The sequence below is a fragment of the Lemur catta genome, chromosome 14, assembly GCF_020740605.2.
Source record: "Lemur catta isolate mLemCat1 chromosome 14, mLemCat1.pri, whole genome shotgun sequence".
In the NCBI taxonomy this organism is placed as follows: domain Eukaryota; kingdom Metazoa; phylum Chordata; class Mammalia; order Primates; family Lemuridae; genus Lemur; species Lemur catta.
This window is the reverse complement of record NC_059141.1, coordinates 46,887,086-46,958,311: the sequence shown is the minus strand read 5'-3', so window position 1 is coordinate 46,958,311 and position 71,226 is coordinate 46,887,086. Positions and strand designations below refer to the sequence as shown.

Below are 71,226 nucleotides of genomic sequence, written 5' to 3'. Positions count from 1 at the left end.
GTGTCAACAGCCTGTTTCATCAGACAAATGTATATGAAATGTCCTAAAAGCTAGAGTATTCTAGCTAAGAACTCTTAAGTATTGAAAATTTTTTGCAGGCTTGAAGAGTTAAGGCTAAGTTCTTAGGTTCTTTAGGGGTAATTAAAATGTAAGCACTCCCTTTAGTTCATCTTAATTCTTGTGAAGGAGATAATTTTTTTTTCTTTTTTTGGGGGGGGGTGGGACAGGATCTTACTCTGTCGCCCAGGGTAGAGTGCAGTGGTGTCATCATAGCTCACTGCAGTCTCCAACTCCTAGGCTCAAGTGATCTTCCTGCCTCAACCTTCCGAGTAGCTGGGAGTACAGGCACGAACCACTATGCCCAGCTAAATTTTTCTGTTTTTTGTAGAGACGGGGTCTCGCTCTTGCTCAGGCTGGTCTCGAACTCCTGAGCTCAAGCAATCCTCCCATCTTGGCCTCCCAGAGTGCTAGGATTACAGGTGTGAGCCACTGAGCCTGGCCAAGATAATTTTTATATTTAGTATTTTCTGTCAGATTATCAGTTTGTTTTCTCTTAGCTTTACAATTTAGGGTTTCATATATTGTGGGAAATATGGTGATGTTTTCTTGCTGTTATTTCAAGGTTCAAATTTGTATAAGTTGGACTTAATTGAGTGATAAAAATAAATACCTACCATTGAGCATTGTGTGGAGATAATTGATAATAAGGTAATTGTTTTACATGAATTATCTCCTTTAGTGCTTAAATCAATCCTACAGGTAGAGATTATTATTATAATAATTGTATATATGTGAAAAATAAAGGTCAGAGAAATTACAGTTAATAAATGGCAGGATGGGCAAGGTGGCTCACACCTGTAATCCTAGCACTTTGAGAGGCCCAGGTGGGAAGATCACTTGAGGCCAGAAGTTTGAGACTAGCCTCAGCAACATAGCGAGACCCTGTCTCTACAAAAAACTAGAAAAATTAGCTGGGCATGGTAGCATGCCTGTAGTCCCAGCTACTTGGGAGGCTAAGGCAGGAGGATCGCTTGAGCCCAGGAGTTTGTGACTGCAGTGAGCTATGATGATGCCACTGCACTGTAGCCTGGGTGACAGAGCAAGATCCTGTATCTAAAAAAAAAAAAAGTGGAGAGGAAAGATTAAAACCCAGTTTTTAGAGTTAAATAGCAAATGATGTTCAAACCTGATGTTACTTACAATGGCATATTAGGTGTAGTAATTTTTAACAAACACAGAGGAAAAATGGAGTTTCAAGGGAAATATGAGATTTGGTTTTATTTTAATTTCAAAATACATGTTCATATTTTTTTAAAAAGCCAAACTTTACAAAATGTTTCCTGATAATGTTTGTTAAAATGCTCAGCTATAAGAAACTCATTGACGTTTGGAAGTGAAGATTAAGTATCCTCCCAAACTACCTGAAAAAATGTTCTATGTGTAAGAAAACATAAAATGTGAATGATATTGTTCCTTTTTTTTTTTTTTTTTTACAAAAATACATATTCTTTAAAACTTGCTTTTAAATAGAACTTAGGTAAGAGAGATATGAGATTTAATTTCTTAAGTGCAACTGGGTAAAAGAAACTTTCAAAAAACACCAAGCAGCACAGTGATTTCTCTTTAATTAGCACCTTGGTATCTTCTTAGGTTTATTATGATTTTTAAAATTCAGATATAATGTTAACTAATTTTCGAAGGCATTATACTACCATATTGATAGATTTCACATATTCATTTTTAGAGGGCTAAGCCTACTTGCACTAAATATTTCTTGTAGAAATATTCTCACTACAGTCTTGCTCTATATAGCAATGTGTCAGTCAACTATGGTGTTCCCATAACATTATAATACTGTATTTTTACTGTACATTTTCTGTTTAGGTACATTTAGATGCACAAATACTTAACCATTGTGTTACAGTTGCCTACAGTATTCAGTACAGTAATATGCTGTACAGGTTTGTAGCCTAGTAGCAATAGGCTATGCCATCTAGGCTTGTGTAAGAGTGATGTTGGCACAATGATAAAAGTGCCTAGGGACATATTTATCAGAACATATCCCCAGTGTTAAGTGACCCATGACCATATTTAGAGAGTCATTTCTTCGAAGGCATAAAATGGTACCTAGGTGACCTACAGGAGCAGATTAGCTAGCTCCCAGGGATTGGTTTGTTAGCTTAACTACAAAAATGTGAAGAAAATTATGATAAAATGCCCCTTTTCTTTGTTAATGTGTACCTCAACAGAGATAGAACATGTTGTCCTGATCTTTGGAATAGGGTTGTTTTCTGACCAATTTGTTCTTCTCGTTAGGACACCCCTGGGTCGAGCAAGAGCGTGGCTTCGATTAGCCCTCATGCAGAAAAAAATGGCTGATTACCTGCGTTGCTTAATTATTCAGAGGGATCTCTTGAGGTTAGTATTATTAAGTCATGTTCATTTTCATTTTTTTATTTCATTTGTGTCCTGTCTTCTAAAAAGGATTGAAGATGGAGTATAAAAGGTTATATAAAATATAACAAGATGGTATAAAATAAAAGGAGGAGCAAAATAAGAGAGACAAACATGGTGGGGGCATAGCATGGATCAGGAACTAGCCTCAAATATGGACACTATAAGCTTGTTATCAGCCAATAAAGGGAAATTTATATATATTTTTTAGTTTCATTTTTCTGAATTATAGTTAATTTTATAGATAAAAATTTGTGTTGGAATTTGACGCTTTAATTCCACAGGTTTCTTTTTTGATCTTGAATGTCCAAATTACTGCTTTGACTGTATTGTGGACTTTTTTTTTTCTGAGACAGGGTCTTGCTCTGTTGCCCAGGCTGGAGTGCAGAGGTGCTATCATAGCTCACTGCAACCTCTAATTCCGGGGCTCAAGCCATCCTCCTGGGTCAGCCTCCGAAGTAGTTGGGACTATAAGCACTTGCAACCACGCCCGCCTAATTTTTTAAAAAATTTTTTGTAGAAATGGGGTCTTGCTGTGCTGCCAAACTCCCGGCCTCAAGTGATCCTCCCACCTAGGCCTCCCAAGGCGCTGGGCTTATAGGCATGAGCTACCACACCTGGCCGCGGGCACGCTTTAAATTGAAGGCCAAAGCTTATTACTTTCAGAACAAAGTATTCAGTCTTTTTTGTAATCTCCAACTCCTGGCCTCAAGCGATCCTTCTGCTTTAGCCTCCCAAGTAGCTGGGGTTACAGGCACACACCACCACACCTGGCTAAGTTTTTTCTATTTTTTTGTAGTGATGGAGTCTCTCTCTTACTCTGGCTGGTCTTGAACTCCTGAGCTGAAGCGATCCTCCTGCCTTGGCCTCCCAGAATGCCAGAGTGCTAGGATTACAGACATGAACCACCATGCCTAGCCCAATAGTCTTCTAAAGGAGTAGATCCATGATAGCCCTCCATCTGCCCTTGTTCTTTTAGAATGCCTTTTTGATGTTGTAGAGAATTTGGTCCTGTTTTAGGTTTTACTTTTTAAATTTTTTTTTTTTAGAGATAAAGTCTTGCTTTGTAACCCAGGCTGGAATGCAGTGGCACTATCACAGCCCATTATAACCTCAAACTCCTGAGCTCAAAGGAATCCTCCCGCCTCAGCCTCCCATGTAGTTAGGACTATAGGCATGCTATGCCTGGATAATTTTTTATTTTTTATTTTTATTTTTTTTGAGGCAGAGTCCTGCTCTGTCACCCTGGCTAGAGTGCTGTGGTGTCAGCCTAGCTCACAGCAACCTCAAACTCCTATGCTCAAGCAATCCTTCTGCCTCAGCCTCCCAAGTAGCTGGGACTACAGGCATACTACAGGCATGTGCCACCATGCCTGGCTAATTTTTTCTGTGTATTTTTAGTTGTCCAGCTAATTTCTTTTTATTTTTTTTAGTAGAGACGGGGTCTCACTCTTGCTCAGGCTGGTCTTGAACTCCTGATCTCAAACGATCCGCCCGCCTCGGCCTCTCAGAGTGCTAGGATTACAGGTGTGAGCCACCGCGCCCGGCCTAAAATTTTTTATTTTTTATTTGTTTCAGAGACAAAACTTTGTTTTTGGACTGTCCTGCTTCTTTCACAAGTCTCTTGTTTGGACATTTTTAAGAGTGTAGATAGCTGTGTTTTTAATTTATGATTATCTATTAAGGGCACTTACAATATACCTATCAAATGCATTGACTTGAACTTGGGCTTTGAAATGTTTCACACGTTCATTTCCCACTTTAGTCTTATCCCAAGGGTCTTAATAAATCTTAAGATTGAAAATTCAGCTCTAATAAAAAATGTCATAATCAGGCAGGGCACGGTGGCTCACGCCTGTAATCCTAGCACTCTGGGAGGCCGAGGCAGGTGGATTGCCCCAGGTCAGGAGTTTGAGACCAGCCTGAGCAAGAGTGAGACCCTGTCTCTACTAAAAATAGAAAGAAATTATCTGGCCAACTAAAATATATATACAGAAAAAATTAGCTGGGCATGGTGGCGCATGCCTGTAGTCCCAGCTACTCGGGAGGCTAAGGCAGAAGGATCGCTTAAGCCCAGGAGTTTGAGGTTGCTGTGAGCTAGGCTGACGCCACGGCACTCACTCTAGCCCGGGCAACAGAGTGAGACTCTGTCTCAAAAAAAAAAAAAAAAAAAAAAAAAGTCATAATCAGATCAGCAACAGTCACTATGTCCTTCTGAGATTCAGGAACATTCTAGGCTTCAGTGTCACCCCTTTCTCTTTCTCTCATAACTGTTCCAGGCTTCAGTGTTGCCTCTGTTTCTTTTGATGTCTCTTTGCTTCTCTTCTTTTCTCTCTCAAAATTCCTTTTCCTCTTTTTTCTCCTTTTGTGTTTTTCTTTTAATTTTTCTATATAGACATTTAAATTTCAAAACTTTAAAAAGTTATTCACATGTGGAAAGGCTAATTTGAGAGTTATGTAACTTAGATTACTTCTATGTCTATAAAGTGGAAGATAAGGTGATTTTATTTTATTTTATTTATTTATTTATTTATTTATTTAAAGTCCCCCTCCTCCAACCACCAATAAGGTGATTTTAAAATTTAGTCTTTGAAATAAATTTGTGAATTAAGGTGGTTTTTTTTTTGTTTTTTTTTTTAAATTTTCACAGTGAGTTCTATGAGTATCATGCACTAATGATGGAAGAAGAAGGAGCAGTAATTGTTGGGCTGCTGGTTGGCCTGAATGTGATAGATGCTAATCTGTGTGTGAAAGGAGAGGATTTAGACTCACAAGTAAGTGAAAGTGATCACCACCAAATGCAGAGTGTTTTCAGTTTGCACAGTCTCCCTTGATCCAGGGATCACTTTAATCTGTAAACAGTGCTGTTAAACCCTAAAAAAGAATTAAGAATGAAATTCAGTAAAGGTACTTCTGATTAAGTAATATTTCTCTCCTTTAAATAAAAATAACTTTATTTGCTTCAGGTTGGAGTGATTGATTTTTCTATGTATTTAAAGAATGAAGAAGATATTGGAAATAAAGAAAGGTATGATTTTCGTAAGTTATTTCACGTTTTTTTTTTTTTAGATAGCTCTTTACAAATCAGTATGAGATCCATCTATTTGTTATAGTGTGGTTTTCTGTCCCCCCCCCCCCCCCATTTCTACTTTGTTGCATTTTCACTTCCACTTCTGTTGTAACTTTCCCAAAGCAAATTAGGGAAAATCACTTAGCAGAGGGAGGCTTCAGTATAAAGTAGGGCTTTTGGCTGTACCTGTAGTTACTGAGACCCATTTTAATAATTATTTTTTGTGATAAAAGAGATGAAAGCTTATTATTCACAAGCTTACAAGTGGTGGTTTATTTCAAGATATAATTGTGTTTAAATTTAAAATATACTGGCCTGGTGCGGTGGCTCACGCCTGTAATCCTAGCATTCTGGGAGGCCGAGGCGGGAGGATCGCTTGAGGTCAGGAGTTCAAGACTAGCCTGAGCAAGAGTGAGACTCCATCTCTACTAAAAATAAAAATAAATTAGCTGGACAACTAAAAATATATAGAAAAAATTAGCCGGGCATGGTGGCGCATGCCTGTAGTCCCAGCTACTTGGGAGGCTGAGGCAGAAGGATTGCTTGAGCCCAGGAGTTTGAGGTTGCTGTGAGCTAGGCTAACACCGTGGCACTCTAGCCCAGGCAACAGAGTGAGACTCTGTCTCAAAAAAAAAAAAAAATATATATATATATGTATATATACACACACACACACTAATGGTATTGTTAAGTCTATTATTAGCAAGTAATTTATTCAACAAGGGCTATAGGTAGTCAGTACAGAGCTTACATGCATGTTTTAAATGAAGATAATGTTGTTACACCGTTATGGTTTTATAACAATTTTAGATGACTTAGGTTTTTTTTTTTTTTGCATCTAATAAGTACCTTTCAACTAGTACAAAACTATTTTTTTCTCCCCCCAGGAATGTTCAAATTGCTGCCATATTAGACCAAAAGAATTATGTTGAAGAATTAAACAGACAACTGAAGTAAGTATTATTGATATTTAGCACATTTATGAATATTGTCTTAGGTTTTTGTTTTTGTTTTTCTTGCCTTCATTTCAGCTTACCCCTGTTTCTTTCTTCTAAGTACCTTTGAGGGGTTGAGGGGATAGAACATGGAAATTAAGAATACTGAGAATTATTGGAGCTAATTCATTTTCAGCAGAAAATGAGAGTAAGATTTTTAAATAGAATCTTCATAGAATTTAAGTAAAATTTTTAACTTAATCACTATTCCTTTAAGAAAAAAGCCTAGATAAGGTAGAAGTTCATATAATTTGATGCTTCAAAAATTCATTTTTCCTACTTCAAAGGACTTCATGTGTAAATGTGGCTGTCATCTTCTATGGGGGAAGTTTTCTCCTTCTTACATTGTCAACTGGTCATTGAAGCCATCAATGAATACTCTAGCTGAGAAGAGTTTCTGAGATCTGTATGTAAAATAGTATAGTGCAGTTGTTATAGAAATATAATGTGTGGCACATAGGTAATTTAAAACTTCTGGTAACCACGTTACAAATGTTAAAAAAATTAATTACAAAATATATTTTATTTTGCCTAATATACCCGAAATATTATTTCAACATGTAATCAATATAAAAAATTATTATTAGCTGGGTGTGGTGGTGTGTGAGTGTAGTCCCAGCTACTTGGAAGGCTGAGGCAAGAAGATCCCTTGAGTTCAAGACCAGCCTGGGCAATATAGCAAGACCCTGTCTCCTTAAAAAAGTTATTAATAAGATATTTTACATTTTATTTGGTACTGTCCTCAAAATCCAATGTGTATTTTACCCTTATAGCACATTTGAATTTGGACTAGCTACATTTTTTTTCTTTTTTTTCATCTTGTATTTTTAAAGGAGAAGGACTTGCTACATTTTAAATGCTTAGTAGTCACATGTGGCTCATGGCTACCATACTGAACAGCACAGGTATATTGAGTAATATTTGCTGCATAATTAGAAATGAATGGACTGTTCTCATTAATTGTTTTTACATATAAGGTAGCATACTTTCACAATACTCTGTACTATTTTCACTCAACAGTTTATCTTGGCATCTATTCTATTCAGTTCAAAACAGTTTTCTCATTCTCAGTCTTTTAAGTCACGTGTATTAATCAGTTACAGAACTATTAGTGCCTTAATTTTGTACACTTTATGTTTTTAAAATGTTTCATTTTTCTAATAAAAAGTTATTGTACATTTAGAATATTTCATCAATATAGAGAAAAGATGCAGAAAAAAAAGAATTCATCTATTATTCTTCACTCAAAACTACTATTGAGGGTTTATTGTTTTCAAAGTGCTTGTTTGGTGATTATGGGTTCTCACACAAAGACAAGGCAAATACTGTTGTCTGATTTTATAGAAAAGAAGCTGAAGCTTAGAAAGGTTTCATAACTTTCAAGGTGACTCAGTTAGAAGGTAGAAAAGCAGGGCCCATGACCTTGGTCTTACATTTCCCAGACCTGTACTTTTCTATCTCAACATCAGTACATCCTGGTGCTGTTTGTGAAAAACTCAAGTTGTTTACGTAAGAGTTATTATGTTTAAAAAATGATTTACTATGAATGGAAAAACATTTTCTTGTTTCACCGGTTAACCTAAAATACCAGTACTTGTTTCTGAGGCTAGTATAAATTTTGTTGTATATTTTATTGATTTTGCTATAATACACGACATATATAGCATATTCCATTTTATTAGAGAAAGTTTGAGACAGTAGTGTCAAGCAGGCCTTAGACAATAGACTTAATGAAGTGTACATTAATGTCTAGTCTTGATTCATTTAAACAAAAGAGCAAAAAACAGGTGTGTTCATGTGGTCTAACCTGACTTCTGACTATTTTCTGGAAAGACAGGTGTTTAGCTGCCAGGTACCTGATGTTAGGTATCTGATGATGGATATCTTGGATTCGTATTTCTCAAACTATGGGTGACTTTGGAGGTCTCTAAGTTATTATGAAAATGGAGAGGGGAAACAGATTGGGCTTGAATTAAAGACCATTGTTTATATGCTTCATCAAGCCACATAATTATAAAGTAGACAGAGTTCATACTTTAAAAAATAATTTAAAATATAATTTTGGCCAGGCACAGTGACTCAGCCTGTAATCCTAGCACTCTGGGAGGTCAATGTGGGAGGATCGCTTGAGGTTAGGAGTTGGAGACCAGCCTGAGCCAAGAGTGAGACCCTTTCTCCACTAAAAATAGAAAAATTAGCCGGGTGTGGTGGCATGTGCCTATAATCCTAGCTACTCGGGAGGCTGAGGCAGGAGAATCACTTGAGCCCAGGAGTTTGAGGTTGCTGTAAGCTAGGCTGATGCCACGGCACTCTAGCCCAGGTGACAGAGCAAGACACTGTCTCAAAAAATAAATAAAAATAAAATAAAATAAAATTTTAATAATATTTAGTAATCTGTGTGTGGAATTTCCATTCCCCCAAATTATCAGTTAAATGTAAGAAGCAGCCTAAGAAGATGATAAAAAATAATTAGTAATGCCAAATGGAATTTCAAAAGAAATATTGAATCTTTTACTGTATTCTTTATTGCTCTCCTCGCCAAATCAAGTCACCCAAGTTAATGATATTTTCCACACTCACAAATTTGGACAGGACTGTTGGTGTATGTCAGTCAACATAATGAGTTTAGGTTAACATATTTTGTCTTGCCTTTGTTAGTTTGTGTGATTTTGAATAAGTTTTCTTTATTAATTTCAGCAGCACAGTCAGCAGCCTCCATTCAAGAGTTGACTCATTAGAAAAGTCAAATACTAAGCTGATTGAAGAGGTACTGTCACCCAGTAATGGATAAAAGTATTTCATGGACCTAGTGTTTGTGATCCCTTTCCATTTTAAGTATGAATGCATTAAGCACTCTCACACACATTTTCATCATTTAATGGAATACTTGTAATGTAGTTGTAATTGATGGTATAAGTTCTAGAGAAAGCACATATTCTTAGGCAAATTTTCAGTTAAGTCAATCTATATATGAGATACTCAACTTTCAGAAAGGAGCCCCAGAGCTGAAACTCAACACAAACTCCTCTGTAGATAAGCTGTGATTCTCATTTTAAAATCTGGATGGCCTATACTTACCTAGTAGAATCACTTATAGTTAGAAATTCTTCTTAAAATGATACTGTTCCCCTGGACAGATTACTTTTTCTTCACAAGCATCCCTGTATGATCATGTCTACACTTTCTCCACCTTCCCACGTGTAAAACTCATCCCATGTGCTCTGGTTTCTTGCATTGTGAAAGTGGCTATCCCGTGGTCCCAGAGCTCATTTGAAGAAGAACCAGAAATTTGTCTTGGCTCTCTTTTTAATACTTTTGCAGAGTTGCTTTTTAGATAAATTTTTAAAAAGAAAACTATCAAATGACAGAATATTGTTTCCTACTTTCAGAATTATTTAGTTCTGTTATTAGTGCTATGAACACAACTCATTCATATTTAAGTCTGATGGTGAGGCTGTCTCATGTTTGTCATAGTCACTTAAGTTCCTATGACATGCCCAGATTTTACAGGGTGATATATTCAGTTACCATGAATGTCTGTATTCATGATGGCACAACTTACTTTCCTTATACATGTTTTTATATTTACACAAGTCTTTACAGTCTTTGTTGTTTAATGCATAATTTTTATATGTTTACTGAGACACTTTTATTCAGATCATATTGTAAATCAGACAATAAGCATAATATGTTTATTATAAGCATAATAAGTAAGCATAATATGATTCAACTACAAAAGGAAATAGTAGGAATAGTACAAAAGGAAATGAGTGTAATTTCTTTGATTGGTATCTTGGGATAATAAGGAGCACATTTGTCTTATGAAAATTTTTATGGATGTGAGAGACATTTTACTAATTTTAAGATTTTATTTTCTATTGTTTATAGACATAAACATAACCTATAAAACAAGTATAAAGATGTTTAAAATCTTTTTTCTTGCCTCTGTTTCTTAATTTTTAGTTAGCAATAGCAAAGAATAATATCATTAAACTCCAAGAAGAAAATCATCAATTACGAAGTGAAAATAAACTGATTTTAATGAAAACACAGCAACACCTAGAGGTGAGGATAGATTGCTTTCAAACAGACTGTCTTGTGTCAAAGAATAACACTTTTAAGGACTTTTGCGTAAAGTAGGTATTTCTCTGCTGTATTAATAGTAGTGAATATAGAATAAAAAGTTGTTATGTTTTCTTCCTAGGTTACCAAAGTAGATGTGGAAACTGAGCTTCAAACATATAAACATTCTCGGCAGGGGCTAGATGAAATGTATAATGAAGCCAGAAGGCAGCTTCGAGATGAATCTCAGTTACGACAGGTAGGTAATATTAAAGTTACATTAGCAAAACCTTGGGAATAATTTACGCTTAAGCAAGCACCATTTCAAGTCTTTTTCAGCCTCATCTGTCTTATGTTTTTTGGTGTGGGATAGCAAACTCACCCCTTAATCCTCTTGAAATCCTTATGTTCCCACTATATCAGTGTTTTTTATACTCTGAGTTACAATCTATAGTTGTAAAATGAATTGGTTGTGACCAGCATTACAAAAAAGGAAAAATAGAAGACATAGAATGACATATGTAAAATTAACTTATTTTTAACTTTTGAAATTGTGAGATATACCAACAGAAAAATATGAATGGATAGTTTCATGAATTATAACACAAATACCTGTGTAACCACCACCCAGGTCAAGGAGAGAATGTTGCCAGCCTTTCTGTCCCCTTTGCTGCTTGTCTTTAATTTTAAGAAATTTCTTAAAATAAATAAATACATTTTTAAAAAGAAGGAAATTTCTTAATCCTTCTTATAAAAATTCTTTTGTTTTGGAGACAGAGAGTCTCGCTCTGTTGCCCGGGCTAGAGTGCCGTGGAGTCAGCCTCGCTCACAGCAACCTCAAACTTCTGGGCTCAAATGATCCTTCTGCCTCAGCCTTCTGAGTAGCTGGGACTACAGGCATGCACCACCATGCCCGGCTAATTTTTCTATATATTTGTAGTTGTCTGGCTAATTTCTTTCTATTTTTAGTAGAGATGGAGTCTCGCTCTTGTTCAGGCTGATCTTGAACTCCTGACCTAGAGTGATCGTCCCGCCTCAGCCTCCCAGAGTGCTAGGATTACAGGCGTGAGCCACTGCGCCCGGCCATAAAAATTTTTTAAGGAAAGAAATTAAAACTGAGTTATCTTTGGCCTTAACCACTTTATTGCCTTTTATTTTATTTTTCTATCAAGCAGCCCCCCAAACCAGAATAGGTTCAGAGAGACTCATTTCTTTTTGTTTAAGGAAAATTAATACTGAATTTATGAGGCATAAAAATATTTAATTCTTGAACCAGTAAACTAGTAATGATTAACAGAATGTAGAAAATGCTTTCATTTTAGCAAAAACTTTACTTGAGAATATTTAAAGTATTATGTTGTTATAGGGCCTGGTAGATTTCCTTTACTAGACACAAAAGTTGTAGTCTAGGCCGGGCGCGGTGGCTCACGCCTGTAATCCTAGTACTCTGGGAGGCCGAGGCGGGTGGATCGCTCCAGCTCAGGAGTTCGAGACCAGCCTGAACAAGAGCGAGACCCCGTCTCTACTGAAAATAGAAAGAAATTATCTGGCCAACTAAAATATATGTAGAAAAAATTAGCCGGGCATGGTGGCGCATAGCATGCCTGTAGTCCCAGCTACTCGAGAGGCTGAGGCAGTAGGATCGCTTAAGCCCAGGAGTTTGAGGTTGCTGTGAGCTAGGCTGACGCCATGGCACTCACTCTAGCCAGGGCAACAAAGTGACACTCTGTCTCAAAAAAAAAAAAAAAAAAAAAGTTGTAGTCTACATATTGAATGGAAAATCTTTCTTGGTCTTATTAACTGTTGTGTATCTGATTTTGACATTTTGAAGTGGCATGTGAGTTGAGGATATGTTGAAATTTCAGGATGTGGAAAATGAACTAGCAGTACAAGTGAGTATGAAACATGAGATTGAACTTGCCATGAAGTTGTTGGAGAAAGATATCCATGAGAAACAAGATACTCTGATAGGCCTTCGACAGCAACTAGAGGAAGTTAAAGCAATTAACATAGAGATGTATCAAAAGTTGCAGGTAAGAAATGTTCTTAAATTCTTGCAATTCCATTTTATATAAATTGAAAATGAATGTTTGTAGGAAGGGTTTGGTTTTTAAGAGATAAGTCTGTTTTAACTGTGCCATATTAGTTATAAAAGCCAGTGTCTTTTTGTCTAAATGGAAGCTTAAAAAATGTAATGAAAAAGGTATCAAAGAACAAACAAAAAAAATCACCTGTCTCAATTTGTTTCTTAATGCTGATAGATTAACAGTATGAAGATTAGATCTTTGGAGAAAACTCTTGATCCAAATACACGAGACATTTTTATGAACTTTTTACAGTATGGTCCTAAGAAAGATTTAATTTTGATTAAAATGCTTTATTATTATAATTGTTGTGAATCTTCTAATAAAGTCACAGTGCTATTAAGTAGGTGCTTGTTGCCAACAGTCCTTTACAATTTAATTAATTTGGAAAATGGCATATTTTTTAAGAATTTATTCTGTTGTCTTCCAAAAACATTGAAAGCTGAGGGTTTTTTCATTATTACATTTTAAAGAATTACATTTTTACTACACTTTAAATGAAGACTCATAGCACTGTTTTATATCATAGAATTATTTTAATGTAAAAATTAACTCTGCTTATTTCAATGTAATAATCCCATAGCAAAATGGTGTAAGAAACTTATTCATGTTTAAAAATCAAAATGCTACTCGGGAGGCTGAAACAGGAGGATCACTTGAGCCCAGGAGTTTGAAAACAGCCTGAATTAGACACTGTCAGAAAAAAAAAAAAAATCAAAACCACTATAGCTTTGTTTTTATAACTAGGGTTCTGAAGATGGCTTGAAAGAAAAAAATGAAATAATTGCCCGACTAGAAGAAAAAACCAATAAAATTACTGCAGCCATGAGGCAGCTGGAACAAAGGTACAGCATTTCCAGTCTTAGTTTCGTTTTTTCTTTTCTTCCCCCCCTTTTTTTTATTCAACTCTGACACCTGCCACAAAAAAATCCATCAGGAAGATGTAGATTAGGACATGTTTTTTGTTTAAGCCCAGCAGGATTTTGCCTTTTTGTTTTGGTTGTTGCATGGAATCAAGTTGCTTTATATTAGGCTGATTCATTTGAAGTTGCCATTTTGTAGATTTTTTTTAAAGGCCTAATATCAGCAATTTCATGTGGTTCAATCTACTACATAAAACAAACACACAAACAAAAACCTCAAAAAAATTAAAAGCAAACAAAATCCATGGTGGGATTATCCATGATTGATTTCCATGCATATTAATTGCCATATTCTTTGCCATTCACCATCTCTTTATCTAAAATCAAGCATTCTGAATTGGTGCTTTAGTTTTGTTTTTTTGAGCTAGGACCCTCAACCCGATCAAAGATATAATTTTGTTTAAATTGAATTGTTTTATATTGGCATTTTTCACTTTTATTGTTGGAAAATGTAATGTATTTCCATTGCCCTGTCATGTTGGTGTCAACATATGTCTAATCATTGCTTTCTTTGAATCTACTTATGAAAAACATAACTATTAATGCTTTATTGACATGAATATTCTTTTATTGACATCCTCTTTCTTCTTTTTTCTTTTTTGTTTTCTTTATCCCCATTTCTACATTTTGGACATTTTTATTACCTTTTTCTGTCTTTGATTTCTGTCCATTCCATTTTGAAGTGACAACGATTTGTTAACTCAAACTAGGACAATTGCAATGTCATTGGTGAAATGTGCCAGCAGTGACACTCAGGACCAGTACAAGCTGGTCAAAGATATATCTTTCTGAAAACAACTTGTATTTAAACAGACTGAAAGAGAATCAACAATTTTATAATATATTAAATAGAAGATAATTTATGCTATTAAGTATTCTAAAAGGGTATTAGGAGCCCTGTACATTTTTGGTCAGCTGCTATGGTAATATACACTGCCATAAAACAGAGTGGGTGCACCTGGATTTACAAAAATACATTCTTCAAACCTTGTGCACAAAGGCTGATTTGAGTATTGACCCTTTGGGGGTCAGGATTTTCAAATATAGTTTTATCTTTTTAGCTACTTTTTGATGGAAAATATAAAAATTGTTTTAAAATAAGTTAACCTTTGGTTTCACTATGTGTTGGCACACATATTTTTTCCCATTGGCCCACTCCTTGCCTAATGGCTCCCTTACTGATTTTTTAATATGCTTTAAAATAGTTTATAACCCAGATTGGACATGATCCTGTGCTTTAGCATCTCAGTTTTCCAGTTTTCCCTAGCACTCTTCTGTGATAGCACAACTTCAAGGCCTACCTCACTCTGACTTTTACTTTCTGTAATCTTAGAGAAAAGCTTGGGTCCACCCCTGCCATCTTAATACTTTAATTTAGATTTAGAGATAACTTAAATGTTACTCTCCTTTCCTTGGAAGCTGCACTTATATTCCTGAAATATGTAAGGGTTGCCTGATTGATACGATCTTAAGAAAGAAAGGAAGAGGCAGGTTTTTTTGGTTAGTTAAACAGAAATTTCTCTTGTGATTCCCTACAAGCAGTTAATGGCCCTTGAATCTTGAAAGATATTTTCTTATAAAAATATTGAGGTTAAATCTAAGAAGTCCTAGATGGCCAAAGGAAGGCAGGGAGTGGAGCTAAGCACAGGGAAAAGCAATGACTTACAAATAAAAATAGGAAAAACGAAAATCACATTTGAACTATTTTTTAATTCAATGTTGAGGAACCAAAATGATCTTTAGAGAATGATGCCAACTAGCACAGTTCTTTTTGAATCTTAAAATAATATACACGTGCACACACACACACACACACGCACACAAACAAACACAAACACCTAGAGCTTTGGTATAATTCAGTAAAGACCCTATAGGAAGAACTTGATTATCATTTGAAGTAATTGCAGGTCTTTGCTCTTGGCCTTGTAGCACACTTGATTCCTGGCATACACATCCTAGCATAAGGCTTCTTCACCTAGTGTAGACATAAGTACTATGCTTTTCATGGTTTTCTAAAAAGGCAGTAATATACCTATTATACTTTGAAATTTGATTCATTATGCTCTACATCAGTGGTAGAGGCTGTACTGCTTTGCATTGTTAATTATGAACAAGAAATAAAACAAATTTGAAGAATAGTATTCTGGGCATATTATATGTTATGTTGAAAACAAACCACAAAACAATTTCTAGACATTGTGTGGCTCTTTCACGTTTGAGTTTGTGAGTTTTCTCCCAAACTTTGTTTTCATTTAGAAATGTTTCTATTTCCCCATTTTTCTTTTATTTGTCTTCTTCACCCTTTTACACCCTAGTTCTAGCCTCAGTTTTACCCAAAGTTGATTTGAATTACACCAGATTGCAGCAAACAGAGAAGGCGCAAATGGAAGCTGAAGATGAGGACGAGAAATACCTACACGAATGTCTGAGTAAATCCGACAGTTTGCAGAAACAGATTTCCCAGAAGGAGAAACAGCTGTGAGTATTTTACTCTTGGAAACAAATACTTGTATTTAACATAGTGAACGCTCCTATTTTTTGCATCTCATGGTAGAATACTAATATTTTTATTTATCTAATGATGCCAGTTAGGTTATAGTATTCACTTTAAAAAACAAATCAGAAAATAATAATTGTGATACTACTTTTTTTACGCCCTTTATTGTTTACAGAGCACTTTCAATTCTGTCTTGCTATCTTCTTGCTCTAGGAGAGTTTTTTTCTGTTGTTTAACATTAATCTGATGGCCATTATATTTCTAGGTACTGAGTATATTAGACTTTTATAACTGCAAAGGAACTAACATTGTCAAAGAACATGCTGTTTTCTGAGAATATTTTTATTAATACTTCATATGATCTATATATGACAAATTAGGAAGGATATTAGTATTTGTCATTGTGTTGGAAAAAAGCAAGTTGCAGATAGTATGTCAAATATCTCATTCTTTATAAAATTAAAGAAAACCATGTATGTGCATATATGTTTACATATATGTAGAAAAGATTTCAAAGAATACACATTCTGGGGAATGGTCATCTCAGGGGAGTGATGGCAGGTTGAAAGGGGCATTTTAGTTTTTACTTTGTAAGCATCAGTATTTTTTTTTCTGACTTAACATGTGTCACTTCTGTTATGAAAAGAAAATAGAGGGTTATGTATTGTGTTAACAGATCATTAAAGAAGACCACATTCCATGTATGTTGTGTAAGTTGCTAAGCTGCCTTTAGATCTGTTGGTTGAAGTATTAAGTTCTTCTCTATCCTTGCTGATTTTTCTGTCTAGTAGTTCTATTAATGGGGGGAGGATTTCTTGAAATATCCAAATGTAATTGTGGATTTGTGTATTTCTCCTTTCAGATCTGTTAGTTTTTGCTTCTTGTATTCTGAAGCCCTGTTGTTTAGTGCCTACATATTTAGAATTCTTGGTAAATTGACCCTTTGTCATTATATAATGTACTTCTTTGGCTCTGGTAATTTTCTTTGCTCTGAAGTCTAGTTTTTCTGATATTAATATAGCCACTCCTGCCTTCTGTTGATTATTGTTTGCATTTTTCCATCTTTTTACTTTCAGCCCACCTTTATAATTTTTGAAGTTTCTTATAGACAGCATACAGTTCATATGTTTTTTAAATGAATTCTGCCAACTCTGTCTTTTCATGGTTATTTAGTTTATTTACATTTAGTGTAATTATTGATACATAAGAGCTTAAATCTGCCATTTTATTGTTTGTTTTTCCTGCTTTTTATTCCTCTTTTATTTTTCCTGCCTTCTCTTGGGTTACATGAATATTATTTAGAATTCCATTTTGATTTATCTGTAGTGTTTTTGAGTATATTTCTTTGTATAAATTTTTGTTGTTATTATTTATTAATTAATTTATTTTATAGTGGCATCATCATAGTTCACTGCAGCCTCAAACTCCTGGGCTCAAATGATCCTCCCACCTCAGCCTCCCAAGTAGCTGGGACGACAGGCACATGCCAATGATACCTGGCTAATTGTTTTTATTTTTTGTAGAGACACAGGGTCTTGCTGTGTTGCTCAGGCTGGTCTCAAACTCCTGGCCTCAAGTGATCCTTCCACTTCGGCCTCCCAAACTACTAGGATTATAGGCATGAGCCACTGCACCTGGCCTCAACATGAGTTTTGAAACGGACAAACATTCAAGCCGTAACAGACACCTTATTACTGTTGGGCAGTGGTGAAAGTCCAGGTTCCCCACTTGGCATTCTCTCATACTACCATAGCATGGCCCAGGGGGATACCTCATTATTGCCAGGGCAGGGTGGAAATCTAGGTTCTCCACTCAGCTTTTGCTGACAGAGGTATGGAGGGGGGTATGCATGGGTGTTTTCTCTGGTGTTTTGCTGGAATAAGATGTTTCTTGTCAAAAAGTTTTCTATCTTGCTAGGCTGTCTCTTTCCCAGCCCTTTGGCAAAAGAGCAGGTTCTTCTTGAGGCTTTTTGGTCTTTGCCCATTAGTGTTTATAGGTTGAGGGCTTCTTTAATACCCAATCTGGGCCAGGCGAGGTGGCTCACGCCTGTAATCCTAGCACTCTGGGAGGCCGAGGCGGGCGGATTGTTTGAGCTCAGGAGTTCGAGACCAGCCTGAGCAACAGCGAGACCCCACCTCTACTAAAAATAGAAAGAAATTATATGGACAGCTAAAAATATATATAGAAAAATTAGCCGGGCATGGTGGCGCATACCTGTAGTCCCAGCTACTCGGGAGGCTGAGGCAGGAGGATTGCTTGAGCCCAGGAGTTTGAAGTTGCTGTAAGCTAGGCTGATGCCACGGCACTCTAGCTGGGCAACAGCGTGAGACTCTGTCTCAAAAAAAAAAAAAATTTATTTAGCAATTACTATAATTCTCATGTCAGAATAATCCTTTTCATTAGGTTGTTATAAAATTTTTCACATGGCATAGAGATGTAAATAATTACAACCCCACATTCTTCCCCTTCGTTCCATTCCTAAGATGTAACCAGTTTAAATAGTATGGTGGCTGCCTTTCCATAGCATTTTCTATGCCTATACAATATTTGTATATACAGAATTAATAAATGATATAAATTATTTAGCAAGGATTCTTTTTGTGGCGGGCAAATGAACTGATACTTTGTGATTGGTAATCGCTGTGCTGCTGAACTTGTTTACCAAAAAGTATTTATGAAAGAAAATGTCTGAAGAAATGTATTATAAAGGCCAAAGTAACCAACCAAAAAAGATGCTCTTGTTAAAGAACACATACAGCTGTATGTGAGAAATAGCGCTGAGTTTCTGTGTATTATTTGTCATTCAAGGGTGCAACTGGAAACCGATTTGAAGATTGAGAAGGAATGGAGGCAGACTTTGCAGGAAGATCTTCAAAAGGAAAAAGATGCCTTATCTCATCTTAGAAATGAGACCCAACAAATCGTTAGTCTTAAAAAAGTAAATAGTGGTAAAACTTTAAAAATTATGTCTTGATGAATGTTAACTTATTTAAAAAGATAAATCATAATTTACATTTATACCAAGGAAACAGGATATACAGTATCTTAAAAAATATCAGTAAGGAGATTAAGTGAATGAAAAACAGCTGATACATAGAGCAGCTAGGAAAGAGCTTTAGACACAGTTCTGTTTCTTATAAAAAGCTAAAGTATTAATATATTTGTTCCTAATTAGTGGTATATATATTATACAATGTGGAGTTTCTTTTTTCTTTCTTTTAAATTGCATTTTCTGTCTTTTATTGTTCTGAAGGAGTTCCTTAACCTCCAGGATGAAAATCAGCAGTTGAAAAAAATATATCATGAACAAGAGCAAGCTCTTCAAGAACTTGGCAACAAACTTAGCGAGTAATTTCTCTTTTTTCCTTCAACTAAGTAGTTACTGGCTTTTATAAAAGGTGTAAGTGTACTAAACCGAATAGGCAGAAAAGTTTAAATACAAGAAAGAAAGAACTATTAAACAAGATAAAAACTGTAATGATTAATAAATAAGACAAGATTAGAGAGATCTTATTAAAAGTTATGTTCATTTTAGTAGGTCTTAGCTCTGAATGTTTCCCTGTAGACTTTTATAAAATTTCAGGGAACAGAAGGTCATTTAATATATTTTTCTCAGAAAAACAGAAGTTGAATTTTCAAAATATCCACAGAGTCTGTCTTTCAGACTGTTTTGAGAAGGAGCCAGCATCATGAGAAGTGGAAGTGGTTTTATGTTCTGGAGTCAGGGCTTAACTTCATATGATGTGGTCCTATTGCAGTAAAATGTCAGCGGGATCCTATAAAGAAAAGGAGAAATGGTGTTCTACCTTTCTTTTACACTCTTCTTTTTGTTCCTTATAGTCTGTGTTTTGAGTTAGCAGTTCTGTCTTTGTGCCTTGATTTAACATATTACCAGGTATTTGGAGTAAGCACAAGGTTTAATTTAGTATTGAATGTACCACTGCCATGTTAAAAAAAACCCTATCATTCTTTTTAATACAGAACAGTAAAAATGAGAAAGCCACAATGGCTCATAATCCCATCACCTGTCTAAATCTTTTTAGATGTTTAATATGATTAGAAAATTCAAATAGCACAAAAAGATATAAAATTTTAAAAAGTGCCTCTCCTCCCAAGTGTCAATCCTCAAAGTTAGCTAATCTCTGAACAAATCTGTGTGTAAACATCTTGTCATTTATATAGACAGAATTAGTATTATGTATGTGCATATATGTTGTTTGTAAAAATTTAACTCAGTAGAACTCATTAGAATGGAGACCTAATGGCTGAAGGTGGGATTCCATTAAGAAGTAATGAAACCGGCCGGGCATGGTAGCTTACGCCTGTAATCTTAGCCCTCTGGGAGGCCGAGGCGGGTGGATCCCTCAAGGTCAGGAGTTCGAGACCAGCCTGAGCGAGACCCTGTCTCTACTAAAAATAGAAAGAAATTATCTGGCCAACTAAAAATATATATAGAAAAAAACGAGCCGGGCATGGTGGCGCGTGCCTGTAGTCCCAGCTACTCGGGAGGCTGAGGCAGGAGGATCGCTTGAGCCCAGGAGTTTGAGGTTGCTGTGAGCTAGGCTGACACCACGGCACTCACTCTAGCCCGGGCAACAAAGTGAGACTCTGTCTCAAAAAAAAAAAAAAAAAAAAAAAAAGAAGTAATGAAACCAATTCAGGAACATAAGAAAGTAATTCACTAGAACCACAAAAGGATATATTAATATCAACCCTCAAAAAGAAAAAGCTATTTTTGTCTCTATAGCTTTTCAAAGAATAATGAATTTGCATTCTAGTTCTAATAAGCAAGATTTTGATTCCAATCTAGCATCCATTTATTGAGTACTTTGAGCCAGACCTTGTGTGCTATATGCTTATTACCTTATTTCCCATTTATTTATTTGACAAATACTTATTGAGCTTCTACTATGTGCCAGGCACTATGCTAAGTGCTAGAAACTTAACAGTGAACAATCCCCACAACAAAAAATAAACATATTTACATTTATTAAGATCATAAAGGTTTAATTTAAAATATAAGGGAATAGTAAAACAAGGAATGTATATTACTTTTTACCCATCTCCTACTTAATACTAGAGACTTTATAGTTGTATTAAAGGCATGATCATTTGAGTGTCTAGATGTTGCCCTCAGACTCTTGTTATTTCCTTTAGTCTGGGTCATTGTTTCTCAAATTTTATTTTGCAGGAAAGTTACTGCTCAAGGTTGGTTATATGAAACAATCTATACTGAACTTTATGGGGTATTTAAGGAATCTTTTTTTTTTTTTTTTGAGACAGAGTCTCACTCCATTGCCCTGAGTAGAATGCCGTGGCTTCGGCCTAGCTCACAGCAGCCTAAAACTCCTGGGCTCAAGCGATCCTCCTGCCTCAGCTTCCTGAGTAGCTGGGACTACAGGCTCATGCCAGTGCTAGGATTACAGGCGTGAGCCACTGTGCCCAGCCCTATTTAAGGAATCATCAAGCGTTATTTTGGCTACTTTTTCTCCTGTATACTGACTTGCATACCTAACCCATGTAATTCCACTGTATGCATGTTCTTCTGTAGTGTGTGGACTTTTATGTTAACATGAATATATGTTAGAAGGCTGGGTAAGGTGGCTCACGCCTGTAATCCTAGCACTCTGGGAGGCCAAGGTGGGAGGATCACTTGAATTCAGGAGTTTGACACCAGCCTGATCAAGAGTGAGACCCTGTCTCTACTAAAAATAGAAAAAATTAGCCAGGCACACCTGTAGTCCAGCTACTCAGGAAGCTGAGGCAGGAGAATCGCTTGAGCCCAGGAGTTGTAGGTTGTAATGAGCTATGATGACACCATTATACTCTAGCCAGGGTGACAGAGTGAGACTCTGTCTCCACAAAAACACCGTATCAGTGGATATAGATAGATATTCCATAGGATGGATGCTGTAAGTTAAACTTCCAAGTTTTCTTTTATAAGCAGTACTGCTGTGAACATCTTGTATGTATATTGATCTATCTTGATATATTTGAGTTTCTCTGAAGAGGAAGTTTGTAGAAGTGAATTGGTGGGCCAAAAAGAATGTACTTTAAAATTTTCAATAGTGCTAAATTGCCTTCCATCTCCAATCTGTACCCTCTGCAGTAGTGGGGCAGAGAGTGCCTGTTTATGATAGTATGATAGTTAAAAATCTTGAGGCGGGCTTGGTGGCTCACGCCTGTAATCCTAACACTCTGGGAGGCTGAGGTGGGAGGATCGCTTGAGGTCAGGAGTTCGAGACCAGTCTGAGCAAGAGCGAGACCAGCCTGAGCAAGAGCAAGACCCCATCTCTACTGAAAATAGAAAGAAATTATATGGACAACTAAAATATATATATAGAAAAAATTAGCGGGGCATGGTGGCGCATGCCTGTAGTCCCAGCTACTCTGGAGGCTGAGGCAGGAGGATCCCTTAAGCCCAGGAGTTTGAGGTTGCTGTGAGCTAGGCTGATGCCATGTCTCAAAAAAAAAAAAATCTTATTATTTTGATTTATATTTTTTTAACCATGAGCTAGGTTGACCATACTTATTTATATTTGTAGTTTATTTTCTGTAAATTGCCTGTTCATATCCTTTACACATTTTTTTTAGTTGGATTGCTCATCTTTTTCTAATGGGATGTTTGCAAATTAATTGTGCACATCTTTTTTTTTCCTTAGAAGTTTGTCTTTCATCCATTTACTTTATGATATGTATTTTTTTCCTTGCTTAAATTTGAATTTTTATGGTGCAGATTTATTGGAATTTTCCTTTATTACTCCTGAGACCATAGTCCCTAAAACATGGATAGCACCAGTTTTAGGTCAGAACATATTTTATCCTTTCTCAGCTCTAGTTCTTTGAAGGGACAAGAATTTAATCGGGGCTAGAGAAAGGATCAATGGCTTCTTCCATTGAGTTTTCCCAGACCATACTAATTTATCTGCTGAAACACTTTTACTTCTCTTCTCCTATTCTTATATGTTATCAGATTGAAATAAATAAAAACATTTCCCTCTGCTACACAGGATGATGAAATATTTCTTTAAAAACTTGTTGATGGTGAGGGACTGAGATTGGATCAATGCTGTTTAACCTTGCTCCTCATTTACCAGAATTGACTTTAGGCTTTATAGACCATTTAGGTTTTATTAAAATGGGGTGGGAACATCATGTATTTAACAGAATAATAATGAAACATATTGGAATGGTTTATTTGAATCTTCTTTTAATTTTGCAAAAAGGGAAAATTAAAATTTCAGAGTTATTCTTTCTTTTTTTTTTTTGAGACAGGGTCTCGCTCTTGCTCAGACTGGTTTCCAACTCCTGAGCTCAAACGACCCACCCACCTCGGCCTCCCAGAGTGCTAGGATTACAGGCGTGAGCCACCACGCCTGGCCAACAGTTATTCTTAAACTTACCATTTGAGCTCTGCATTTTCAAGTTAATACTAGATTTAAAAATTAGTACTCATTAATATCACTCACAGGAATATCTCATCCTTCTGCCACTTACCAGTTGTGTGGCCTAGGGTCAGTTATGTAACCTCTTTAAGCCCATTTCCCCATTTGTTAAATGGAGACTTATAAAATCTTCAAAGGGTTCTTTTTCTAATTAACTGAGAATAAGTATGTATGTGAAAACACCTAATACAGTGCCTTTCCTCATCACAGCCAGAATATCAGTTTCTTGACTGTAAAATGATTGGGGTGGATCTGGAAGTTACTTCCTAGTCATTACCATCTCAACTTGCCATTTTAAATGTAAATGGTTAATTTTAATTAGAAATATACTTTTGAAAATGAAATATTTACTTACTGGTTTATTATTGAAGGATTCAGATAGAGAATTTTTGATAGATTTTGGAAGGCTTTAAACGTTGTTCTTCTGAATGAATTATAATTATAGTAGACTAATTTGAGAATTAAATGAAAATAAGCCTAGAGGAAACTATTCATATTTGAAGAAAACATGGAACATATGAAATATTAGGATGGACTATTCAAGGAAGAAAATCTAGGCTAATTAGTATATCTGTATTATATTGACTGACAGTTTAAAATGCATGGAGTATTCTGTGAAGGATGATAACTAGCCTTTTCCTTATCTCATTGAGCCTTAAATTCTAGCAAGAAGAATTTTTAGTTTAGAAAAAGAGGGATTACCAGGACTCTTCCAAGTCTATATTCTGTAAATATTCTGTAAATGCTATCCTTTCCATTTAAAGACATTTATAGCTTTTTTTTCCCCCTTGAAAGTAAGGGTTTCAGGATTATCAGAGGCTTGTGTAGTTTATGGATATTTTCCTGTGGCATCATAATTGATTGTATCACATTCATTATATTCATTCATTCTTTTATTTATTCATTTATTTATTTATTAACAAATGATAGAGTCTTGCTGCATTGCCCAGGCTGGAGTGTAGTAGGCTGGTGTCATCATAGCTCACTGCAACCTCAAAACTCCTAGGCTCAAGTGATCCACTTGCCTCAGCCTCCTGAGTAGCGGGGACTACAGGTGTGCACCGCCACACCCAACTAATTTTTTTAAAAAATTTTTTGTAGAGACGAGGGTCTCACTATTTTGCTCAAGCTGGTCTTGAACTCCTGGCCTCCAGCGATCCTCCCACCTTGGCCTCCCAAGTTGGTAGGATTTAGACATGAGCCACCATGCCCGGCCTCTTTTATTTTGACCCATTTCTATGCTGTTTTCATGCTAAGGTCAGAATATTTTCACACATTTAAAATATATGTTCCCTAATAAAAGCTAATTAAAACAAAAAATGGATACCTATTTCCTCTCTATTTAGGACAAGGAGAAGATATTCTTGTACATTACGTTTATTGGAATAGTAACTGATGGCCTTCTGTAGGACACTTTGGCTATATATATATGTCATAGGGAGACAATCTTTTTTGAGTCCATATTTGTGAATAGAAAGCATTTTAATCAGGAATATATAAATAGTAAATTTTCATAACTATTTTTTGTGGTCAATGCCATTATGCCACTGTCATTCCATATTCAGTTTTTCTATGTAGCACACAGATAAACCATTACTGTTGTGGCCATTATTCCCACCAGAGTCAGTTTTCCTGAGGCACGTTTTATAGATGTGAATTTTAGCCAAGAAAATTTGATTGTTCTGTCAACATTTTTACAGTGTATAGTTTTACATTTATTATTTCCACCATAAGAGTCAGTGTAAACTAGATTTATGTCTTGGCATGAAGAGCACCTGTAGGGCAAAGAAGGTTTGTAATGTTCTGTTTCAGTAGCAGAAACTGAAATATTTGATATAGCTTTTGATCCAGTAATTTCATTTCTAAGAAAAATAATACAGATTTTCTAGTCATTCAAATTTACTTTTTTTTTTTTTTTAACCCCCTTTTCTTCCAGGGATGATTCCAATTTTAATGAACAGCTTTTGTGGTGAAAAATTTGAAACAAGTTGAAAGTTTAACGGTATATCATAATTATATAAACCATTTTATATTCTTTCATGTTATATACCAACCCACCAGTTACTAAGTATCTGCCACATACTATAGTGATGTGGCAGATACTTAGTAACAAGTCAGTAGCTGTAAGCTGTTCAGGATATATTAAGTGAAAAGAGCTGGTTATAGAAAACTATGTAAATAATAATTCCATTTAAAATACACATATAGACATGTAGAGAAGATTATCTCTGGGTAGTGGGATCACTACCAGATCCCACTATTTAATACAATTACTGCTTTTTATAAATCTGTATTTTCATTAACATATGTATTTACAAAAAGTAGAAGAGCATCACAACTATGTCTTCTGCAATATTTTCTTCCTTAGCACTTTTATATCTGCTGGATGCATAGTGTATATAATGGTTAGCATGCAGGCTTTGGGGTCACAGACCAGGGTTTGGACCTTGGCTCCTCCAGTTACCGCCTCTATGACCTCTTACAAGTGACTGAACTTCATCAAGCCTTTTTTCATTGTTAAAATAGGCTTTTGTGAAGATTAAGTACATGCAAAGGTTACAGTATAGTGTCTGGCACATAGTAAATATATAATAAATGAGAGCTATTAACATCATCATCATGTGAACATGCTAATATTTCTTTCCTTAGAAATACAAGTTGTACATCTAAAAAATAGATTTTGGCTTTAGGACATTTAGAAAATATACGAAAATATTCTGGTCAGAGAAGATCATTAGGATCACATACTATTAAATATATACAATTTTATATCCTATGAAAAACCAATATCTAATGAATTACTAGGTATTCTGTATTTAAATATGTGTACTAAAATTTGGACTTGTTATCTTTTTAGATCGAAACTTAAAATAGAGGATATAAAAGAAGCCAACAAAGCATTACAGGTGAGTAGGAAATGTTTTCCTTAAGTAGGAAAGTATAATGTATGTGAAAGTCTCCAATAAAAGGCAAAGCCCTGTATAAATCTAAGGTATTATTAATGAATCCCAGGATGTATGAAGGCAGAAGCATCGAATGGGGAACTTGGATGATGGGGGTTCATTCAGCTCTTTCTGGCACCTCTAGAAATCACACTATTATTAAATAATAATGTTCTTGTTGGAAATTGACTTTAGAAATAAAATTTTGTCCACTTCCCTATGAAGTGTGGCACTATAGAGTGAAACTGCCTTTGAACTTAAGAATCCTTGAGTTCCTATGCCAGTCTGTTACTTGCTAGTTTTTGACCTTCAACAAGTCACATGTCCTCATTGAGCCTCAGTTTCCTCTTCTGAAATGGGCTTATTTCTGCATAGGGTTGCTTTGAGTTTTGAATAGGTTAATACATATGCAAGTGGTGGGTACAATTTATCAGTATATGGTTGTGAATGTGTCTGGATGCAAGAATCCCTTCTACAACATAGAAAAAGACAGTGTCTCTGTGAGCACTTCAGTGACAGGTGGCTTCCTACCCCATAACTTATTTCATTTTTTTTTATCAAAGTGTTACATGAAAATAAAAAAACATTGCTAAAAAGACTTAACACCAAAAAACATTGTAAAAAAGACTTAACACCGAAGTTAAAAAAAAAAAATGGTAGTGGTCTCTTGACTGCCCCAGATGAGGAACTAGCCTAGCTACTTTCAGTTCTTTTACCTGTTTCTTCTGGCATTTATCCCTGTATTTCTAAATAATATGTAGTATCTGCTGTTTGCTCTTGATTCACCGATTTTAGGGCTATCTGTTGACTTCTTAACACGGTGGGTGAGTTTTGGTCACTCTCACCGGAGTCTTTCTGTACTCCCAGTATAATTTGTGGCATTCATTTACTTTATATTCTTCATTATGACTATTGAATTGTTCCTTACTGAGCCAGGTACTGTGATTTTGTTTTCTTACTTGAACTATTAATACTTTTTATTTCCCCCTGAGTAATTGCTCTTCTCTTTAACATCTGAGTTTTCTCATACCTTCAAACACTTCTATAAAATACTTCTTGATAAAGTTTTTTTACATGGTAAAATGTATCAGGTAATAATAGGTTAGTTTATTTTTTCCTTGGAATCATTCCTTCAAGTTCAAGAGTTCTCTACTCTACTGCTCATGTCTAGTCTGGTTCCTCCTGTCCTGACAGTTCCATTTGCTGGTATTCTCAGAATACGCTTTATCCTTCTCTTACGTGGGAGTCCTGTTACCTGAACCCCAAAACTTCTCTGTTGGTTTACTCCCTTGTTTTGGGCAGCACATCCTTCAGTAGCTTCCTGAAAAATGGTGGATGAAGATAAAAATTGTAGGAATTTGCACATCTAAAACCAGCCTGACCGAGACCCTGTCTCTACTGAAAATAGAAAGAAATTATATGGACAACTAAAAATATATATAAAAAAATTAGCTGGGCATGGTAGCACATGCCTGTAGTCCCAGCTACTTGGGAGGCTGAGGCAGGAGGATTGCTTGAGCCCAGGAGTTTGAGGTTGCTGTGAGCTAGGCTGATGCCATGGCACTCACTCTAGCCTGGGCAACAGAACAAGACTCTGTCTCAAAAAAAAAAAACAACAAAAAAAAAACCACTTGCATACCCTCTGCTCAGCTTATAATAGAATATGTTCATATCTCCTGTTGGCACTTTCCTCCTTATAGTAATCCTCTATTTTGTGGAAATCATTATTTTGCCCAGGAGTTGGAGGTTGCAGTGAGCTATGACCATGCCCCTGCACTCCAGCCTGGGTTGACAGAGTGAGACTCTATCTCTGTTGAAAAAAAAAGTAAGGTCTTATCTACAATAATGAACTCAAATATCTGATTTGCCAATTTTCTTCAGATTTTAGGGCTTTACTATGTATAAGGTATGCATAATGCCAAAATCTTGCATTTCACGTAGTGAAAATTTCTCTTTAAATGTTGGACTAGAAAATCTTGAAGGTTCTTTTCCTTAAAAGAGAATTCCCATCAATAATAGATTTTTATTTCTTAAAAATATTTTATCCTGAATACGATCAAATATATAACAGTTGTAAAATGAACTATGTTTGATCATATCCAGGAAGAGTAAAATGAAGTGTTACCCAGTTTCACTATTTATCATTATATTGGCAATCTTGTTTATACTCAATACACATCTCCACTCCCAACCCAGGATATTTTGAGGCAAATTTCACACATAGTTCATCTACAAATGTTTCAGTACATCTCAAAGAAAAAAACTTTTATTTCTGCTTCTTCATATATTTATTTCTATAAAATGTTCTTGGGCAAAAAAAAGTTTTCACATGTAATTTTTGGTGTTACCAATTTAAGCATTTTGACTTTTCTTCCTACTAGGGACTGGTTTGGCTAAAAGACAAAGAAGCAACACATTGTAAACTTTGTGAAAAGGAATTTTCACTCTCTAAGAGAAAGGTAAGGGAGCTAGGAAGTGAGTCCCAAAATTTTGGTGCAAAAATGCCTCCAACTATGTTTATTCATAGATTATTTTCTCTTTTGATAGCACCATTGTAGAAACTGCGGGGAAATTTTCTGTAATGCCTGCTCCGACAATGAACTGCCTTTGCCTTCCTCACCAAAACCAGTACGAGTCTGTGATTCCTGTCACGCGTTGCTCATTCAGAGATGCTCATCTAACTTGCCATAGGACTCCAGAACTAAATCTTGATGATCCAAGTACCTACAATGAATGTTATGTATGATCTGTATGTATACAAGACAGCCCTTCTTAAGCAGCTTTCAGTCAGTATTGGTACCAGTTTATTTTCCACATACTCAACTCATGGTAATTAGTTGTGATTTGATATTTCCTTCCTCATTGTTATTCAAAAAGAATTTAGCAGAGCATGCTTAAAAATGTTAGCCTGATTTTTAATTGATGTAATAATCATGAACACTTAATTTCATTGAAAGGCCAGATAGCATAGCTAACACACATTTGCCTTATCTTGTAAAGGCCTTCTTAAAAATAAGGCTTCAGATTGTTTTATTCTTCCAAATTCTGTCAAGTTGATATTTGATGGTGCCTGAAATTCTTTTAATGCACTTTAAAGCTTCACAGGTCTCATGGAGACTGGAAATGCATAAAACTTTTTAGAAGTATTAATATTCCAATTGAAGATTTTTCATTATCTTGGTAAGATTTCAATTTAACTCTATTTATTTGCCCCTTCTTCCCCTTTCCCTCTTTTGCATTAGAAAGGACCAATATTTTGTCCTAAAAAATTTCCTTAAGTGTTTTCAAAATTATTGTCATGCTTACCTATACCTTTCAGATACAGTGGATTTAATTAAAGGGGCATTATTTGGCCTCAACATTTTTTCTTCTAATCTTGAAAGGAAGTTACATGTATATATCATACTTTTACCTTAAGTTAGTTATTTGCAGATCTCATGTGCTACCTGTCTCACTGAATTGCTTATTTAAGGTGGCTCAGACAGCCCTTCTTAAGCAGCTGTCTGCTTAAGACCCCCTCAATTCAAAAATGAAAACAAGAATCTCTCCCCTGAAAAAAAAGTATGTATAAAAGCAGGGGATTACAGGTTCCTTATAAAGATTCTCCTCTCTAAGCATTACAAATGAGGAAAAAATTAAAACTTTGCCTTTTATATTACACAGAGGTTTGAATAGTTCAAGAAATTTTGTATTATATTGCCACTGGAGTAACTTTTAGGAAGCATTACATTGCAGCAGTCTACCACTGCATTATATGCCCACAGTAAAATTACACCAATATACTGGTCACCTCTATGCCAGGGTATTGAGCAGATGAAAATACAGTCTCTGTCCCACTGTGAAATATATATTTGAACTATTTGAAGCTGACTCAACGAACACTAATCCAGTTATACTGTTTATAGCATACTAAGAATCTAATCTGTAAAAATTAAGTTACCTCTATATAAACAGCATCACAGTATCTTTTTAATTTTTTAGCCATGCACTTTAAGTTTGTGAGCCTATCAAAAATGTATAGGAATTTTACATCACTTAGAAGCATTACATTTTGTGATTTATCAAAACACTTTCCTCTCCTCCCCCAAAATAGTTACTCCACAGGATCTTTCCTCATGAGTATATACTGTCATTCAGATTTAAAATTATGAAATTTTCTAATTGCCAAAGCATGAGACTAATATTTTACTTGAAGATCTATTATCTCCAGAACCCATAAATTTTCAGCTTTTGAGGTCAACTTCAGTATCTTGACATATTTTTAGATGGTCTTTCTTTTGAATGATAGAAATGTCCTCAAGAAGGAATTATATTCTTGAATGAACCATTTTGTATTGATGGGATAGATTAACATTTTTTATGACTGTTGAAAATGAGAAGCATAAATGAAAAATTTCAAATAGGTGTTTTTTATTACTGTGCTTGAACAAATTTTAAAGTAACTTAAATTCCAAGAATGATTTCATTGAACAAATAAACCATGACTTCTAGTCACCCTTCTAACTTCTCGCCATTCAAAACATGTCTCACCATTCATTTGGGCTTTTTCTTTTAAAGGCAGCTTTTATGAATGCAACTTGCTTCGTTTTTGACTCAAAAACCACTTATAACTTTGAGTTTTTCCTTTTACAAAATGTTCACAATTTGTGATTACGAACCTTTTCCTTTTCAAAAGATTTCACATACCATTCCCTTACCTAGCAGTACTACTATAATAATGCTATCATGGTGCCAAGGAATTGCAATTGTAATTCTTCTATTCTGTAATGTTTTAAAAATAAAATGTGAATTTTATAAACCAAATAAAGATCTGAAAAACTAGCCTGCCTAAAAAGGGCAACTTTGATTTCTAACATTTTATGCTTTTACTGCGTAAAGATTTTAAGGGGAAAATAAATGCACATGTGCCTTTCAAAAGACAGGTGCTGTGAGCCCTCGTATTTAAGTAGCTGCTTCAAGGAAGTGACTGCAAGTATTAAGATGAATCATTGCTTGAGTCAAGAGGCTCCAGGCCAGGAGTTCAAGGCCAGCCTGTACTACATAGCAAGACCCCGTTGATGTGTGCTGTAGTCCCAGATATTTGGGAGACCGAGGCAGAAGGATCACTCGAGCCCAGGAGTTTTGAGGTTGCAGCGAGCTATGATGACACCACTATGCTCTAGCCTGGGCAACAGAGAAGACGACTGTCTCAAAACAAACCAAACAGCTTCCAAATATACAGGCTGTCACAGCTCCCTCTTCTAACAGCAGAAATCACTCCTTAGGAGTCACTTGTTCTAAATCTTGAATTAGACATCATATCCAGTACTTTCTACCACTTTGATACAGTAACCGACACAAAGCATTCTAGGACAGACACCATACTATTATCTCCCACATTGACATTTATTACATTAATAACATTTCTAGCAAAAACAATAACAAGTTCAGTTAACTGAATTCACATTGACAGGTTTCATTTTGATCCATTAGCCAATTCGGAAAAAGCCATATTGATGAAAGGGATTAAACTAAAAACAGCACCTTTTCCTTGCTACATATAGTATTTTAAACTAAAACTCCAAGCAGATTATCAGATGCAAAAAACCCAACTGCAGATTCTTATTTTAATTGACTATAACATGGATTTGTCTTACATTTCTTTAAAGTAGTCATTTACAGTTATTTTAAAACCATATGCTCCATTGGGCAGGAAACTGAAAATACATCTGTGAAAATTATACTCCATAGTAAATACCTATGTACTTACACTGAATTCTCATGTCACTGAGAACCTTAACCTACTCTTAAGACATCTTGAGATAACGTACAACTTTCAATTTTCTAGAAACATTTTTGGTACTTGGGTTGGTCAAGTGTCACGGGGATTTTACTCCAAAATCTAGGGTTAGAATTTAGAACTTCCAATGCTCCCATCCCCCAGTTACACAATTACGAATACTCAGAAATCCAGATACCTCTTATATCATCAACATTCCAGAGCTAAGCCTGATAAATTACATTTGAGAAAGAATAACATGGAACTAATTAGCTGAATTTATACTCCTGAAGCTACCTCATCTTTAGGCTTTATATTTACAGTGTTGTCCAGGAGAAATTAACAAAAAAAGTTACACTAACTATATTTGTGAAGCTCTATTTCAGATGTCTACTTAAGACTTGTAATTTATGCAGAGGTGAGCCATTATCCTCTAAAATTACACCATTCTACTTAACAGAGCTAATAAAATACACCAACCCAAATCTTGTGAAGGCAGCACATCTTTAAGAGTAACTAGTATATAAAAAGTATCAACATCAGTGGTTTGAATATAAAAATTTATTTAAGTCAAAGTATGCAACAAATAAAACCTACAGAAAACAGATTTCCCCATCACAATCTGTTGCTTTACCAAATAATATTTTGAAAACACATTCCTTCAGTCATTATAAAGTTCTTAAAATACAAAAGAAAGTAAATCTGTAAGAAAGTCTAGTAGACCAGATGCTGTTGTCAGGACTTGTATATGTTGGTGGTTATGCTTTCAGTACATCCCACGCCATCCACCTCCACTCATGCCACCTTGCCCATAGTAACCTCCACTGCCTCCACCGCCACGGCCTTAAGAAAAAATGACATTAAGAATCACTTAGCACAAGACATTCATGCGTGAGATGTAAAAAGTATTGTGTGCATTTTTAATTGTACTGTATATGGGGACTAACACAAACCGAACTAGAGATACTTACCATAACCACCCAAGCCATCAGGAGTACCATATCCTCCACTGTAATTGTTCCCCATTCCCATCCTTCCAACAGATCCATAACCTCCCTGATTATCTTTTGGGGAAAAAAAAAAAAAGTTTGAGACGGATTGCTAAGCAGCTAACTCTGCTTATCTTAAAAACTTTACATACCCATTCCATCTCTGCCGTAGCCTCCCATTCCTGAACCGCCCATTCCAGAGCCGCCTCCAGGAGTAGAATTCAGGAAGAGTTCAATGTATCGATGTTCTTTAAGAAAAAAAGCAAGGGTATAAGGGGAGAGAGAAAGGAATGATGGATCATAATTTTATCAATAAAAGCTTTAAAAGGTTAACTGGCTAATATGAAAGTAAATATTAAATATCAATTCCTAGTGTGGTGATGAAAAAAACACAGGAACCATTAAAATCTGAACTTCATATAGAGGCCAATGGCTGCCAAGAGTAACCTACAGAACCTAGGACCTCTTGTATTTACTTAAACAAATGAGAGAATTCATTTTACATGTAAGTTCACATCTAGGAAATGATAGCATGGCAAGAATACCACTTACGCATGTTATTTTTATCTTTAGACATGGCAGCTACTGCATCTTCATGTGTTACAAACTCTACATCTGCTTCTCCTGTTGCTCTGCCATCAGCTCCAATATCAATATGAACTCGTATTGGATTTAGTGGTGAGAAGAACTAAATGAAAAAACACATTTCTTTTCTGTTCAGATTATTGCAAAGAACTTAACCACTTTTAAAATAAGCAAGGTGATACTAAATTTTGAAAGAACAATGTATCTAATCTAGAAAATATTTTATCGTAAACAGATGAAATCTTTTTACCCTATGACCTGAGATGGAACAAATCCCCACCCCTAATCTTGCCTTCCAAGAAATTTACTTCAAAATTGCTGTCCTAGATATAATAGGTCCCCTGAAACTCAGAAACTATATGCAGAGAAATAGGGTATATCATGATTCAGAACAACGGGGTTTGATAAACCTGCAAACTCTACATATAGTTCTAATCACAAGTTAACCAGGTTTAAGCTATCAGTATAAAGGCATTTGGAACGTACACCAACTGGTTCCCAGTAAGATCTAGAGCAAACTTTGGCTTTAAGAGCCAGACAGTATTTTTGGCTTTGTTTACCACTGGCTCTCTAATGCACCTACTGAATAAACAAATTGGTGTGACTGGATTTAGTCCACAGGCTGATTATTTGCTGACCCCCTATCCAATTTAAAACCAATCAGTTTCAAATCAATGACAGCAGCAGCATCTATTCCTGTTATTTGCAACGCCTCAGTCTTTAATCACCATCTAGCCTATAAAGCGAAACCCAACCACCAAAACTTAAATCTTTTGAAACCTGACACAATGACAAAAAAATATTCTCCAGTCACCAGCACTCTATACTGATCATTCTCTTTCACTATATCCTTAACTGAACTTTATGAATGTAGCTTTTTACTTGCTTGAATCCTATGTAGGTCAGGACACAATGGACACAAAAATAACTGTAACACTAAAGATAAGGGAGTAGATGTGTTTTTTATGTTCAAGGGATTCTAATGTTAACTATAAACATGAAAACAATAAGAATGCTTCAAAATTTAGATACCAGGACAAGTACAAAACCACTAATAATTACTAAAATTACTCACATTAGCAATGTCATTTTCAGTTGCACGAAAAGGCAACCCTCTCATGTGTACGAAATGACCACCATGAAATCCTGAACTTGCATCACCAGCGCCACCATAGCCATGTCCTCCCATCCCTGGAAAATAACATTTGCAAAGATTATAAACTATTATAGAAACACTGTTAGAAAAGTATACATATGTACTATACAAGGTATAAAAAAAGCCCTACACAGGACCACACTGAAGTATGCTCAACTTTTTATACAAGTTACCTTTATTACCACTAAGAGCTTGCAAATACTAAAAATTATCTCAGAATAAAATTATCTTTAATATTTACTGTACCTCTTCCATCTCTCATTCTGTCATCAAAGCCATCATTTCCATAGCCATAATTATTATAGCCTCCATAGTCATCAAAACCTCCATAACCTGTGTAATTTAAGGAGAAATACATGAATACGTTTTCAAGAGATAAATTTTATAATCTAGTTTACAAAACACATTTTGTGATAAGCATTTTCACTTGACTATTTTTGTAATTTCCAACTTAGTGCATATGAAGTATTTAACACCTATGGAAATAAAAAATCTAAAAAGGACAAATTCAGACATGTAAATTAAATTTCATTCCCATGCCAAAATATGCCAATATCTTCCTTTTAATTTCTGCGTAAGTTTTCTGGGTGCTAATGTGCATCAATCCAGTCCCATAGCTGGCCACATAAATCCGTATTTTCATGAACAGGTTTTAAAACCTTGTAGGTACTGAAATTACTGCCATTTCTATATTTCTTGACAAAATGTCAGGAATATTAAGAAAATGACAACAGAACCTGTGTTCATTAGATACACATACCACCATCATATCCATCACCTCCTCGTCGCATTCTGTCATACATACTTCCACGCCCAGCTCCATAATAACCCCCTCTTCCTCCTATTGGTCTATCATATGGTCCCGGTCGCTGTCCCAGCAATCTTCTTGGTGGATCATAAAATCCTTTGATTTCACTCCTGCTACTTCTGAAGATCTCAATATACCTATTTAAAAACGTTTTAAGGTATAGGTTTCAGCATAAATGTATTAGAGAAAATTAGATATTGGGCAAAATGCAGTACATTTTTCTACATCTAGATACATAACCCAATTTAAATTGCCTAAATACACCACAAGTTAACATTTTTTACACCTACAAACTTAAATAATTAAATATTTAAGTTTTACATAGACAAATTAGTCATTTGAAAACAATTCATAAAATATATTTTTAGTTTGTTTCCTTTAGTACAAGATAGTGTTTTAAAGAAAATAGGTTGATTATACAAATGCATTCATTGACAACATCCTACAGAGAAATGGAAACAATCTAATTTTAATTCAAATAAACTATTAGCATTAATTCCCCACCCAAATCTGTAGTTTCCAAGTTAAATTTAGGTAATTATCAATTCTTTTAAACTACCCCAGAAAAATGTTATGGTTACCCCCCCATTTAAGCAATAGTGACCCACAACCCCCAAAAATAAAAATTTAACACCATCCCAAACTCTCCATCCCCACCTGTGCCCTATTCTTTCCTTGTGTTTCCCCAGAGCATTTTCTGCTATCTCCTTTGAAGCAAACTGCACGAAGGCCTCCCCTGTGCTTCTCCCCTGGTAGTCCATCGTCAATGTTATCCCATTTGGCACGATTTCCAACCCTTTAACCCAAGGACAAATAACCCCATCAAGGGGAACAGTGTTAAAGGCTGAAACATTCCCATCTGAATCAAATATTTAAAACAAGTCTAAAGAAAACAAAACAAAACAAAAAAGCTTAGTTTCCCATCACCCCATAATACAAATGAAAAGATTTTTTCAAATATTACTGGATTAAATAAATTTTTTGCAACCAGTGTAAAAACACTGTGTAATTATACTCTAAAAGCCCACCTATATTACATGAAAAAAATTGCTACAAATCAAACTTAACTCCATATGCTCCATATGCTAATTCATGGTTTATTTCATCACACAATTATTCTCAATTAAGTTACTGTAAATTAATTAGGTTTTACATATTCTTACACATTCTGTATTGAATATTAACTGGAGCACATTTCATATTTTAATACATTCACCAAGATTATCATGGTTAAATTTAAAAGTTCCAAAATCAAATGGGTTTTACAAATTAAAAACTGAGTAATATAATACAAATAGAAAATCACACTACTAAACTTTGACTAATACTAGAGGTACCTTGAAAGAACTGAACTATTTCCTCTTTGCTGCAACCAAATGGTAGTCCTCGAAGTCGTACTGTCCCATCACTAGCGTCATTTGGACCATTATGTTTCATAACCCAATCCATCTCAATACCGTTTGATTTAAATGCTATAAAAAATAAACAAGCACATAGAGCAGTCAATCAAAATACACTCTTTTCAAGAGGTACTGAAGAAACACCTCTCAGAGGTGTCACAAGAGGAAATGCAACATAGGGTTAGAAGACTCCTGTTGACAATGCCACAACCCAAGGGATACCACCTTTCTATTTGGGGGTGGGGAAAAAAGGCAGTGAAACCTGACACTTCCTGGCAAAAACCACTGAATTCTTAGGATCAAACATATATTTCCTACTTTTAAGAAAACTCAATAATTCAACTACCAGAGTCTTCAAACTATTTGTCACCTGAATGCCAACTCCAGCCTTTTCATCTCACATTTTCTTTCATACTTCTCAGATTTCACTATTCACCTGAATAGTCATGCACAGTCTTTAAAACTTGAATTATTCAAAAGTTACATATCATACCACCATCTACTCACATCAGAGAGCCTAAGTAAAAATGTAATGAATAGTAGTTGATGTTGAAAAGTATTACAAAGGTGATGCACTCTAATTTTCAATACACCAAACTGTCTTTGAATGGGGGAAATTTTAGCTGTATCTAGTTTAAACTCACCAAGAGCAAGAGTTTTAAAATTAATTAATTAGAACTGAGTTAAAACTGAAGTCGAAGGCCACTTTAAAATAATCATCTTCCAACAGTACCCATGTTTTAGAGGCCATCTATTTGGAAGTCACTGGAGATAGCGAACCCATCCACCCAGTTCCCTTCCCCAGAGGCAACAGGCATCCATCCTTTTAAAATTCCAGGACACTTTCAAAAGAGGCTGATGCAGAAGTCCTTCAGCTGCAGAAACTTACCAGAACCTTACAAATTTCACTATGCAGCTGTAGGAATCCTACTCACCTGAATATTTCAAACCTTTCCCTCACCACCTCCTCCCCTGTAAACAAAAGTTTGTTCACTTGATTCCTTTATGCTCGAGGATATTTCATACTATTTCATACATCAATAGCATTCACTAATGCTTAATTTCGCATGCTCTAATTATCAGTTCAACTCTTAAGGGTGGCATCCGCAAAGAGTAAATTTCTTTTTCCTAGAATTCACGTACTTAAAGTAAGCTAATGTAGGAACTCTCCAGAAGTTGTTACTAATCAAATAACCTCTACATATGAATCACCTTCAGCACCTGTTTTGTTAAAGCCCTAGGTGCCACCCTAGACATACAGAACCAAAACGAACTGACATTACAACTTATTCACAAATAAACATTATCAACTTTTAAGAGAAATACCCCGGGGGCTTGAGTCTCTACTCTGTCATCCACAGGCTGCATCAACTACTTAACCTCTGAGCCTATTCAACTGTAAAATATAGCAGTAGAACCCATACCTCACTGGGCTGTTGTCAAGAATTATTTAAAGAGCTTGGTCTGCCTCATGGTAAGCATTTGCTGACAGCAACTGTCACTGAATTTTAAGGTGCCCTGCAAAAGCAATGAGATTTACCACAAACAGAATTTCTGAACCTTAAAGAATAGAAAATTATTCTGAGTCTTGAAAGGAAATAAGGACTGTTAAATCTTTTCCAAGGCAGCAAAGGGTTTTTAAAAGTTTAATACCATTCCAGAGAGTGGCTCTGAAAAAAGCCGCCAAATCAGTTTGAGAAAAAAGTTCAGAGACATCTTGAAGATCTCTACCATTTAAAAAAAATAAAAAAAATTCAAAACAGCACCAACCTAAACAAGTGTGACCAAAAAGCATGATCTAAGAACAGAAGAGAGGAAAAGGTGGAAAAGATCTAAAATCAAATGTCAATTCCTCATGAGAAATTTAAAAATCTGAAATCAATCTAATTTAATGTGAAAGGATTAGTTGGTACTTTCCTATATGAAAACAACAAAGTATTGTCTATAAGAAACACTAAACTGTTAACACAATTTTCAATTGAGGAAAACATACCCAGATTCAGAACATGAGTGTACAATAAAAAGAGAGCCTTGCTCTACTACCCATTCAGAACTCAAAATTCTACTTACAAAACAAAAAAAGAAAGAAGAAAAAAAACCCAAGCGAATAGAAAGAGGCAATCTAATGTATTATCTTAATAAAGCTGTCAGAAACTACCTAAACAGTTTACTAATTATTCAAGATAATCCATCTAAACCTTTCTTTGCAACAATGTCATCGCTAATCACTTACTCTAAGAATTTCAAGTGTTAAAATACCAGCAATTAAAATATGAGGATAACTTTAGTCAGTTTTATGAGACTTTAAAAATATAACTTCCTAAACATTATACTAAATGAAACAAACCAGTCACAGAAGACCACAAATTTTATGATACCATTTATATTCGTGATTGTCTGAGGCTTGAAGGGAATGGGTGCGAGCAAGGGGAATGACTGCTAATTGATATGGGCATATTTTGAGTGATAAAAACATCCTAAAACTGTAGCGATGATTGTACAAATCTGGGAATGCACTAAAATCCACCGAATTCTACAGTTTAAATGTGTCAAGTTTATGGTATGTAAATTATATCCCAAACCCGTTAAGGAAAAAATACCTAATAAAAACAATTGAAATACAAAATTCTCATAATGTGGGGGCATATCCTATCTTCTTGAAGTGTCCTCTAAATGGTAGCCTGGTGGTCCAAAAAAATGAGAATGAATTTTATTTTTTGCCAAACAAGTGGTGATAATTAAGTTTAACTATAATGGAAATTTTACACCATTCTTCCTTTCCAATGTGCCTGCACCTTAATTTTAAATAAGAAAGTTAGACATACCACTAATACCTTAAGGAGATAAGGACTCAGTTATTTTAAAAAGGCAACTAGATGGGTTTCCAGATTATGGCGCAGACAAAAGAGGGCAGAAAAAAGGTGTGTCGTCTAATCCAATCAGGAAAGCTATTAATCATAACGTATACTACTTTGTAGGAATGTCTGAGCTGTCTTTCTAAAGTCCACCAAAACCTACTGTTTCAAAGTAAGAATTTTGGTAAACTTTTCCTTGGCAATCTTGACAAAGCATCATAGAACATCTTCAACAACAGGCAGGAAGGTTTTGTTTTTGTTTTTAGAGCTGGAAAAGTAGATAACAGACTTCTTGTAAAGATTTATATGAATCATTAAAAACACTTTCAGGCCTTTCCCCTCCCTTCTGTACTGTCTTCAATGAAAACTACCCACCAGTTCGCTGTTCTAAGAAGCCTGTCCTCAAAATTACACCACCACGTGACTGGGTTTACAACTTGTCCTGTTTAGTAGGCTTATTTCCCTGTTCAAAATACGATTACAAAGTAGTATACTCCTACACTAAAGGAAAAACATGCTTAGCTACCAAAAGAAAATAAACCCTAACTGTATTTTTAAGTATTTTATGTCTACAGCCTTATGCCAAGAAAAAAAAAAAATCTCTCTGCACAAAATACAACTCTTGGAGATTGAATATTTAAAGCTACTAACGCAATTCCTATATGTACACACATATACTTTTACCACCACTGGTTGTGTTTAACTATTTCCTAAAAGTGAAACTCTTAAATTCTAACCCACCTGGGCCAAACTACACAAAACCACGGTTAAACCACCCACCACCGCCCCCCAGTTCAAAAAGCAGTATCACAGTTCACTGGGCCCAGACGACCTCTCTGAAATATGCCCATTTCACATTCCTATTCGATAAGTCACCCAACTTTTCTGCGTACGTAATTACCCGCAAAATTAACGTTTAAGCGTGGAAAAGAAAAAAAAAACCTTGGAAAATGAGTACGTACTCTTTTCGAAGTTCCAAATCGGGAATATAAGGGCCGGCTAAGCGTCCTTTATTCCTCCCCGGAGACTTTTCGTTTATCTAGCTGCCCTAGAGACCGGAGAGCTAGGGAGAGTACGCCCCTTCCCCCTCCCGGCCCGGCAGCCAAGCCTGGCTTAAAACCTTCGCCACCGGGCGGCGGGATTACAAAGGAGGCCGTCTGCCTCCTTTGTCCTGGATTTGGGAGTTGAGCGCCTTCGTCGCCATTGGCCTTCTTCCCCCAGCTCCAGCCTTTCTCATCTTGGGAATCTGCGTCAGAAGTCACTCGCAGCCCCGCCAGCCCAGGTAGCCCTGCCGAGACTGCGGAGGAACGGAGGCCGCGGCGGGAGGCCAGGCCCAGCCGGCGCCATTTCCATCGGGAGCGCGCCCGGCAGCCCTGACTCTCCCCCCACCCAACTGCCCCGCCGTTCCCTGCTCGCTTCGCTCCCCACCTTCATCCCTTCCGAGGAGCTCTGACCAACCCCACCCCCGGCCTTCTAAGTCAGTTTTCGGAAGCTGGGGAACAGAAAGTAAAAAGAGCGGGGAAGGGCGGGAAGCCAAGGTGGCCGCGCCACCGTACCCAAAATGGCGGAGGCCATTTTGAAGAGGGAAATGCTGGACGTCCCCCACTTCGGGCCTTGGTGTCCTCCCCTCCGCAAGCCGCCCTCCTTGAAGTGGGAGGTTAGCGGGCAGGCGCACCCCAGCCGTCACCGGGCAGCGACCTCCACCCCCTTCCCCCTCCCGGTCTTTCGTCCTTCTCCCGACTCGGCTCTCAAAACCACCAGCCCAACCTACCCCCTTTTACTTCGGATACCCTGTCAGGCGATAGTAACACCGACTCCGGTGCTCGGGTCCGGTCGTGAGGCGGGACAAGTCGTTCGCCTCGTGTAGCGCTCACCACAACGGCTATTCCAACCGTCTCCGGCGGCGACAACCGCTAAGGGAGCTGCGTAGCAGAGAGACTGGCTTGGGGGGATGGGAGAGAGCGAGCGAGAAGGAGGGGGTGGAGCGAGAGCTGCTAGAACGCCCGGCCCTACTCTCGCGAGATGATAGAATCGGTTCCGCTTTGGCGTTGGCGGCAAGAAAAGCGCTTGCGTGCGGGCGTGCTGACCAGTTGCGGGCGAGGTAGAGAGAAGCAGGGGCTCGTCCAGTTAGAGAAAGAGCGTCTAGCGCGCCGCCTTTGTTGGTTACCGTACGACCGTCACATCTCAGACCGTGCTGTTCTGCCCTCTTGGGGAGGTGGCCGCAGCAGTCCTGCGCGTGTGCTTTGAAGGGACCGTGGTGTCACGGTCTGGGAAAGTTCCCCCATGGTCTACCCGATCATGAGCAAATTCCGTGAAGGTCCCGCCCTTACCCCCGCGTCAACAGCGTGGAAAGGGCGCCACGTGGTTCGGCAGGCGAACGCCAGGAGGGTGTTGTTTGTCCACCATGTTTGCATTGTGCAGTAAAAAATAGTGTTTCTCGGCTACTAAGATACAAGTGCCCACCGGGACCCTGTTTCGTCCCTCTGGCGGGGATCCTCCTCCTTCCCCTGGGCCTGGAGCTGCCGGCTGCCCCCCAGCAGGCCTCGTCCGGGTGCGTGGCATGGGCCTGAGGCTTCTTGCTTCGTTTCCCTTGTTTTAACAAATCGTTCCTCTCTCCTCTCGCCTTCGCGTTGTCTTTAATCTCTCCCACCGTTAAAGCCTCAGTGACCGATCGGCCGCCCGTGGAGGTCACCTTCGGGTAGTTTTCTAAATAGAGCTTTGCATTTTTGAAAACTGTGCTTACAAGTAACACCTAATAAATACGTTTCGGTTGTGCTGTCACTTCCCTGAATGCCTCAGGACGCGTTAAGGCCTTTAAATAAAAAAAAAAAAAATGCTAGACGAATTTCTGTGGGAAGATGGAGAGCAAGTCTGGTAAAGAGATTAGTGCAAGTTAAAGTGCAAAGGTAGGAATGTACATGGAGTGCCAGGAAGAGAAAAAGAACTTGACCACAGTCGAGTGTTTCTGTGGCATGGGTAAGATCGGAAATGTGGACGAAGCTAGATTGTAGACAACCTTCAATGTATAGCCAAAAGACTTTGGACTTAGTGTTACAGACATTGGAAAGACTATTGGGGGTGCGGTGAGGTATGTTAGCAGTGTAGAAGGATGAAATTTGTTTCGCCATGAGATCTGCAATGTGTAGGATGGAGACAGGAAACCATTTATCTTCATGTAATGGAAACTTCCATTTCAAGGCTTTAATTCATTCTCAAACTTGCTTAAGACAAGTGTGGAGCAGTAAGAATTGCCTAGGTTATTGTGCCCTACTGCCGTTCTTGAGACCGCTCGCTGATGCTGTAATTGCAATAGCTTGCAGTTATTGAGAGCTTGTTTGAGCTAGGTGTTTTACTCAATTCACTGATTCTTTACAACTGTGAAAAATAATAATTATCTGCTTTTTTAGATGAAGTGCCTGAGTCCTAGAGAAATGAAAATGCTCAAGGTCACACAGCTTAGTGGCAGAGCTAGAATTGGAGCCTATATGGTTTTACCCCAAGGGCCAGGGGCTGAAAACACTATGAACCTTCCTGGAGTTACAAATAACTTATCCGTATATTAAGGGAACATTGTTATAGGCAAATCGAAGTTAACTGCCCCTAATAAACACTTGGAGTTACCATCTCAGGAGACCTGTGGTTACTAGTTTACTGGCCAGAGGCTTTTAAACAGGCCTGAAACTTGATAGTCCTGATTATCACTGATACTGTGACCCCCTATATCCGCCCCTTAAAAAAAAAAAACAAATTTCTGTATTAGTAAGGCTTCTAGCTCCCACACTTCAGATGGAGTTCTTCCCTTAGTCCTCCTTCCCTGGGTTCGAGTTACATGGCTACTTGATCCAGGGAGCTTTCTACCTGACTTGGCAGGTGGAATTCTGTTACCCCTTTCACCCCTTGCCTGAATTCAAACAATCTATTTACTGCCTGATTGAATTTGGCATTCTTTCTACATACTTACTTTGTGTGGTTATGGGCCACAATCTTAAAATCATTCTAATGACATGAATAACTTTTCACTACCAAACTGCTATGTTTTAAGTTTTTTGGCCGCAATTTCTTTGTGTTGGGCACTCTTTGCCAGTGTAAATGCTTAAGGAATTGAAATTAGTACATGCATTCCTTTTGCCTTTTATTATTACAGCAAGTAGGAAGTTCTGAGTTAAAAAATATACCAGATAGTCATAAGTATAATTTTTATTTGGCCTCTAGTTTTATTACTTTTCTCCAAAGAAAACAACAACAAAAAACAATGTCAAGTATTGTCATTTACAAGCTGAATCCTGTAAGTAAAGTGAGATTAGCTCACCACAGCTCCAGTAATCCCTACAGAATTGTTTCCAGATCAATCTCTGTGGAATTGTTTCCATAGAGATGGTTAGAACTAAGGACTCCCAGCTGCTTTGGGGATTTTTTTTTTCTTTGTCTTCCTTTCTGTCATTTCAGTGCTTTGCTATTAGCATAGAGATCAGAGGGACCCTGGAGAGTATCTTGCTAGAGGCCATAATGAGAGAAAAGATGAAAAAGAAGAAGGAAATAGAAGTACCCACACCACCCAGGGGAAAACAGGACAAGGAACATGTGATCATGTATTTTACCATCAGAAGGAAGAGGAGAGGAAAATGCCATGCAGAGCCTGAGCGAAAGAAAGAGAAATTGAAAGAGATTGCATTCTTGTGGAGGTGCGAAGGCACATTAACTAAAAATTGGTTAAGATAGTTGTTCACATACCCCCAATGGCATTGTAAAGTACCATAAAAACTGGATTATCATAATCGCTTGCCTATGGAAAAGCAAACAAACTAAAAATGTGACAAAATCCACAAATAAGTTTCTAGGAGTGTGTCTAATTAAAGCAGTAAATGCCTTTGGAACAACAAAATTTTCTTAAGGCTTTTTAAACTGCTTGTTCTTTGGTTTATATAATATATACCTACTGTCTTTAGAAAGCACTAATCTTTATTCTGTTTAACATTGTTTCTCAAAACAAGGATTAATTACAGTTTATGTTCTTGATAACTTTTTAAGTCACGTAAATGTTCAATGTGGGACTATGGAAACCAAATGACCTCATCCAATCTTAATAATTATGATACTAAATAAATAGAAACTCAAAAGGAAGAAAACACCTAAACACATTCTTTCTCTAATTTTTGCAAATAATTAAAAATATTAAACATTCTGTTCTGGTAGATTGCTGTGAAGACCAGGGAAAATAGCTAAAAAAGATAGGTATTTAAAGAATCTAAATCAAATTACTGTTTTTAGCATGTTGTAAGCACATAAATAACTTAGAAAATACAGCATTGATAATAGAGTAACAGACCATTTTCCCCAAAGTGATTTTAAACTTCTTAGTGATAGATCAAAATACAGGTTTCATTATTTATGTACCTATGCCTCTCAGTGTGCAAACAATAATGGTCACATTGGGGTGGAGACATTTTAAGTAATTCATTTTCACCACAGTCTAGCAACGTTATTATATTATGGGCCAAGAAATTGAAGAATCAAGAGATAAAGTAATGCTCCAAAGTTCACCCAAAAAACCAATGGCAAAACTTAGAATTGCCTTCAAAGAGTCAGACAGGCCTACCTTTCAACCCTAGTTCTGACACCAGCTACCAGTTAATTGATTCTGAAGCAATAACTTTTCTGAACCTCAGTTTCTTAATCTCTAAAATGAGTTGTTAGGTTACTATATAGGGTAAAGGTTGGTGCTTGAGATAATAATAATTCTAGTCCCATGCTGTTTCATATGGAATTATCATGGCATTGTTAATAAATTTGGTTCATTACTGTTAAACTCACTTCAACAGTGAATTTAATAGAATTTTTTTTAGTAAGTACAGTGTCCGAAGCACTGTGTTGGGAGCCAGGAAATTATTCCAGTGAAATCTGTAACTCATATGAACTCATCTGTGGACACAATAAATAGTAGTTCACATGTAATGTACTGCTGATTTTCCAATCTAGGCAGATACAGCTGCTATTAATAAAATGGAAATTTGAGAGCATTACTGAATTTCTAGTAGGTCAGTATATATGTTTCCAGCCACAAAAAATTACAAGTACGTAAAGTGAAGCTGTCCTGACTTTTAAGAGCATACAGGTACATTCCATTGAATAGATGAATTATATTAAACTATAGTAAGTGATAAGACAGTAAGCACACAGTGTTAGGGGAGCACAGAATAGGGCCATTAGCATACCCTGGGGCTTCAGGGAAAGCTTTCTGAAATAGATAACTCCTGAGCTAAGAGTTGGAGAATAAGTAAAATTTAGCTGGGCTTTGAAAGATAGGAAAGGTATTTAAGGCTGAGGACACAATAAGATCCAAGGCATGGATGTAGAAAATAACTTGGTAGAAGTGGAAACTCTAAGCAGATGGAGCACTGTAAAATAGATGAAGGAAGTAGGTAGTAACCAGATCCTGGAGAAGTTTTTATTCTACCCTGTAGAACTTGGCTATTGTTTTGATGTTGATGGTCAACTTAGTGTTTTAATTAGATAATTCTGGTTAAAGTGTGGAGGGTGGATTTTGGGAATAGGAGAAGAGAGAAGACTATGAGAAGGCCCAGCAGAGATAATGAGCACTTAAACTAGAACAATGGTATTAGGGATAGATACAAGAGGATGTCTTTGAGAAATATTTGGGAGCTATTATCAAAAAGATTTAGTCTTGGAGAAGAGGGGCTGTGAATGGGTGAGTGAAAAGAAGTCAAGGATGAATTATTTTTGGCTTAGGGTTGGATGGCAGGAGCAGCAACTGATAGGAAATGTAGGAATGTTGGGTATGTTGATTTTGAGATGCCATGTACAATCCAAGTGGGTGTGTCTATTAGGAAATTAATTTGGGATAGGGATATGAATTTGGCATTCATCAACATACGTTTTGCTTTTATACTATGAAATAAGTTTTTTGGGATAGCCTCAGGCTAAGTAAATTTGCTGTAGAATCTGTTGTAAAAACCAGAATTACAGCTTAAACAACAAACTTTTATTATTTCACAGTTTCTATTGGTCAGAAATCTTGGGGCAGCTTAGTTGGATGCCTCTGGCTCAGGGTCTCTTACAAGGTTGTAATTAAAATGTAAGGTGGGGCTACAGTTATCTCAAGGCTCAAGTGAGGGAGGATCTGTTTGAAAGTTCACTCTCATGGCTACTGGCAGGCCTCAGATCATCTCCCAAATTTCCTTTTCCTTCTGTTATTGATATGTAATTTCCTTCCAGTGTGGTTGAAGGACATACTTTATATGATTTTAGTCCTTTAAATTTATTGAGACTTCTTTTATGGCCTAACAAATAGCCTATCCTGGAGAATGTTCCCTGTGCACTTAAGAAGAATGCGTTGTCTGTTGCTGTTGTGGTGCATTCTATAGATGCCTGTTAGGTCTAGTTGGTTTATAGTGTTATTCATTCAAGTCTTCTATTTCCTTGTTGATCTTCTGTCTAGTTGTTTCATTCGTTAAAGAAAGTAGGCATTGAAATCTCCAACTGTAGTCTGTTCTCCATATCCATGGATTCAACCAACTATGGACAAAAATATTTGGGAAAAAAAAGGAAAAATAATAATACAACAATAAAATATAATACAAATAAAAGAACAATATAGTATAACAACTATTTACATAGCATTTACATTGTACTAAATATTATAAGTAATCTAGAAATAATTTAAAGTGTATAGAAGGATGTACGTAGTAGATTATATGGAAATACTATGCCATTTTATATAACGGACTTGTGCATTCTTGAATTTTGGTACCCATGGAGGGTCCTGGAACCAATGCCCCGTGGATGCCAAAAATGACTCTATTATTGTTGAATTGTTTTTTTCTCCCTTTAATTTTGTCAGTTTTTGCTTCATGTATTTTGGGGCTCTATTAGGTGCATATATGTTTGTAATTGTCATATCTTCCTGATGGATTGATCCTTTTAGTGTTATAAAATGTCCTTTGTTTCTAGTAACAACTTTTGTCTTAAAGTTTATTTTGTCTGATACTAGTATAGCCACTCTGGTCTCTTTTAGTTACTCTTTACATGGCATATCTTTTTTCCACTCTAATTTCCAACCTGTGTGTGTCTTTGAATCTAAAGTTTGTCTCTTGTAGAAAGAATTTAGTTAGATTAATTATTTATTTATTTATTTATAGACAGATCCTCGCTCTTTTGCCCTGGGTAGAGTGCAGTGGCATCATCATAGCTCACTGCAACCTCAAACTCCTGGGCTCAAGTGGTCCTCTTGCCTCCACCTTGGAATAGCTGGGACTATAGGCACGTGCCACAATGCCCAGCTAAGTTTTCTATTTTTGGTGGTGACAGTGCTCAGTGCTCAGGCTGGTCTTGAATCCTCTCAAGCAATCCTCTCTCCTCAGCCTCCCATAGTGCTAGGATTACAGGCGTGAGCTACCTTGCTTGGCCTAGATTATTTTATTTATTTATTTTTTTTGAGACAGAGTCTCACTCTGTTGCCCAGGCTAGAGTGAGTGCCGTGGCATCAGCCTAGCTCACAGCAACCTCAAACTCCTGGGCTCAAGCTATCCTCCTGCCTCAGCCTCCCGAGTAGCTGGGACTACAGGCATGCACCACCATGCCTGGCTAATTTTTTCTATATATATATATTTTAGCTGTCCATATAATTTCTTTCTATTTTTAGTAGAGACAGGGTCTCGCTCTTGCTCAGGCTGGTCTCGAACTCCTGAGCTGAAACAATCTGCCCGCCTCGGCCTCCCAGAGTGCTAGGATTACAGGCGTGAGCCACCGCGCCCGGCCCATAACATGTTTTAAAAACACTGTTTCTCTCCATTGCTACAGTTAAATCCAAATAGTATAAATGTAGAGTGATAGATAATATGTTTCCCTAAAGACTCTGTAGACCCAGTTTTCTCCATTAATGTCAGGATAGAGGAAACCTCCACTAGTGCTTTACAAAAAGATGGATAAGTCTTTAACTGTGAGTCTAAAAATTCTAAATTCAAAATATAAATATCAAGTACAGTTGGATAGTCAAATACAGCTTCCTTACAGAGCAGTAGAAAGAATTTAAGCAATTCATTTGGCATATGCTAAAGGTTTTACCACTGCATAGTACTGAATCGTATTTTTCTTATTTAGAAAACATCATAACATCAGGTTTATAACCTATTTTCTGAAGTTCTTTCCAGCCCGTTGAACTTCTGAATGGGCAAGAATGGGGTTTTTTTGTTTGTGTTTGAGGCAGGGGTCTCACTGTAGCACCCAGGAGGCTAGGAGGTTGCAGCTTCCAACTCCCTAGCTCAAGTCATCCTCCCACTTCAGCTTCCAGGTAGCTGGGACTATAGGTGCAAGCCACTGCACCTGGCAAGAATGTGTTTCTTAACACCAAAGTGTTTTTACACAATTTGGTTGATAAATGGTAAATAGTGATGATAAGATGAGAACCCTAAACTATAGCAGAAAAGTGAAAAATTTCCCAAACAATGGGCATTTGAATATAAATATAGTTGAAGAATTCAGGACTAGCCTATAAATATTTTAACAAAGGTTATGTTCCAGAGCTTCTGTGAAGTCTAGGAAATATGCATAAAAGTAAACACAAAGTATTTGAGCACTATATGTAGTAGTTGAATTATATATATGTATATATATATGTATTATAATAGTAGCTAGGTGAAACTAATTTAGAAATTAATTTTCTTCAGGCAACAAAAGCAAAAATAGACAAACTAAAAAGCTGCACAAACCTTCTGCACAGCAAAGGAAACAATGAGCAGAGTAAGAGACAACCTGTAGAATGGGAGAAAATATTTGCAAACTGTACATCTGATAAGGGATTAATATTCAAAATATATAAGAAACTCAATTCAATAACAGCAACAAAAACCCCAACAAATAACCCAATTTTAAAATGGGCGAAAGATCCAAATAGACATTTCTCAAAGGAAGATATACAAATGACCAATGGGTATATGAAAAAAATGCTCACTATCACTAATCTTTAGGGAAATGCAAATCACAGAAAGGATGAGCTATCACCTCACTCTTGTTAGAATGGCGATTATCTGAAAGACAAAAGATAATAAGTGTTGGTGAGGATTCGGAGAAAAGGGAACCCTTACACACTATTTGGTTGGAATGTAAATTAGTACAGCCATTATAGAAAAGATTATAGAGGTTCTTCAAAAAATTAAAAATAAAATTACGATATAATCCAACAATCCTACTACTGGGTATATCCAAAGGAAATGAAATCAGTATGTTGAAGAGATATCTGTGCTCCGGTTTTTATTACAGCATTATTCACAATAGCCAAGATATGGAATCAACCTAAGTGTCCATCAACCCCTGAAGGGATAAAGAACATGTGGTATACAGACAGTCCTGGACTTTCAATGGTTCAACTTATGATATTTTGACTTTATGATGATGGGAAAGCAATATGCATTCAGTAGAAATTGTACTTCAAATTTTGAAGTTTGATCTTTTCCTGGGCTAGCAATATGCTGGAAAGTAGGCAATACTGGGTAGCAGCTGCCAGCTGCAGCTTCCAGTCAGCCTTGCAATCATGAGGGTCAACAACTGGTATTTGCTATCTTCTTGAAGACCACTATCCTGCTAAACCATCAACACGTGTCAATGCCCCGTGCCTTCTACCAGCTATTCTCAAGCTTCATGAGAAGAGAGAGAAATTGGTGACTCTGTTGCCGTAGCATCCCCATCGTCCAGCAATTTCAGTTCAATGCTTCAAACATTCTTTTAGGCCCAGTGTGCTTTCAGCTGTGTATGTTAATGATGAGTACCCATACAACCATTCTGCTTCTCACTTTCAGTATAGTGTTCAATAAATTACACGAGATATTCAACACTTTATTATAAAATAGGCTTTGAGTTAGATGATTGCCCAACTTTAGGCTAATGTAAGTGTTCTGAGCACATTTAAGGTAGGCTAGGCTAAGCTATGATGCATGGTATAGGCTTAGGTGTGTTAAATGCATTTTTGACTTACAGTATTTTCAACTTATGATAGGTTTATTGAGACTTAACCCCATTGTAAGTCGAAGAGCACCTGTGTATAAACAATGGAATACTACTCGGCCATCAGAGGAAGAAAATTCAGTCATTTGAGACAATATAAACGAACCTGGAGGGCATTATGTTAAATGAAATAAGCCAGGCATGGAAAGACAAATACCACATGATCTCACTCATTATGTGGGATCTAAGAAAGTTGATCTTGTAGAAGTAGAGGGTAGAGTGGTGGTTATCAGAGGCCGGGGTGGTTAGGTGGGCGAGAGGGTTGGGGAGATGTTGGTGATATATAATTACAGTAAGTAGGAGAAATAAGTTCAAGAGATCCATTGTACAGTGTAGTGACTATAGTTAATGACAACCTACTATATCCTTGAAAACTACAGAAAGTGGATGTTGTGTCCTCACCACAAAAGTGATAACTGTGAGGTAACGCATTTGTTAATTAGCTAGACTTAACCATTCCACAATGTGTATATATTCAACACATCATATTATACATAATAAATACAAACAATTCTATCTCTCAATTTAAAAATACCATAAACAATGTAAAGAGACAAGAAAAAAATTTTCTTCCAAATTTTGATTTAAAATTTATTTTCCTTATAATTTGTAATTCTTTTTGATACTTATTTTCAGCAACTGAAAAAGCAAATAGCGTTCATGTACACTTTGAATGCCAGTACTCTATTATTAAATATTTACATTTTCAGAGAACCAAAGTGGCATTTATTAATGAGTAGCCTACTTTTGAGGCAGCAGTCATAAACAGTATCTAGGTGAGTTCTTTTATGCTAACAGCTACAGAGTAACAGGAATCAACTTTCTGTTGTCTGTAGCCACAGGAAACCATAAACAAACTATTTATTACAGAGAGACAAATGCATTCCAGCGTTCCCAGGCACACCCACAGGCAGGGGCAGGTTTGATGACTAAGCTATTTGAACAAGGAAGGTTTATGATTTCCCTACACTTACATGGTAAACAGAACCAAGATTAGAATTCAGGAAGTGTCTACAATATTCTCAAAAAACAACTCAGATGGACCCCTGGGGAAGGTAGTGGGACAGGAAATTGTCAAAAGGGACTTTAGCTTCTTCTGTACTATCTTATTCTTTATAAGGAGATTATATTCATACACTAAATTGGTGATTAAAAATCAACTTATAAAACAGAGTTAAAAAAGAGATGTGAATGGTTGAGAAGTCATATGAATTTACATTTATGAGTTAGTCCTCCCTGGGAGTAAGTGATTTCTACTTAAACAGTGTATTTGTTTGGCATTATTGGGGGGCATATAAAACCACTCTTGGGGTCCACATGGAATGTAAGTGAAACTAAAGAAGGATAATATAAATTATTTGGGTCATTTGAAAAAGAAACACAGGAAGACAAGAGTCCTTCCTGATAGCTGTAACTCAGGACCAGACATTAGGTTGACCTCGAGCGATCCTCCCACCTCAGCCTCCCAGAGTGCTAGGATTACAGGCATGAGCCACCATGCCCAGCCTGAGTGTTGGACTATATTAGTTTAATATGCTTCCATAACAAATTACTATAAACATAGTGGCTTTAAACAACATAACTTACTAACGTACAGTTCTGGAGGTCAGAAGTACACAATGGGTCTCAATGGGACAAAATCAAGGTGTTGGCAGGGTTGTTGCTATGGAGTAAATTGTGCCCCCCTCAATTTGTGGTAAAGCCTTATCCTCAATGTGATGGTATTTGTAAATGGAGTTTTTTGGCGGGCGTTATTAGGTTTAGATGAGGTCATGAGAGTGGAGTCCTTATGATGGAATTAGTGTTCTTATAAGAAGGGACACCAGAGAAGTTGCCCTTCATCTCTTGCTGCCACATAAGGACATATCAAGACGACAGCTGTCTATAAGCCAGGAAGTGAACCATCACTGAGAATAGAATTGGCCAGCACCTTGATCTTGGAATTCCCAGCCTCCAAAGTGTGAGAAAATAGGCCGGGTGCGGTGGCTCACGCCTGTAATCCTAGCTCTGGGAGGCCGAGGCGGGTGGATCGCTCGAGGTCAGGAGTTCGAGACCAGCCTGAGCAAGAGTGAGACCCCCGTCTCTACTAAAAATAGAAAGAAATTATCTGGCCAACTAAAAATATATATACAAAAAAATTAGCCGGGCATGGTGGCTCATGCCTGTAGTCCCAGCTACTCGGGAGGCTGAGGCAGTAGGATCGCTTAAGCCCAGGAGTTTGAGGTTGCTGTGAGCTAGGCTGATGCCACGGCACTCACTCTAGCCCGGGTAACAAAGTGAGACTCTGTCTCAAAAAAAAAAAAAAAAAAAAAAACAAAGTGTGAGAAAATAAATTTCTGTTTTTTAAACAATTTATTATTACTATTTTTGAGAGAGAGTCTCACTCTGTTTCCTGGGCAAGAGTGCAGTGGTGTCATCATAACTCACTGCAACCTGACTCCTGGGCTCAAGCGATCCTCCTGCCTCAGTCTCTCAAGCAGCTGGGACTACAGGTGTGTGCCACCATGCCTGGCTAGTAAATTTCTGTTGTTTAAGCCACCCAGTCTATGGTATTTTGTTATGGCATCCTGAGCTGAATAACAGAGATTTGTTCCTCCTGGAGGCTCTAGGAGAGAATTTTTTTCCTTGCCTTTTCTAACTTCTAAAGACCATGTGCACTCCTTGGTTTGTGGCTCCTTTCTCTATCTTTAAAGCCAGAAGCGTAGCATCTTCAAATCGTTCCCTGATTTGGACTTGCCTGCCTCTCTCTTCCACTTTTAAAGACTTCTGTCATTACATTGGGCCCACCTGGGTAATCCAGAACACTCTTTATTTTAAGGTCAATTGATTAGCATCCTTAATCCTACCTACAAGCTTACTTCCTCCTTGCCATGTAACAAAATATATTCACAGGTTAATTAGGATGCGGACATCTTTGGGGAGCCATTATTCTGGCTGCCACGTGGACTAACAATAGTTTGAACTTAAGGACATTTATTATTTACTAAACAAGTTTGGAGGTGAGAGCTTCTAATATTTATTTAGTAGGTTATCTCTATCATCAAGAACCATACTCTGTCTCCTTTACCTAGCTTTTTAACTTTTCACCTTCATGTTTGTTGCCTCATGGATTGAAAGATGATTGTTGAATTTCTGTGCATCAGGAACATGTTCAACACAGGAAAAGACGAAAGGGATGGTGGCAGTCTATTCTCCTCTTAGGTCCACCCCCTTTTAATTAATTAATTAATTTTTTTGAGACAAGGTCTCACTCTGTTGCCTGTGCTAGAGTGCAGTGGCATCATCATAGCTTACTGCAACCTCAAACACCTGAGCTCAAGCGGTCCTCCTGCCTTAGCCTCCGAAACAACTGGGACTACAGGCGCACACCACCATGCCTGGCTAATTTTTCTGTTTTTCTGTAGAGCCAGGGTTTTGCTGTGTTGCTCAAGTTGGTCTTGAACTCCTGGTCTGCCCCTTTTATCAGAAGGCAAAATATTCTCCCCTGAATTCCCCTAGCAATTTTTCCCTAACTTGGTCATATGGCCATCTCTAGCTTCGAAAAAAGAGTGAGCATCTGGCAAAGGAGAATGAGACTGTCCTGACTGACTTAGAACATTTATAATTCATTGTCTAGGACTTCGTGCATTGCCTTTCCAAACAAAATTGGAGGTTTTTTCAGGAAAAAAGAAAATTCCCAAATAATTATATAAACAAACTATAATGTACTGTGAATAATGGTGATGCTACTGAAACTGAAATGTTGGCTGGCATGATAAGAAATCCTAATATTTTTCAGCCAAATGTATGAAACTCAAGTTTTGATGTATGCTCATTATACTGTTATTTAATTAATTCAATAAATATTTACTGTGTGTCAGGCACTGTCCTAGGAGCCGAGATTATAGCTGTGATCCTAGCTGTAATCCTAGCACTATGGGAGGCTAAGGCAGGAGAATCGCTTGAGCCCAGGAGACAGGTTATAGTGAGCTATGATGGTGCCACTGAACTCTAGCCTGGGTGACAGAGACCCTGTCTCAAAAGGCAAAAACGAGAAGAGATTCTGAATTTATGCTTTTACAGTCTGATTAGAATAATCTAAGAAATGCAAATGAAAACTCAAGATATTTTTTATTTATCAGATTAGCAATGGTGGGACACTCTCATACACTGTCTAAATTGGTATACTTTTTCTGCAGATAAATTTAACTGTGTAAGTTAAAATACCTATATACTTTGATCCAAGGATTTCACTTTTAGGAATCTATTATAATTAAAAAATCAGAAACACAGGTCTAGATTTACATTCAACAAGTTTGGTTACTACATTATCTTTACAAATGAAAAATCAAAAATGACTTAAAAACTCACCCAAAGGGATAGAGTTAAATAACTTACAGCATATCTATAAGCCTATTGTAAATCTACTAAAATGATGATTAGAAGCATTTGGTGTCCTTGGAAAATACTGATGTTATACAGTTGATCCTCCATTTATGATACTTTATAAAAGGGACTTGAGCATCTGAGGATTTTGATATCTGCAAGGAGTCCCGGAATCAATCCGTTGAGGATACAGAGGGCAGACTATACTGTTAAAGGAGTAAAAATTCTGGTAGAAAACTGTACATCTAAAAACATTAATAATGTTATTACTAATTTATGTGTTTACAGGTCATTTTTTATCTCCCAAGTTTTTTATAATATTTCCAAATTAGAAAAAATGCATTCTTTTAAAAGGGTAATAACCTTCACTGGGAGACTGTAAGTAACATACAAGCCTCTTGGATGTGTCATGCACTTCTTTAGAAACAGAGCCTTAGCTAGTTTGGTCACTCTAAGAAAGAATACGATTATGCTGCTATGTCCTATGTACAGTGTGAAAAGTCAATACAAAATTTGAAAAAAATATTCCATTTAGGCAACATTTTAAAACAAATTCAATTTAGAAGCTTGAAAAATGAGGGATCACATATCTTTAAATGTAGGTGTATTGGAATAATTAGCTTGGCTTTGTGTCTGGGAACTATTAATTGGTTCTGTATATTAAGTAAAACATTAACTTTTTGACTTTAGGCAACAACAGGAAGTAAAGCAGGCCATCAGCAGTTCTGAGAGTTTGCAAAAACAGCTTGCAAGGAAAATGAAGCTCCCGATTTTCATAGCAGATGCATTCACAGCAAGAGCATTTCGTGGGAATCCAGCTGCTGTTTGCCTCCTAGAAAATGTAAGTGCTTGTGTTTTAAAGTGCAGCACCTGAAATGCTATTCTAATAAATTCCTGTAGAACCAGTTAATTCTTTTTAAAAAACCCAAACCAGTGCCACCTGTTTGTTTACCTCTTTGGTTTATATTCTTTGTCATGATATCAGTGATGTTCAGCTATGCAAGTTGATTTGGACCAAATTATGTGATGAGAATGCTTATATCTAGGTTAAGTCCAGAGAAATGAAGATTCATAAACAGAGGAACTAGACCTAATTTTAGAAAAGGACTAGAGTTCCTTTTTAGCCATCAGATTTTCATTTAGTCAGCACCAAATGTTGAAGAGAATGAAATGAGTTTTGAGTGACTAGACATGGCTGATGGATCCAAGCTGGTTATCTTTAACCTTACCTGTAGCTCAGACCATTAGAAATTCTTTTCAGGACCAAGGAAAAGAGACATTTTTCTAAGGAATTTAAGTGATTATGTAGCAAGGTAGAAGGAATTAAGCTATCATATATAAAGAACTTACTAAAAGTCTTGTTTTTGAAATGGCTTTTTGATTAGGATAAATATTAACAGACTAGTTAAATATTCCTTGACCTTAGGAGCTTTGTGTTGTTCCCTGGGTAGTTGGAAATAAGGTAAGGTACCCTTCCCCTCAGAGCAGTCAGCACAAAAGCAGATTATCTGAGAATTATTTCACAAAAACAGTAGCAATTGATGATCTTAAATAAGTCATACTGAGTTGGGCAGAGTGTGCACTGGGGCCTCGAGGGCAGTGAATCTCGACTTGTCCTGTACATGAAAATCACCCAAGGGGCTTAAATAATTCCTATGCCCGGGATGCATCCCGGACCAATTACAACAGATTCTCTAGGGGTGGGACCCAGGCAGCACTGTTTTTTAAAACTCTCCAAGTGATTCCAGTGAACAATCAAGATGGAGAATGGTTGAGGTTTTACTAAGATAGATTAATATTGTTAACTGAGTCATTTTTACACTTCTTTTCTCCCTCAAGTGGAATAATAAAATGGTGATCAAAGTCCCCATCTTACCTTAACTACGCATTCATTATGCAACCTTGCAGCTTCCACAAAATGTGGAAGGTAACAAAATTAATAGACTTTATCCAGCAGCACAAGAGCTTGGGAAGATAAGTGAGAGAATAATTAACAATCAGATTCCAAACTGTGAACTTTCTTTAGAAACAATCTGGCAAACATAACTTCCTGTTAAGGAATTGTGGAACTGACTATAACTGCTTGTTAAGAGTCTTAGCATATTTGCCCAGTGTCCTCATGTAATATCCTTGAAGATTTTTGACAATAGTTTTGAGTAATTTATATATTCAATTTTTACCAGATAATAAGAATTGGTATTATTCCCCAACTTACTCCTTTTACATCCAGTACATTCATTAAACATCAGACTTACAGGATCTATCTTCCTCTCTCTCCATTAAAATATATTTTATATGTTAATTATATATTTGGAAAAACGAGGAAATAAAAATTTAAGCAAAGAACTTGACATAATTCAAAGCAATATGCTTTAGTATGAATGGAAGAAGGAAAAAGAACATAAGGAAGTCCATGATTGGGGAAGCTCCCTCTAAATATTTAGTCTTCCAATTCACTTCTTTTGAAGATTGGGCCTATGAGACCAGGCTAATTTGATGGCCTGTCAGGGACACCTGAATAGGTACCTAAAGATATAGGTATCGTGCTCACCTTTTTCCGCTCTTTGGACATGGAATATTGTCCTCCTGGAGGCTAATGTAGCACTTTTCCGAATTCATAATCAGTAAAAATTATAGTAGAAGTATAAACAAACTGTGGTCTCTGTCCTTGGGTTCTTTGCTCATGGCCTGAGATGAGGATACCCAAAACACCTAGAGAGAACACGGTGGACACAGGAAGGTATCAGAGACAAGTAAATGCTAAACCTTATACTGTTGACCACACTTCAGCAGGAATTTATCTTGTCGCTAATGCATTCTACAAACATTTATTGACATCTACCACAAACCAGGCTCTCGTCTAGGGGGCAGAGGCACAAACGTTAACAAGTTTGCCTGCCCTCGAGGTGCTCAAAGTCTAGTGGGGGAAATAGTAAACCTGTACATAGGGGACTACTAAATAATGATCAGGTTTACACTATTTTCCCCACTAGATAGTTAACCAACAATGATAGATTTCACATTCTTAGTCATGGGGGCTGGATGGCCCGGGTATATAAAAGTGAATACGAGTTTGGGGTTCTATGATGAAGGTGGAGAGACTAGGAGTCTATTAGGTACAACTGAAGATGGTCTATGGTTTGAGTGCTGCATTGTATGAACATAACTTCTGTAGGAAGTCCAGGCGCTTCAGAAGGAATCTCCCATTTCTTCCTGGATGACTTTAGAACTTTCTATACCCAGGTGCTTTTACTTTACTGGAATCTTTCTACAGCAGAGGGACAAGTGAACAATAAGGACTGATAAGGCAAGGCTGTCATATTTAGGCTGCCATATTTATAAACTGCCACAAGATGGGAGTATTTTAAAACTTTAGTCTGATTTTCTGATCCTTAATCTTTTGTAGGTCATAAGGTAATAGAACCTCAGTGTCCCAGTGTAGGACAACTGGAACTCAGAAAAGCAGACATCACTCTGTTTTTGCTGTTGGAAATTTGATTCACATGAGATTGCCAAAGGGCAATGGATAATTAAGCAAGAGAACTAACAGCTGTCTGTCTGTTAGTGCAGCACTTGAAAAGAAGCTTGTAGTGTAAAATGGAAAAATCATTGGAACTGAAAGCCAGTATTTTGAATGAATACTTTTGTTTCTCCAGGTTTGTTTCTAAGGCTCTCAAAGTTGAAACCTTTTCACAGTTCACTATTATCTTGACCTTTGTTTGCAGTGTAGAAATTCAGTGAAAGTCCAGCTGCCTGTGGTACACATGGAAGGCTGCTACTATCAAACTTTCTGTATTGTCTCTGGTCCCTGGAAAATAGTGGGTGCATTTTTAATTGTCCTGGGACAGCAGTTATAGTTACAGAAATTCAAATTGTGATCAGTGCAGTATACCAAGGTAGAGAGGAATAAAGAACTGATGGGCAGTGAAGTGTGTGTACCTATGTATGTATGCATGTATATATCTTCACAATAAACCTTCAATTTAAGTGCTGTTATCCCCAGTTTGAGGGTATGGAAACCGAGGCTCCATAAGATTAAATGACTTGCCCACTATTGCACTGCTACTAGGGGCTAACCCAGGACATAAAGCCAATTCTATTCCCAAAGCCCACATTTATTTTTTAACTTTTTTTTTTTTTTGAGGCAGATTCTTGCTCTGTCGCTGAGACTAACATGAAATGGCATCATCATTGTTCATAGCAACCTCAAACTTCCGGGTTCAAGCAATCCGCCTGCCTCAGCCTCCCAATTAGCTGGGACTAGAGGCTCGTACCACCACACCCATCTAATTTTTTCTTTTTTTCAGTAGAGACTGGTTCTTACTCTTGCTCAGGATGATCTTGAACTCCTGAGCTCAAACGATCCCCCCGGCTCAGCCTCCCAGAAAGCTAGGATTGCAAGCGTGAGCCACCGCACCCGGCCTATTTTTTAACATTTTATTTTGAAAAATTAAAAACCTACGGAAAAGTTTCAAGAATGATACAATAAACAACCATATACCTTTCCTTTAGATTCACCAGTTGTTACCATTTCTCACTTTTGCAAAGCCCTCATTCTTAATCCTTCTACCATTTATTAGGTATATTGTGTTCTTAGGATGTGACACAGCCTCTTTAATTTCTTCATCTGTGCATAGGCCTGAGATAGTTAAGGGAAAAAAAAATTCATAATCTGTAAGAGTATAAAAATATTTACATGGAGTATTTTAAAAATGAGATTAAATGAAATAATGTATTTATTCTTTCAGCAAATGTTTACTGAGCTCCTGCCATCCTGAGATAAGTACCAAGCATTGTTCTAGGCCTAGACAAAGCAAGACAGCGCAATCCACACCCTCGTAGAACTCAGAGTCAGAGGTGGGAGGCACACCAGGTAATTTCAGGAGCTCTAAACACTGGAGAGGAGACAGCATCTTTAGACAGAGTGGTCTGGGAAGGCTTCCTGGAGGAGGTGAACTCTGGCCTGAATCCTTTCCCACAAAAGGGAGTGAACAATGCAAAGACAGAGGTCCAGCCTACCCAGAATGAGTATTGAACATCTCTTTATCCAACATGGCAAGAGAGATTAAGGGCTTTCCTTCTGTGGAGATTGTTTTAAAAAGAGAGCACATGCTCTCAAATAGACTAGACATGAGTCTGACAAAAGACAGGCCAGGCCAGCCAGTTTTTCAAAATCTATTCTAGCTTTGCACATCGGTAATTCTTCATAGGGTGCTGCAAGCATGGATTTCTGAAGAATGATCTTTATAAAAATGCCTTGAATTCCTTGGCAATTATGTCTTTTTAAGCTTGTAACTTTTAATATTAATAAACTACTTTTTGAACTAATGGTAGTTGCTGTCCAAGGAAGTCTGATCTGTGTTTCTGAAATCTCAATAATCTTTTGTTTTCTAATTAAGAAATTGGACGAAGACGTGCATCAGCAAATTGCAAGGGAAATGAACCTCTCTGAAACTGCTTTTATCAGAAAACTGCACCCAACAGATAACTTTACGGAAAGTGAATATGCATAATTGTTTTTTTACTATTCTTGAATGGCACTAGAATTTATTTTTTAGGTGAGGGAATGATATTTAAGGGAAATGACCATTTATTGCTTGCATGCAGTAGTAGACAGAGGAGGAGATTCTGATTTGAGTCTCAGTTGGTGGGAGAGGGGGCATGGTCGGGGGGAAGAACCTGAATGTTTCTGTTGCAGACCTAGCACCAGGGACCCCTAGGATGCTTGCCTAGCCTTCAGTCCTCCTTTTGCAGCATGTTTCAGCTATTAATCATGCTAGTGAAATATTTAGAAGAAAAGCATTAAATGACAAGTTTGCGACCTGGTTGCATGGGAATGATCTTGTCTCCCTTTGGCTTTTCCTCCTCTGAAGGTTCCTGCTTCGGACTAAGGTGGTTTACGCCCGCGAGTGAAGTCCCACTCTGTGGCCACGCCACCCTGGCTTCTGCAGCTGTGCTGTTTCACAAGAGAAGTAATATGACTTTCCTTATTGAACTTATCACTTAGAAAATAGCAAATATTAAAAAAAATTCTCACTCTGTATGATCAAAGTGACTGTTATAAAGACATTGCAGAGTTTATTTCATGTAATTTGTGATTCAGAAACACAAACAGCAACCTTCAACAACACTTTGGCATTTTAGGGAATGTGCTGGCATCATTGGAAAGCCACAGTCAGAATGCCATTTTATTTTAAATAGGAGATATCTGGTCTTTGTGACCAACACGGCAGGGGAGCTTGCACGGGGAGAATAGTCATCTCACATGATGTGATATCAGGGGACCAAAAGGCAATACACTTTGCTCCCAATATTTACCCATCATCATTGAAATTAGTTCCACAGCAAGAGCTTCTTTGCTCTGAATTTTAAAGATTTTTCTGGGCCCCAACTGTGTACATTTACCTTAGGAGGAGTTGCAGCACCTTAATCTTAGCTGCATTTAGTTTAATGGACAAAGATCAGGGCTTTGTGGGAATGGGACAGAGGAGACGACAGCAGCCACAAACAAGCATAGACAACAAACAGAAATGCAGACAAGGAAATAAACAGGATGATAGTTGTATCAGAGAGTCACTAGGGGACTGAGTTGTACAGAGAGTCACTAGGGGAGTTGGGAAAGGAAGGTGTTTGGGGGAGTTACTTTAGGAGGGTGGGTAAGGGGAGCTGCTGCAGGGCAAATGCCCCAGTAAGCAGACCCCATGCACATTTGCACGCAGGAGGAATTGGAGGGAGGAATATTCTTGGGCTCAGTGTTGGTAGGGGAGCAAAGAAAGCCGGATTGAACAGAGGGAGAAGTTGTACCGCAAATTAGTAGCAACAAAGAAAGGCCTAGGCCAAACCCACGGTGAACTCTGAAGCTGGGAATTTCTTCACCTAGTGCAGTTCCAATAGAGGCAGAGGACCAGTCCCCCAGGCCTGGAAAAGATGCTATGACTTTGGGCAAGGTAGCTCTGTGTACCCAAGGGCAATTCCCAGATAGGGACTCAGCTGGGAGCTGTGGGCCACCAACGCCCCCAGTGGCAGGATGAGGGATGGGCGTAGGGGAAGCAGGCAAGGCCTCAGGTTGCACCTGAAAGCAAGTACCTGCTTAAATTTTGCACCCCATGGGACTGCCTTGCCTCACCTCGTCCCAGCCCTGAGGTGGGGGGTTGGGTGTAGAATCTGGGTAACAGCACCCTCTAGAGAAGGGGACGTTGGGCTGAAGAATAAGATGAAGTCTGGGCAAAGAGCTAGAGTGCGAGGAGATCCCAGGCAGAGGCACAGCAAAGGCAGAGCCCCTGGGCGTGCCCTGTAGGGCCCGAGCTTCCTGAGGGGGGCCCTGATGGGCAGGAGATGAAGGTGAGAGTTAGGCCAAGGTGCTGCTATACCGTGATCCAATATATACATTTCAAAAAGATGACCTTGGTTTCTGTGGATAGGCCACAAGAGCGAAGACAAGCAAACATCCTGAAATGTTCGGGAACTCAATCCTGAAAAATAGATTTTACTGAAGTTGGACTGAGTGTCTTGTGAAAATGGGGCCCCACATGGGTTGGTACGACACTGAGGTTTGGTATAATAATCCTTGGGACTGTCCCCCCCACCCCTGCATAGGGCTGTTTTAAGGTTTGATGAGATGACGTATGAAACAATGCTTTGTAAACAATGTTTTACACCAATTATAACGAGAAAAACTAAGCTTTGGGTTTGAGAATGTCAGTTTTATGCTCAATGAAAGATAATAAGCCAAATCTCTTCACTTTTCAGATATGGTTTAAGTTTTACAGAAACTTATGGGGAGAAAAAATTAGGTCACAAGTCTTTTTTTACTAAAAATGTTATATACACTGGTAAGTGGCCCAAGCTGTGTCAGTAACATGAGGTGCTATCAGCATTTGTGGTGCCTTCTTTAAATCAATTTTTTACCTATAAGCTGGGTTTGTTTAGGATAAACCTGATTTGTTTCATATAAGACTGATATTTACAGCTTATATGTTTTATTTGTCATTCCCTTGGCATATTTTAGACTAGAAGAATTTATGACTCTATAGTTACGGTTGCTGGATATTTTAAAATCTGCATTAGAAAACATTATAACAGCCCTATGAGGTAGGTTTAATTATTAACTTCATTTTATAGATGAGGAGACTGAGGTTTAAGGAAGTCCAGTAATTCATTCAAGGGCACAGTTAGCAAGTGGTAAGGAGCTGGGATTTGAAGCCTTTCAGTATGATGCCATATCCAGTCGGTTATGTTCTTGGTTCTCAAGTTGGAATCCAGTGGGGGTTTTCTCCCCTCTACACCCCAACAGCCCAAACCTGGGCCCCATCACAGTCCTGGAGGACACTGTCAGAAATCTAAGGCAATGAAAAAGTGATTGAAATGCAAATATTTAGCAAAGTTTATTTTCTGTTTCTTGATCCCCCCCCCTTTTTTTTGGCCAGAAAACGTGAACAGCACTCTAACGTTTGTCACTCTGAGTGGGGAACTAAAAGCCAGAAGAGCAGAGGATGGTATTGTCTTGGACTTGCCTCTTTATCCAGCCCACCCGCAGGTCAGCTCTTTCTAATTATTGCCATAAACTGTGTACAACCAACAACTCACCTGTTTTACGATGATTTTTGTCTATTTTTTTTTCACCCCATCTAGGACTTCCATGAAGTAGAGGACTTGATAAAGGTCAGTGAAAAGAATTAAGCCTGAGCTTGTATGAGTTGGTCATTTGTTATTGTTTGGACACAAAGATTCGGGACCAATTGATCCCCAAAGATGGCCCTTACACCAGTATAAATGTTACAGTAGTTCAGGTTTGAATTTTAATGTTCATCCTATTTGGTGAGAAGCTTGAACAGTTTTCCTTGACTCTTAGTTGTCCATGCTAGCCTCTGTGGGTGGGGAAAAGGGAGACTCTTGTATGGCAGATGACAGCAAAAGAACTGAAGGAGGTGGCAGGGAAGAGGGAGAGGAGGCTTCCAGGAACCGTAAGTCTCTGGGAGGAGACCAGCCTCTAGGAAAGGAAGGGATGTGGAATTTCTGTCCTTCTCTAGCTAGGAGAGCAGTGGGCCCGGGGCATGGCCATACAAATTTGGGCATGAGAGCTGGGGATTTCTGCCAGAAAAAGGTCGTACCATAAAATCCATACAAACAAGGTTGAGGGAAAGAATGGAAACTGCCTGGCAGCTTTCAGTGTCCCCAGTTTCTGTGGTGGAGGGTGGGACTGGGGTGGGAGGATTGTGCTTTGACAGAGGAGACCAGGAACCCATGGGTACCTCGACAGAGGAGATAAGATACATGGTCTGGCCTCCTCATGGGGTCTATGTGGGTGTGGGGCTTGATAATGATGATGATGATGAAGATGATAACATTTTTGAGAGTCTGCTCTGTGCAGGGCCACATGCTAAGCGTTTCACTTGCATGATCTCATTTCATTCTCTATGTTACCCTGTGAGGTGGGCAGTACAATTGTCTCACGGAGGTTCCAGAGAGCTGAGCAGCCCTGCATGGCCAGGTGCTAGTGTTCTGAGAAGAGGGGCCCAGATCAGCACCAGGGCAAGGGCTGTCTTGAGAAAAATGCTTCTGTGAAATGGTCTGTTGTGGGTATCAGTGCAGTGTTTCTCTGTGAGTTTTCAACTAGAGCATTTATAATCTCTTTAGTGTTTTGCTTTATCTAAGTTTTTAAAGAGTATAAGCAAGGATCACAGATCCTGATTTTACACTCTGCCCCACCCATGACCTTGAGTTTCTGGAGACATGCCAATTTATAAATGACCTGCTTTAAGCATGTTGGTAAGAAAGTGGAAAATATTCCTAATGGTAAACTTTGTTCATGGTAGAAAGAATTAACCTAATCTCTTTAAGCCTCTGGGTCACCATTTGCAATATGGGATAATAAAGGGTTATTTATCATGAGTGTTGTCATTTTGTGTTCTTCCCTAGAAACTAGCAATGAGATTCCCAGCTAAGAAATAAATTTTCAAATCAATATACAGAGCCATGCAGAGAAGGGCAGGTTTGAGAGACTGAACACCCTGGAGAGCAGATGAGATCTGGCTGTTCTCATTTCTTGAGGGAGGGACATGGTCAGCCCATGATCACAGAGACAGAGAGCCCAGGTGCCACCCAAGGCAGGGGGAGTTCTGGCTGTGGGAACCTGAGCATCTTCGTCCCTGACAGGGTTAGCGAACCTGAAGCCACCTATATAATGACTGCCGTACAACTGCCATGAATTATCATCTGCTCTGCCTGGCAGCTGGGGGTGGTGCCAAAGGATGACTAGGGGAGGAGGGTTCTCCCTTCATCATCTCCTGCAGTACCCCAACCCATCCCCAAACAAACATACAAGCAAACAAATGATGTTCTTGGATTTGAACAAGATTATGTGCAGTCTTAGATAGTGAACCAAGGTATCTGGAGAAAATGTTATGTTACTGATCTGTAACATACAATCTAAGTGAAAGTGGTGTGCTTGCCAAGCAGAGCAGCATAAGATGAGTCCTCTAGTCCCCACTTCCAATCAAACGGCCAACCCTGAGTCCTTGCCATGCAGAATGTTCTAGTTGCTGCTGCAGGTACTCCACATATATTGCTTCATCTAATCCTCATAACAACCCTAAGAGGTGGGCATGAAGCCCCCCATCTCTAAATACAGTAGACAGTAGGGACTCAGAGCTTGGACTGCAGAGCCACTCAGACCTGGGTCAAAATATGTGTGTGCATGTGTGTGTGTGTGTGGGGGGGTCTATGTGTGTATATGTGTGTGTTTGTAACATTTTTGTGTATGTGTGCATATGACCCTGGGCCTCCTTCTCCTTCTCTATGGGGAAAACACCCATTTGAAGGAGTTGTGTGTGTTGAGCATGTAGTAGGCACTTGTGAGCAGTGCCAATTTTGAGGCTCACAGAGGCCTCTTTGGTAGCCAGGAAACTGGGCATCCTTGGGCAACACCTTGAGCCCTGAAACTGAACTTACACAATTGGGGACTGGAGTTGATGGGTATGGCTCACAGTAGATGCTCCATGAGAGGTCATTACCTGTTTCAGAGGATGAAGGACTTGACCCAGAGTGTGCTCCTGAGGTTTTGGTTTGTTTCCACAGACTGCCATTGGTGACACACTGGTCCAGGACATCCGCTATTCTCCAGATACCCGAAAGCTCCTCGTCCGGCTCAGTGATACTTATGACAGGTAAGTTTTTTGGCTGTGTCAGCACTTTGGGGAGGGCTGAGCACCCGGATTTATAGCTCTGGCTTGGTCTGGTCTTTCTGTGTCCAGTCAAATCAGGATTTGTGCAGCCAGAGTTTCTTTCCCCGTGGGAAGATATTACCACTTGTTCTTCCCTCCGCTCCTGCTGAGCTGTTTGGGCAAGTGCACCCTGGCCTGTTTCGTAGAGTCTGCGGTGGCTGGTCTGTGAAATGCATTTGTCCTAATCCCTCCTGTTTATGAATAAGGTCATTTCTGGAGAACCTGAAAGTGAACACGGGGAATCTGCCGCAAGTTGAAAACACAGGGAAGGTGAAAGGACTCATTCTCACCCTGAAAGGAGAGCCTGGTGGGCAGACCCAAGCATTTGACTTTTACTCCAGATATTTTGCACCGTGGGTTGGTGTGGCTGAAGACCCTGTAACAGGTACTTCTTACTTGAGTCCAGGAGAGGGTTAAACAATGGAAGAGGAGAATAACAAATAGTTATGTAAGTTGCCCTTCATGTGACCTTTCAGATTGCTTGGGTTTTGAGCTGCCTTTGTTTCTCTATCTCTTCCCCTCCCTGTCCATCTTTTGAAAGACACAAAATAAAGGAGGCAGTATAGCAGTCAGACAGCCTGGTTTGCATTCCTAGCTTCCTAGCTCTTGACCTGGGGTAAGTGACTTAACTTTTAAAAGTCTCAGATCCCTTCTGTATAAAATGTGTAAAATACCTCATAGGGTTATATAAGCACAATGCGTGTTAAGTGCTTAATACAGTGCCTGGCACATGGTAGGTGCCCGATAGCTATTAGCTATTTTAATAATAACAACGAAACTTGCTCTGGGAGCCAACACTTCCAGAGCATCCACCAGCTGGAAGCAGAGGGATGGAGTCGAAGATGGGCAGAGACGTCGTGCGTCCTGCTCTCACAGTCTTTGGGAACAGTGAGCACGGGAATGCTGATGGGGGAGGCCAGTGGGTGGAGCGGTGGCCAGGGCAAAAGGAGGCCGGGCAGAGGCTTCAAGGCCCCTGTTCTGGTCAGGTGGCAGGGGCTGGATGGCTTAGTTATTCTCTGAGGAATGAAGCACATGACATTTAAAGCTTAGCAAACAAGCATTTTTAAAGACTCAGGAAAATGCCCAACAATATCCAGACAGTCCCACTTCCCCATGGAAGAGAAGTTCTGAGCAGATTTGCACATGCACAGCTGCTTCACAAAGATTTGAACTGGCACAGAATGCAAGTTTGTTTTTTCCTTCAATAATGCTTTTCGAGAGTGTGAAGCTCTTAGAACTTTGATGACCAACCATCTGGGTTTGCTTAGGACCGAGGGGTTTCTCAGGATACAGAACTTTCAGTGCTAAAACCAGGGGGGTCTTGGGCAACCCAGGAGGGTTGGTCACCCTGCTTGGACATCCCATAACTCTCAATAAGTTTTTCTGATGTTGGGGGGCATATTTGCCTCCCCATTCTATTCTCTCTCAAAGACTTTTCTGTCAGTTATTACTTTACATTGTGTATCTTCATTTTAATATCCAATCTCTGATCTAAACCTCTAGGGTACAATTATGTAAAAAAAACACCTCACTAAGAAGAAAGTTCTTTTGGTGGCAAAGCCCAGGAATGTTGGCTCAGTGGAAAATCTGGCCTTTTGTCAGAGTTCCCGCCTTTCCTTGCACATGCCCTAGGAGGAAGGAGATACTTTCCCTGGGAAGATGTAGAAAGATTTATGTGAAGGCCTTGGCTTTCCTACCAAGGGCTCACAATGAGCTGGGAGAAAAGACGAGAATTAAACTCTGCAGTTTCATTCAGCCTTAAGAAATATAAGACATATTTGATTCATAATTTGGAAGAGCTTATCCACAAATTCTGTGTTTTCCTTTCTGTCTCCATTCATAAATCTACACTCTGCTGTGGGTCGGCCAACATGATGATTAGGTGATCAGAGGTTTAGTCAAACTGGATAATTGATTGTAATTGCTTGTGAATTTACCACAAAGTTGCCCCCATTTTCTTTGGAATTGTCTCGTAACTTTTCACTTCTTTTAAGGGTCTGCACACACTGTTCTCAGCAGCTACTGGTCCCAGCAGCTGGGGAAGAGAGAAATGCGTGGTAGGACAGCTCTTTTCCAATTTCTTTTTTATTTCCATAACTTTAAGCTAGTGTTCCTTCTCATATGTACTGTCCCCTTGAAAATGTCATAAAATGTTATGTATCATCCATGTGAAAATGAAAGGTTTTTAAATTCCTTCACCCTTAAATATCCTCTACCCACCTCTGCCTCCCCCAACACACAGGCTCTTCTGAGACAGTAACTGCCCAGTAAGTGTTTGTTGAATGAAATTGACTAGCTGTATAACTTTGGCCCAGAGAGGTTATTTATGAAGTGATTGGTTAAGCCTGGATGATCACCAAGGTTCCTTACTGCTATTGCTAGTCATAGGATTGAATCAAACAAATTACTTCCAGACCAAGTCCCCTGGTGATTAACATATTGCTTAGGGACAGAGAAAGAGATTGCAGCAAAGGGAGACTGCACTGCCCTGGTGATCAAAGGGGGAGTCTGACCCCTTACTTAGTGGAGGGTTAGGCCTCTGTGACTCTGATTTGGAGGAAGCAGGGTGGCTGTTCATTTTCCTCGGTGAGTCTAATTTTTCTCCTAAGTGCCGAGCTTCCCGGAAGGCTGATGCCAAGCCTCTCTTGTCTGCCTGGCACATGTGGTTGCTTGAATATGTTATGAGTGAACAAACTCCCTCTGTCCTATTCAGAGTTGAGAAGATGGGCCCTTCTCAGGAGGGCCAAGACCACCCTCTTCATCTTCTTAGACTTCTTTTCACACACCCTTGCTTACTCCTAGAGAGAGCTGGGGAAGAAGCTGCGGGTAGGATGTGTCTGGGGCATTATAGGAAGTCGTAGAGGAAGTGGCCCAGGAAAAGGCTCAGGAAGGGAAGCAAGGGAGGATGTGGAGCTGTGTGTTTGTAGATCAAATTGAATTCATGGCTTTCTCAGTCTTCTGGAGAACGGGTGGGGGTGGGCAGTACCGTAAACAGACAAAGGAAAAACTGACCTGGGAGAACTCTAGGGTTTGTAATAAGGAGTCTTTCACTATGTTCTGTTAATTTACAAGGGTGAAAATGCTCTTAATTTGTGACTTGTTCTGTGCTTTCTTTAGCCTTTCAGTGTTCCACCCGGGGAGGAGAGCTGGAGATTTCACTGCGTCCAGACGGCCGAGTCGACATCAGGGGAGGTGCTGCTGTTGTTGTAGAGGGCACGCTGACAGCCTAGGGATGCTCGTGCTGTGATGCTGTCTCTAACCACCACGTGTTTTCTGCATAAATGGAAATGTGAGGGGCTGCCTTCAGCAAACTTGCATAGTAGTCCACTTAATCCTCATGGTAAAAATACAAAAATGTCCCAAGATCTGCAGTTGGCAAAGAAAGAAAAGAAGGAAAGAAAAAAAGGAAGGAAGGAAGGAAGGAAGGAAGAAAAATGAAGCCATGGTAATGGAGATTTAATAATGCTAATGAACTAATGGAGTTTTGGCTCCACCCATGAATATATTTGAAATTTAAGTAACCAGCAACAAACAATAATGTTGTCATTTCATTGATTATGACTATCAATTAGAGAAGGAGGAATATGTTTATGAGGAGTGAGATTAAACCATTTAAACTTAGGTTTGAGTACCTGATAGAATATTTTGCAGCCATTATAAAAGACCCAATAACTATGTGGAAATATAGAAAAATATTTCATGATATAATACTAAGAAATAAAAGTACAGTGTGCCATAAAACCTTAGCAATGCCATTCTGTGTCTATGGAGCGTATGAATAGATAGACACAGACAACTATGGGCCACGAAGATACCAAAGTGAGAGCAATTCATTTGTGAGGGCAAAGATGGGAAGTCATTTTAATGTATCTAAAAAATTATTGCCTTTGTTGCTGCACTCATGTACAATAACTAAAAATCAGGACAAAACCCAGAAAATTAAAACAAAGCAGTGTTTATTAAGCTAATTCCGTGGCAATAAAATTAAACACTCAAACTAATGTAATCTCTTAATCTTCTTCTTGATATGTGACTGTAGAGTGATAACCTAAAAGGAATTCTTCTCTTACCTTAATAAAATGAGTTTTAACATAACTTTAAATTCAGTTAAATCTGTAATATTGAGTACCTATAGTTGACTTTGGCATGGGGACTTTGTCAAGTCTTTGAGAGTGTTTGTGTAAGGTGGTGTCATTGATGGCAATTCTCAGCCACCTCAAAAACTGCAAGCTGATAAGTTAGAAATTCCTGTAGTGTCTCAAATTTTTCAACTTAATTGCTACCACGTTTCCTATTTTTATTTCTTTTCATTAAATCACGTAAGAGTGAATTTATGATAGCAGCGATCTTGTGTTTCCCCTGATTTGCAATAAAGTCAATAATTCACCAGCTTTGGTGTCTTAACTTAATGAGTAACCAGTTGGCCTCCCACAGACCTCACAACCGCCACAACATACCCACGGGGCGTGACACCAAGGGAGAGAATCACTGGAGGGTTTTCACCAAATGTGAGGTTCTCCCAGCCTGGGACTGAACTATATGAATAATTTTATAAAAATGTATAGTTGAAAGGGCTTGAATTTGACCTCTCAAATGTGTG

The 71,226-nt window shown here is 37.9% G+C and overlaps 3 protein-coding genes across 9 annotated transcripts in view; 2 read left to right on the top strand and 1 right to left on the bottom strand.

The window, feature by feature from the left end:
- Nucleotides 1-31,293, top strand: part of RUFY2 (RUN and FYVE domain containing 2) — a 36,159-nt gene extending 4,866 nt beyond the window's left edge. For 2 of the 5 annotated variants that reach the window (XM_045568872.1, XM_045568869.1), the window contains exons 4-18: nucleotides 2,317-2,418; nucleotides 5,105-5,228; nucleotides 5,421-5,482; nucleotides 6,412-6,477; nucleotides 9,217-9,286; nucleotides 10,483-10,584; nucleotides 10,724-10,840; nucleotides 12,447-12,614; nucleotides 13,413-13,510; nucleotides 15,947-16,066; nucleotides 18,894-19,023; nucleotides 19,339-19,433; nucleotides 26,388-26,436; nucleotides 28,854-28,931; nucleotides 29,020-31,293. In XM_045568872.1, the coding sequence (XP_045424828.1) occupies nucleotides 2,317-2,418; nucleotides 5,105-5,228; nucleotides 5,421-5,482; nucleotides 6,412-6,477; nucleotides 9,217-9,286; nucleotides 10,483-10,584; nucleotides 10,724-10,840; nucleotides 12,447-12,614; nucleotides 13,413-13,510; nucleotides 15,947-16,066; nucleotides 18,894-19,023; nucleotides 19,339-19,433; nucleotides 26,388-26,436; nucleotides 28,854-28,931; nucleotides 29,020-29,163 (1,525 nt within the window). In that variant the 3' untranslated portion in view covers nucleotides 29,164-31,293. Of the gene's footprint in view, nucleotides 1-2,316; nucleotides 2,419-5,104; nucleotides 5,229-5,420; nucleotides 5,483-6,411; nucleotides 6,478-9,216; nucleotides 9,287-10,482; nucleotides 10,585-10,723; nucleotides 10,841-12,446; nucleotides 12,615-13,412; nucleotides 13,511-14,271; nucleotides 15,698-15,946; nucleotides 16,067-18,893; nucleotides 19,024-19,338; nucleotides 19,434-26,387; nucleotides 26,437-28,853; nucleotides 28,932-29,019 lie in introns of those variants that run through there. The other 3 variants (XM_045568871.1, XM_045568870.1, XM_045568873.1) reach the window with 3 other exon arrangements.
- A 1,480-nt stretch (nucleotides 31,294-32,773) lies between these two features.
- Nucleotides 32,774-42,008, bottom strand: HNRNPH3 (heterogeneous nuclear ribonucleoprotein H3). Of its 3 annotated transcripts, none has more exons than XM_045568867.1 (10): nucleotides 41,795-42,008; nucleotides 37,106-37,240; nucleotides 36,426-36,564; nucleotides 35,766-35,905; nucleotides 35,207-35,293; nucleotides 34,880-34,995; nucleotides 33,772-33,907; nucleotides 33,372-33,467; nucleotides 33,202-33,294; nucleotides 32,774-33,073 (listed from the first exon to the last, which is right to left on the bottom strand). In XM_045568867.1, exons 2-10 carry the CDS (start codon nucleotides 37,215-37,217, stop codon nucleotides 32,997-32,999), a joined length of 996 nt encoding a protein of 331 aa, XP_045424823.1. In that variant the 5' UTR covers nucleotides 37,218-37,240; nucleotides 41,795-42,008; the 3' UTR covers nucleotides 32,774-32,996. The 3 variants fall into 3 exon arrangements, with proteins under 3 accessions (XP_045424823.1, XP_045424821.1, XP_045424822.1); XM_045568865.1 differs by having other exon boundaries at nucleotides 35,721-35,905; nucleotides 41,795-42,006; XM_045568866.1 differs by lacking the exon at nucleotides 41,795-42,008 and adding an exon at nucleotides 38,593-38,910 and having other exon boundaries at nucleotides 35,721-35,905.
- Nucleotides 41,037-71,017, top strand: PBLD (phenazine biosynthesis like protein domain containing). Its single transcript, XM_045568868.1, has 10 exons — nucleotides 41,037-41,305; nucleotides 56,095-56,245; nucleotides 60,804-60,903; nucleotides 61,278-61,376; nucleotides 63,831-63,940; nucleotides 64,036-64,065; nucleotides 66,481-66,569; nucleotides 66,833-67,011; nucleotides 68,621-68,683; nucleotides 69,744-71,017. The coding sequence occupies exons 2-10, from the start codon at nucleotides 56,162-56,164 to the stop codon at nucleotides 69,854-69,856; spliced, it is 867 nt and encodes a 288-aa protein (XP_045424824.1). The 5' UTR covers nucleotides 41,037-41,305; nucleotides 56,095-56,161; the 3' UTR covers nucleotides 69,857-71,017.
- Nucleotides 71,018-71,226: the final 209 nt, after the last annotated feature.

What these genes read in the sequence shown, in the direction of transcription:
- HNRNPH3 (XM_045568865.1), bottom strand. Translation starts at nt 37,217, where the DNA reads ATGGATTGGGTTATGAAACATAATGGTCCAAATGACGCTAGTGATGGG. An exon ending in AATAGTTCAGTTCTTTCAAG is followed by an intron (nt 36,565 to 37,105) that starts GTACCTCTAGTA and finishes CTTGGGTTAAAG; the next exon opens with GGTTGGAAATCGTGCCAAAT. An exon ending in TAAAGATAAAAATAACATGC is followed by an intron (nt 33,468 to 33,771) that starts GTAAGTGGTATT and finishes TTTTTCTTAAAG; the next exon opens with AACATCGATACATTGAACTC.
- PBLD (XM_045568868.1), top strand. Translation starts at nt 56,162, where the DNA reads ATGAAGCTCCCGATTTTCATAGCAGATGCATTCACAGCAAGAGCATTT. An exon ending in AAGTAGAGGACTTGATAAAG is followed by an intron (nt 64,066 to 66,480) that starts GTCAGTGAAAAG and finishes TTGTTTCCACAG; the next exon opens with ACTGCCATTGGTGACACACT. An exon ending in GGCTGAAGACCCTGTAACAG is followed by an intron (nt 67,012 to 68,620) that starts GTACTTCTTACT and finishes ACTTCTTTTAAG; the next exon opens with GGTCTGCACACACTGTTCTC.